At 35.1% G+C, this 72,089-nt stretch overlaps 1 protein-coding gene and 1 pseudogene across 2 annotated transcripts; both read right to left on the minus strand.

The window, feature by feature from the left end:
• Positions 1-569: 569 nt before the first annotated feature.
• Positions 570-12,845, minus strand: LOC148199466 (RNA-binding protein 1-like). Of its 2 annotated transcripts, none has more exons than XM_088114394.1 (6): positions 12,592-12,845; positions 10,509-10,651; positions 10,086-10,377; positions 9,910-9,971; positions 9,723-9,804; positions 570-934 (listed from the first exon to the last, which is right to left on the minus strand). In XM_088114394.1, exons 1-6 carry the CDS (start codon positions 12,668-12,670, stop codon positions 831-833), a joined length of 762 nt encoding a protein of 253 aa, XP_087970520.1. In that variant the 5' UTR covers positions 12,671-12,845; the 3' UTR covers positions 570-830. The 2 variants fall into 2 exon arrangements, with proteins under 2 accessions (XP_087970520.1, XP_087970519.1); XM_088114393.1 differs by having other exon boundaries at positions 10,086-10,380; positions 12,592-12,844.
• A 32,850-nt stretch (positions 12,846-45,695) lies between these two features.
• Positions 45,696-47,379, minus strand: LOC124820414 (U-box domain-containing protein 28 pseudogene; annotated as a pseudogene).
• Between the last annotated feature and the right edge of the window lie 24,710 nt (positions 47,380-72,089).

A 72,089-nucleotide genomic window follows, 5' to 3' on the forward strand; every position in this document is an offset into this window, starting at 1 on the left:
CTTCAAGATTTGTATTTTGGAAACTTTCTGAAACATTTTCCAAATTTTCAGGAACAATTTTCAGAACCAAATTTTTGAAATTGGATTTTGCGAACGAGTGACCACCAAAACCTACAAGCAGAGTCTAGCACATTTTCCATGGTCATTGATTTCGAATTACGATTGTCCTTTTTCTAACGAAGTAAAGCTTAATTAACTTCATTTCAAGGCATAAAATATCTAATGCTTACTTTATCGGAAAAATGCAGTTTCTTTTGGCTATACTTTATTTGACCAATGCACAAATCCGAATGTTTTTCAGAAAGGTGTTCAGATGTGTTGATCAAATACTCGAAAGGCTTTTAACCAATTCAGGTTAAAAATATATAACCACGAACACGTTGTGATGTCTAAACTAGCTTGTGGTAAAAGGATTTTGTAGCAAAGATCAGTAGTTTAACACATTCCTACGCTAAAAAAGCTTTTGGAATAACCAACATTACATTACAGTCCACCCAATTTGCACACATCCCCAGTATGGTATGAAACGTAACAGGATGACCAATAACGTAACAGTAAACGCTACCATAGATCAGTTAATATACTAAATTTAACAAATAATGATACAGCAGAGTAATTGAATACATGTACTAAAAATCCAAATTTGTTAGACTTTTTCTAATTGAAATTGTACTCTGATCTCATCCTATAAATATTTTATGCATTTCAAATGCCCTAATATCCGGAGGGAACAAATAAAACGGCATATGGAGTATCTCCCCCAATACATGGTATAAAGAATCACCGACATTCAGATGAGCATAACACATAAATGGCCAATGAGAACAAGCTCATCTTTTACCTCGAGATGCAGGTCCACTTCTTGGACCAGGATACCGGGAAAACTGAAGCCGCAAGTGACTGGACTCAGGGTTGAGCTCATCAACTTTATAACCTGTACATCAACCACAATGTCAGTAAACACCAAGAAGTTTTTTCTGCACCAAAATATGTGAAGTCGCTGAGTATAAGAAACTGTTAGATTTCCCAACCAAGGGAGCACAGCACATGCCACTGTATTCTAGTTTTATTAATCTAATTTATTTTCGATTCTAGTCATTTATTTAGTATTCTTACAGAACTTAAATTTCCTTTAATCACTACAAGATGAACAAAAGCATTATACACAGTAGTTGACATAGGCTACATTGATCACACAATGCTGCTATACAAGTCTGTCAAAGACCAGACTTTAAAAATATTAATTACCATGAGATCTCTCAAAACAAGTTCATCAAATATACTTGGCTTTCTTCTTACGATTACAAACCATACAACTGCTCTACTCACAGGCTACTTCGTCGGCCTCTTTATGCGTTCGTCCAAACTAACTTCCAATTTTCTGCCCTCTCTATACTAATCAATGCCACACCCCAAACCCAACCTCGTCCCCTTTCCAAGCCAATGGATCTCACATTACACATCTCCTACAAAGACCCCCACAGCCTGCAGATCATACCAGGTTAATCTTACCCCTCACCATGGTAATTAAACTGGCAAATTGACTCATTAACTCACATGAGTTTAAGTATTTACACATGGATTCCGAGTTAATTTGGAAGCAAACTTGGTTTTGAAGTAGAATAGTAGAATCAAAGGTAGAATCGATAGACTCAGTCGAACTCGTGAGTGTGCTTCTGAGTTGGTGACTTAGTCGAGAAACTTTTTTTATAAAACGAAGTCAATTTTAGGGCTGACTCATCATATTAGGGTTTTTGAATCATCTTCTTTCAAACAAGCCCATCTTCTTCCTTAGTCTCATACGATTGCAGTTCTTGTTCTCATGCTCTCTCTCTCATTTTCACGTTGCAAGCGATCGTCAGCCGCCATCACATTCCCGGTTACCATGGGTGGTGTCAGTTCATAGATAGCCCCTCACACCTCACGTCTACAGGTTCGCTATGTTTTATTTTTCATTTTGCATCGCTGCACCTCACGTTTTATGTCCAGTCACTCCTGATTTTACTTTTTATCAGCATTGTGACTAAAATTTTATCCTCTCCCTTGTGACAAATAAGTGACCCTACACTTAGATAATTTTTTATTTCGGAATTTTGTAGTTAGCTGAAACTAAAGCAGGATGTTTGGTAATGGTTCAAATTCAATTGAGAACAATCCAAGTGCATCTTCATCTATTAAAAGTAGAAGTAAAATTATTCTAGGGAACATATCAGATATTGGATAGAAACTTAAGACAGATATTAATGGTAATGGTAGAAAAGTTAAATGTAAAATTATTGCTCAAAGATTGTGAGTGGAGAAATATTTAGATTCAAGCATCATCTTGCTAGAAGTAGGGAGGATTTGAACCTTGTGCTTCTGTTTGTGATGAAATAAAAAGTTCGATGATCAAAGTAGTTCCAGAAGCATATAAATACTTTTTTTCATGTGAAGTTACGAGTCAAGTTTACTAAACTCTTCCGAGTTTAAATAAATTCTCGAATTTGACAACCTTGTCCTTGACGAGAATTTTGTTCAATGGTTTGATAGCAGCCAACATTTAGGCACTACTGCTTTGATTGCTCATACTGGTAAATCAATTACATTTTTTACATTTTTTACATTTTTCACTGAACATCCTATGTACACACTCCTCAACAAAATGAGGCGGCTAAGCATAAAAGAATCTTATTAAGATAACTCTTCTCCTTCGTGGCAATCGTCCCTACCGCTTCTTATGAGATACAGCTCTCACAACGTTTTAATCACAAGACATCTTTTGTCATAAATAACCGAGTCCCACATTCTTACATTTTTTCTCATACATATGTTCATGCAATCCCTCCTAATGAAGTTGATTCCAATTGCTTTGATCATAATTTAACTGCATGTACAAACATTTGGCAAGGTACATTAAATGTCTTCTAGGACATTATATCATATAAAGGTTTTTGTTATTTCGCTCCTACCTTCAAAATATTTCATATTTATTTACGTCTCCCTTCTAGTCTTTATTATTTTGATAATTCTCATTCTTCTCACATAATGGTGTCTCATGTCAACAAAAAGAGCCCTTACTTTTGTTCCACCTCCATCTGTTTCTCAAAGATGACCTTGTGGTTTCCCTAGATGCTTCCAAAGGAGAGACCCAAGTAGCAACCCGTTCAAACTTATCAAGGTCACTCACGATTAAAGTTGTCAAACTCAAGAGTTTACACAAAACTCGTGACAACCAAGTAAACTCAACTTGTAAACTTAACTTGTAAACTCAGTTTACTTTACATGAAAAAAAAAATTATATGAAAAACATCCTAATAAAAATAAGTTTACAAAATTATATATATTCAAATATAAGTTCATATAAATATTATAAAAGATAAATTAAAATGTCAAAATGTTCAGGAAGATTACCTAATAATTTAATTTTTCACTACAAATAAAAAATTTTAAAAAAAAAAGCAGTGCAACAATTAAAAACAATTCGAAATTAAAAACAAAGAGTGCGAAACAGAGGGGCTGAGAAATTAAAAAGCAACAAAAACCCAAAAACTATTTTGACCAGGCGATTGTGAAACAGTGCCAATGTCCACGACAAACACATCAGCGACATACGCAAGAAACAACGACCCACAACGAGCAACGGTGACCCACGGCAAGCGACGGCTAGTGACAACGACCTTGGACAATAGTTGACAGAGATTGCGAGCAACAACGTCAAAAACAATGATGGGCTTTACAACTACGAGTGAGGCAAGAAGGTAATGCGCGATGGAGTTAAAAAGAAGGGGATTAAATACAAAAGCCCTAATCTTGTGAGTTCATATGCCTACGACTTGGTTTAAAAAAAATTTCCATCAAACTCACTCACACACTTCTAAACACGCAATTTGATACAAGTTTACCAATTTTGCCACCAAGTTTACTGATTCCACACAAAAAACGAGTTTGCTTTCAGAAGCGATGAGTGAGCATGTAAATAGTCCCAGTTAACAAGTTAACCCGTGAGTTTGATAACCATGCTCACAACCTCATGACAGTAATGTACATGCTCTTGTGACAACTCGCGATGACAAGTTGATCATTCACTAGTGCTTTCTTCATAACAGGATTTGGGTCCGCCTACTGAAAATGATTCACCTATTTCTATGAGAAAACATATTTGACTCAATCCACCCCCCACTATATTAACCTTAGTTATCATTGCCCTTCTCCTTCATATTATGTTTGCCTTTATCCTTTGTCTTATGTTTTTATTCTTGATTCCTAACTCTATAAGTGAAGCATCGTCTCACCCAAAATGGATTATTGACCGTCATTGGCTTTACCAACACCACTCCACACCCCCCACCTCTCCCTTTGAAGTTGACCCAGAAAAAATGGATAGAAGACTAGTGTGGTGCAAAGCATACCATTAAATTGCAAAATTACTTAGATACTTTCTCGTCGTTGATCCAAATAAATTTTGTCTAACTATTATTCTCTCTGGTTGTCGGTAGGAACTTGAGTATTTTAGGGTGCCCAAGTCCCATATCGAGTAGTCCAAGATGCATAATGGACTATTTATGGGTATGGTTCTCCCTTTAGCTTTTGAGGGAGGATTCCCAGAATGCTTGGATTTTTATCAATTGGTATAAGTATAAGAGTTGGTTGTCAATGTCTCAAAAGGGCCACATACAAAGTGTTATGACTAGTTAAGGATTCTAATTAAGAGGGTATTGAATGAAGTGTCATAGAGTGAAAGACGTCCAAATGTCAACAAAGGGCAGTGCTATAACGGGAACATGGGTATTATAGAGTGGTCAAATCCAAAATTGAGTAGTAAGAGATCCTCATTAGAGTATTTAAGTGTTTGGTTCTATTGAGAGTGGGTTCCCAAATGGTTAGGACTTATCACTTGTCATTTATCATTGGCAGCTATTCTGATCTAATATTAAGAACTCTTTTGGATAGGCCACTTTTGGATTGTGGTACAAAATTCAATTTGATTCATAGTGAACTTGACCACTTTGTCTTCCATCCCCATTCACCTAAGGGAAACTTTATCTCATTGTCTGTGGATGATATTGAAATTACAACAATGACCAAACCGAATTATAAGCCTCAAGTAGTACCCTCTCTTACTACTTCCAAAGTAAAACTTGGAACTTTCGATACTTGTTTGTGTATAGAAGTTGCAGAATCCAAGAATGCCTCAATAATCTTAAAGAGGAAGCCTGCTCTTGATGTCAAAGAAACTAGCTATCAAGTGTGAAATCACTGGAGATTCTCATGGATTCTAAGTTCAAATTACTAACTGATGGAAGTCTCACATCGACTAGAGATAAGATCAATTTATAATATAAAGTGGATGCAAACCTCACCTTACAAGCCGGTTTTGTGGGGTTGAATTAGGCTTAAAATCTACTTTTTAACATGGTATCAGAGCTATGGTTAGAGCCTATCCTAGCGATATTTATTATTTGTTAAGCGTATTGTTCCACTCGCTATCGAGCCACCCATTAATATCTACTCTCACGTTCGAGATGTATATACCTCGGCGTGAGGGAGTGTGTTGGAAGTCTCACATCGACTAGAGTTAAGGCCAATTTATAATATATAAGTGGATGCAAACCTCACCTTATGAGCCAGTTTTTGTGAGGTTGAGTTAGGCTTATAGTCCACTTCTTAACATGTTAGAATCTTTTTAGTTGTATTATTTCTATTAAAGTCTTTGCTTTTATTAGTTATATTTCTTCCTCATTTAGGAGATTATAATTATCAGGTATGATTAGGATATCCCTGAAATAAAAGGATTCTTTCTTTAGGAGCTATTATACTTCCCAAAATAGCTTTCTAGCATTGTATATATGGATTTGTAATCTCAGCATAATAATATATACGTTTTACCCTAAATTATGAGATGGCATCAGAGCTCTCAACATTTGGGAGCCGCCTCTAACTGTGCACTAAAACCCTAGCTGGCAGCCTTCATTACTGCCACTCTCCCTTTCAAAAACAACCTTCATTGTTGTTGCCAACACAACTCTACACCATAGCCTTCATTGCTACAGTTTTCTTTCTTTTGTAGTGCTTTTCCTTTCAAATCTCTTCTCAGTGCATTACCATCGTTCTGTTGCTTGAACATGGCAAACCACACTACTGAAGTGGTGCCTATCGCATCACAAACCAATCAGGAACAACTCCAGAACCTCAACACTGCCTACCACTTAAATGGGACAAATTATCTGAAATGGGCCCAACTTGTTCGCAAAACTTTAAAAGGTAAAGGGAAAGTTTATCTCTTTTGGACTTAATACCTCAGATAAACACCCTAACCCATATTGGATACTAGATTCTGGGGCTATAGACCATATGACACCCTTATCTAACATTTTCTCCTCTTACACCCCTAGCCCTAGCAACAAGAAAATATCCATAGCTAATGGCTCTCTGATGACTGCAGCAGGTCAAGGACCCTTAAAAATGTCCTTCATATTCCTAAATTATTTGTTAGCTTAGTCTCCATTAAAAAACTCATACACGATCTCTCATGCAATGTTATTATTTCTAACAATGATTGTATCATACAAAACCAACAATCAGGGAGGACGATTGAACATGCTAGAAGAAAACTTGATCCTAGAGCCTAAAAATGTGTTTTCATAGGTTACTCATCTACACAAAAGGGATATAAATGCTATCACCCACCATCCAAAAAATTGTCTTGTGATGTCACCTTTTTTGAGCACAAAAGTTACTTCTATAAAGATCATCTTCAGGAGGAGACTACAACAAATGAAGATGATATCCTTATGCTTCCTGACTTAAGCTTAGGACCAGAAATAAGGACTAAAAGTGTAACAGCTGAGAAGGAACTCACTAAATTCACTCAAGATAGGGCTAATGTAAGATTTGGTAAAAATCTGGTTTATACAAGGAAGACAAAGACCATTCCAAAGTCTATCCATGTTCAACCATCCAACCCAACATTACATGAGGTAACTATCCCTAATCCTTTAATCTCCAATGCATCAATTTGACGTTAAAAATTGCTTCCTTCATGGAGAAATTGAGATTTACATGGAATTGCCCCCTGGATATGAGGGAAAAACAGCTGCCAACACTGTTTGCAAGCTAAAAAAGGCATTGTATGGGTTCAAACATTCACCAAGAGCGTGGTTTGGAAGGTTTACTAAAGTTATGATAGGTCTGGGCTTTAAACAAAGTCAAGGAGACCACACTTGGTTCATTAAACACTCTAAATCAGGGAGAGTTACAGTGCTATTGGTTTATGTAGATGATATTATAGTAACAGGTGATGATGAGAAGCAACAACAACTCTTAGGCCAACATCTAGCCAAGGAATTTGAAATCAAGACCTCGGAAAAATTGAAGTATTTCTTAGGGATTGAAGTGGCCCATTCTAAAAAGAGAATATTTATATCTCAGCAAAAATACATCACAAATTTGTTGAAAGAAATAGGGAAGACAGCATGCAAGCCTTCGAGTACACCAATTGATCCAAACATGAAGTTGGGGAATGTAGAAGGTACTGCAGTTGACAAGGAAATGTATCAGAGGTTAGTTGGTAGACTGATTTATTTATCTCACACTAGGCCTAATGTTGCATTTGTTGTAAGCCTTGTTAGCTAGTTCATGCACCAACCTAAGGAGGTTCACTTACAAGCCGCACTAAGAATTGTGCAATATTTGAAGGGAATCCCATGCAGGGGAATTTTGTTTGAACGAAATAGGAATGTAAGTGTGGAAGTATATACTTATGCAGACTATGCAGGGTCAATTGTGGACAGGAGGTCAACTACGGGGTATTGCACTTTCCTTGGCGGAAATCTTGTGACTTGGAAGAGTAAAAAACAAAATGTGATAACCAGATCCTCTGCTGAAGCAGAATTCAAGGCAATGGCACAAGGGATATGTGAACTACTATGGTTAAAGATCATCTTGGAAGACTTAAGAATAAAGTCAGATGAATCAATGAGACTTTATTGTGATAAGAAATCTGATATTAACATAGCTCATAATCTAGTGCAGCATGATAGAACCAAACACACGACATATGTAAGAGAGAACCCAAGACAGGGATTGTTGTATGGGGACAAGGGAAGCACTCAAGTTGAAGGATATTGTGATGCAGACTCGGTTGGTTGTCCAATTGACAAAAGATCTACCATAGGATAGTGTTTTACTTAGAGGAAACCTTATATCTTGGAAATGTAAGAAACAAAGTGTTGTTGCTCAATCTAGTGTTGAAGCTGAGTATCGGTCTATGGCTCTAACTACATGCGAACTTGTGTGGATTAGACAACTCCTTTAAGAGTTGAAATTTTGTGAAAATGAGTAGATGAAGTTGTATTGTAACAATCAAGCCGCCCTTCACATTGCCTCCAATCCAGTGTTTCATGAAAGAACAAAACACATAGAGATTGATAATCATTTTATTAGAGAGAAGTTGTTGTCAAAGGATCTTATTACTGTGTTTGTCAACTCTAATGAAAAACTCGCAGACATTCTGACCAAATCTCTAAGGGGGCTTACGATTCAATTTATATGTTCCAAGCTTGGTGCATATGATCTATATGCTCCATCTTGAGGGGGAGTGTTGAAATGAAATGTCTTTATTATTAATATTTATGTAAGGGGTTTTACTTTAGGGTTTTGTTAGGGGCTTCCCACCCTTTTACTTTTCAGAACTACTGTCTCCTATAAATGCAATAGTAAGTTGTATCAGATTTACTAAGTGAAATAAGGCTTTTTAGCTTCTCTCAACTCTCTCTAATCTTGTCTTTCATGAGAGGACCAAACATATTGAGGTGATTGTCATTTCATGTGAGAAAAATTGGAGCCAAGAGACATCACTAGATTGTTTTCGACTCTAGTGAATAGTTGGTTAACATATTCACCAAGTCCTTTAACAATCCTTTAACAAGACCAAGGATTGTTTATATTTGCAAGATGTTGGGCACATATGCGACCTAAATGCTTCAGCTTTTAGGGGGTGTTATAATGCAAATCTCACAAAAAGTATCTAGATTATATATTTATTATTAAGAACGTTTTATTTATTCCCATATATATGATAAGAGGATACGAAATCTCTATTTATTGTGTTGATTCCATTTTTTTCAATATAAATTAAGCATCTATGTTGTCTAAAAAACATGAGGTTTCAGCTCAATGTCTCCCTCCTTCCTATAGCTTAACCAAAAGAAAATAATGAAAGATAGCAACTACTCCCAAGAGGTAATCAAATAATTATAAAATATTCTAACATGCAATAATGTTGAGATATTTTATAGATTTTCTAACAGCTTTATCATTAGGAACATGGTCCCAACCATAGCCATTAGTTCAAAAGATTTAAACATGCAAAGGCAGTGTTTGACATGTGCGTAGAATAGGATAAAATATGACATATGGATTGTCTTTAGTGCGTTTTGATATAAGCATAACAAGAAATGAGGTCCAAATTCAGTTCCACAAAAGAAGAAGGCATTTTAAATATAAATCAGAACAACATAAGATCCAAGCGTGGATGACATTTTGGTTTCGCTAGGGGCTGGAACAAACAAGAATAGAGCAGAATGTTCACATCTGATTCTATTTGCACAATAAATTCTGCCTGAATGCTCTGTAATTCATAGCAATCATCAACATTTCATCTCATTTTAAAATGATGCAGGCATGTAATTTACAAAACCAAAACATAATTTACTTATATATCAGAAGGTAATTGTAAATGATACCTTGCAAGGCACTCATAGCAGTTGCTGCACAAGCTGGATTTGCAAAGTCCACAAAACAAAGGATTAAAGGGTCTCCACCCCGCTGCATTGAACAGCCATTTCACCACAAAGAGGATGCAAATTTTTACCAATAAACTAAATAACCAAAAGATGACAAGCAAGCATCTGTTGCAAACAGTGCACTTACATGTTTGGATTCTTTGCTCACAAGTCTCACTTCTCTATACCCAACAAAGGGGCGGAAGATATCTAAGGTGATGTCAAGGAATTTGAATAACAGAACTAAAATCAATGTAACTCTGGAAATAAATGAAAAGCAAGAAGATGAAAATCCCAAGCATTGCATTAGAATAAAAGGGATACGAGCCACTTCTCTTCTTGTACTATCAGAGGGGAGACCTTCAACATACAAAGTGCTAGAAGCATCTGGAGGTAGAGGTACCGTCTCAGGTCCAGGCCTGGAAACAGCATCTACAGGTAGCTGACCACCATAATTAACACCCCGTCCATTTGGTGCTAGATCTGGACCACCACCCCCATGACGCCCCAAAACAGCAGGATCAGCTAGTGAATGGCCAGGTAATCCCCCACCACCACCCCTAGCCAACCCAATACCACCAACTGTACTGGCTTCCCCAGAGGCAAATGAAGAAAGCTGCTGTATAAACAAACAGGATGCATGAGTCTCATAAGCAAACAGTGAAACACCCAAAAAAAAGCAGTAGTGAAAGTGCCAAAAAACCAACACTGAAATATTTAAGAAAACACAGCAAGATGAAGTGTTACCCCACTCTGAAGGTAGCGGTCATAAGCAGTTCCAATTGTTTTTGTGTCCTTTATCATTCGGTGAACAGTACCAGTACGGTCATCATCACGAGCAATATAATTATGAATCTCATTACCTGAAGACAGACCAGAAGCTGGCATATCTGAAATGAAAAAATAAAATAATAACATTAAAAAAATATAATTGATACAAATCAATTCTATAGCAAAGAGCACTAAAGCTGTAAACACCATATTGAAAAATCCCCATCATATATGACTCCTATTCATACACTGGCACTGCAATAGACTGAATAGAATAGAAGAATGTCCATTTTTTGGTGCAGCTTTATGAAACCCAAATCATGGTTTGCTGACACAGCAGAAAGATATCATTACTTGCCAACTCATGCACCATCAGAATATCAAGATCCAACATATTAAAAGGAACTAATAAAGCAAAAATGGCATAGACAGAAAATGTTTTAAAAAGAACTAGACAAAAAGACGGAAAATGTACCCACAACACAAGCTTTCATGAACTAAACTTTCTGGACCTAATAAGCCTAACTGTGTACATAATAAAATAAAATTAACTAATCCACTAATCAGCATATCTAAACCAACGGAAAGAAAAAATAGTACAGCAATAAATTTAATTAAAAGGACATTAGAAGAAAACAATTTGAAAAAAGATCAACAATGTAACCAGGATAATAGGAACCACATTCATTCAAATATCTCTTATCAGAAGATGGAAATAGACAAATACACTTCTTCCCCTTCCAATGAAAGAGAACGTGTTCTTTCTAGGTATACTACATGAGGCTCCCCTGTCAACTTACCACAATGGTGATCAAGATAAAACTCACAAAGCCAGGGTGCCAAAAGTAGGAAAAGTGGAAAAACCAAGAAAAACTGCAATGACAAATTCAAGAGAGAGAGGACAGGAATTTGTGGTTTCAAAGTTGAATTCACAAGAGGCTGGACCATAAAAAAACACCAGTAGCAAATGGAAATGCAATCGTTGCTCTATAAGGTTGGATTTTCTATTTTTTTAAATGAACTGAAATATGTGGATTGACAAAATTTTGATCAGAAAATAATGTAAAAATGGAAAATTGAAGACAAAATTAGCGAGTTTACAATTATAAATATGTAGGGAAATGAGAGAAAAGGTGAATGTGTATGAGTGGGTGTGTGATACAGCTCTCTCAAAGATCAATGCGGCAATGCAAAGGGAAACTTCTTCACGGTGGATACAATGAGAACTGACAGCGTGGAGAAAAACTGAATGGGAGAACAATTAAAATGAAATCCAGGTGGCTTATATTATATCTACAATACGTAAAGTAACTCACTTGCAACTAAATTTGTAATTACTAACTATTTATTTAATATATAACTTTCCTTTTATTCGACAATTGAGATTTTGTCAAATGAGAGTATCATGCAACCTTACAATCACTCCTGATTAAGGTCAACAAACATAAATTTTATTGTGCAATTTATTAATGAACAAAAGTATTATCCACCCCTCCCCCCAAAACCAATCCAAAACTTTGTAGCAAAGGAAACAGACACAAAAATAAAAAGAGAGGCGTCAACTTATTTGGGCTCTCCGATATCTTAAACAAAAAGGAAATCCAAATAAACAGTATCCCAGACCTAAATTGAATTCTCACCCCAAGTATAAACCCTATGCAATGCCTAAAGTCCAAAAGGCGTTTGTTTTTCTACATTAACAAAACCTTAACAAATTCTACACTAGAAGAATAGATCGATTGTCTTCCAACAAAAACACCAGGATCCGAACACAAGTTAACAAACAGAACCATTTCAAACGCAACAGACCCAAGAAAGACAGGCACCATTAAACCTCAACAGAACCATTTCAAACGCAGCCCTAATAAGCGAGAAAATTAGCACCGTTTAACGCGTAAGAAGATTGGCACTTAGCGCCCAAATAAATTGTGACAACCAACAACAAATAATTTACAAACGAAACAGAAAATTGCAAACTTTCACAACAATTCAAGAGAAAGTGGGCAAATTGCACAAAAGAGAACCAAAAGACGAAGAAAATCGAGAAAAAAGAAAAAACCATATTCCGAACGCGGTCGCTTGAGCATGCCGGAGTGGGGGAGAAGCGCCTGTTGCCGATTCCAATAGCCGTCCGTCATGGCCGAAGAATCCCTAATTTTTGAAAGATGGATATTTGGGGAATGGCGGAAACCCTAATCGTAGGTGTAGTTTGCGTGTTGCTGCTGTTGTTGTAGAAAACTGAGTCAGTTTGATCTGTGTGATGATGGGACTAACTAAAGACTGAGGAACTTCACTGCACTAAGTTGGGCAAATGGAAAATAAGTGTTTTTCTAATTATATCCGTGCGTTTTGTTTTAATTGGAAATGACGCAAGGTTTAATCGTCTTAATTTAATAAAAAAAAATTATAAATATTTTATTGCGAACCAGTATTAAAAATAATTTAAATTTATATAAAAATAATTAAAATTCATTATAAGTATTTTATAGCGTAAAATTGAATAGTAAATTGTTGTTAATTTTTATATTTAACTTATTTACATATTTTGAAAAATAAAATTTGTGTAATATATTTAAATTATTTATATATATTTTTAGTAAAATATTTACTATATAATTGTTTCAGAAACTGTGAGGGCCTGTAAATTTAACAAAGGGTCTTTGGGCCTTATGTGGGGTAGCCAGGTCCATCTGAGTAAGGCCAACTTGACCTTAGGAGGGGCTTTTCAGAACTCATTCTCTTCCCTGAACTTCAATTCTTTTCTCTCTCTAAACTCTTGTGCCCTAAAGCTCTCTCTCTACCTTCTCTCTAAATTTCCAGCTCTTTGAACCTTTCAATCTTGAGTTGGAGGGTGCTCAGACGTTCATCTCACCGAAGGCTTCCTTTTGAACCGATCGCATTTTCGATTGGACCGGTGAGTTAACTTTTCCCTTCTCTGTCTTCATTCTCAAACCTAGAACATGCAATGCTACTGGTTGTATGTTACTAGGGGGTTTTGTTTATAATTTTTGGTTTTTTAAATCAAGCTCTAAGAGCTGTTACTGTCACCACCTTGGTGGTTTGTAGGGTTTGGTTGAGTTCTCATTTGGTGAAACTCCGTAAAGGAGCGTTCCTGTGAGCTTGGTAGTTCGACTCTGAGGTAAGGGGAGCTAGCTATTTATTCTTCTTTGTGTTGTTGAAACGTATGATGTATATGTTTGATAAATTAGTTTTCTTGTTGTCTTACTGTTAATTGTATTTTTATGGTGAACATGTTGATTGGAACCTGTTGAAGATGTGAAAGTGTGTATACATGATGTACTGAACCTTGTTTGACTTGGATGAACATGTGTTGGTTGTACTGGTTTCTGGATTGGAGTAAGAACTCTGGGAAATAGTTAGAATGGATAGTGAGTGGATACACGAACTGTTTCAGGTTACTGTGAGGGAAGGGGAGTACCAAAATTGGGCAATTGGAGTCTAGAGTACCATAGGGTGGTTTGGATGACTTAGATAAGTAACTTGGGACTTGTTGAGAGCACTTTGTTGGTAGGATAGAAGAATCTTAAAAACCTGAGTTGGCACATCCCTGATCATAGAGCAGCCCTGGCCTGGTCCAGTCAGTTGTGACTAGTCATATGTGTTGGCGTCGAAGGTGAGACTGATGCGTTCAGACATCTGATTCTTCTCCGATGACCAATTGGGTTAGGGAGATGTGGTTGAGGTGGAAATCATGTGTTAGTCATGTTAGATGAGTAAAGGGTTAAGAGAGTATTGTTTTTGGTCCTTTGAGAGGAACTAAGGTAGGGAGTTTAAGCATAGGTGGTCTTGAGTGCAATTGGACAGTGTGGTGGTCTTGTATGAGTCAATTAGAACAGGTTAGGGTCATAAAACAGAGTAAAGTCATGTTTAAAATGGTAGAATCAAAATTGGGTCCTTGGGTTAATTAGATTGAAGGTTTAAGTTGAAATGTGGTAGAAATCACTCTAGAATCATGTTAAGAAGGGTTATAATCATCTAGACAAGTTAATTAGGTGTGATACAAGAATTATGAGGGTTAGAAGTTGGAGAAAATAAATGAAAATGGTAAGGATTAGTGTGAGTGTGTGATTCTGCAGAATTCACGTTCTGCAGATTATGCAGTGTCGCTACGCGAGTTGTCTCGCATAGCGAGACCCTGAAAAGGGTGCTCACTGTCTTGGAAATTCGCTGTGCGAATTTCCAGAGGGTGATGCTCACTGTTTTCGGACTCGCCATGGCGAATCCTGTCCCTACGCGACTGGTGGTGGTCTTGGATCACTGCCCATTTAATTCGAAGAGCGAGTGGGGTGCATAGCGAGAGGTTTGAGGTCTGATGTATGCTGCGAATTAATTCGCCATGCGAAATAGGGTGCGCTATGCATATTTTAACTGTCCTTTTGTCAGGAAAATTCGCCCAGCGCATCAAGGGGGGTGCGCTATGCGAATTTTAGCTGAAAAACACTTCCCTCGTCAGGAAAATTTGCTCAACGCACCAAGGGTGGTGCGCTATGCGAATTTTTGCTGTCATGCCTTGCATTTTGGTGCGTTGTGAGACCTGATTCAGTTAGTTTCATATTTTTCCACATCTGTTTGAGCTGTTTGATGTTGTTTGACTGCCAGGATGTATGTATGTTCATATATTTGAATTATGTGGCTTAAAATGATGTGATTGAGTATGAAGTGGACATCTCAGGGTGAGATGATTGAAAGTGATGTGTGGGGTGTTGTTGTTGTTCTGTATAACTGTATGGAGCTTTGAACTGGTATGTCTATCCTACACTCGAAGCACTGTTCATGCTCAAATAGAGGAGAGCAGTGTAAGTGGTGAGAGTAGAGGGAGGTCCTCGTCTATAGTCTTAGAGTTTAGACATAGACAGATTGGGGGATTTACCTTGCATAGTGTTGGGGAGTGCCAGCTGAACTACGCAAGTGCAAAGACGACCAATAGTTCGACAGTTATACTAATCCGGATGAGTCGCGTGAGTGGTTGAGTCATGGTTTAAAGTGTTATGTATTAACTGTTTTATATGTACTAAGCATGATGATTATTAATTGATTGAACAATATGATTATTGCCTGTTTATCTAGCTCACCCTTGCTTCTGTGTTGTGTGCTGCTTGTGTATGTTTTTTTCTTTGCGATGATCATCCACTTGGATGGGAGCAGATGTTGTTGAGGAAATACCTCTGGAGCAAGAGCTGGAGGAGAATGATGTTGCTGCACAGTCTACTTAGGATTTACATATTTAAACCTTTGAATATTAGATACTCTAAACTGTCTAAGTATGAAACTCTGTATTATATTTTGGATGATTGTAATTCCGTATTTAATTGCAAGTCATACTCTAACTGTTCTCTTTATTGGGAATGTTGACTCCTAAATTATATGATGTGGTTATTATATTTTGGGATGCCACAGAAACAATTCTGTCAATTAAAATAAAGAATCTAAATTTAAATGAAACAATAATTAATAATTTCACATGTTTAGAAAACAATAAATCGAATATTCTATTTTGATATATGAAACTAAAATAAATTTTACAAATTTAAAATTATTTAATAATAAATTATATATATATATATATGTGTGTGTGTTTTTGTGTGTCTAAGAGTATTTATTCATATCTATATTTATATATAAAGGGAATTCTCATTTTCTGTGTCCAGTTTTATATTTTAATTTTATCTTTTAAGTAATTTATTTAAATTAAAATAATTATTTTTTAGGTAGCCTTTTATTTAAATTTAATGAATTTTTATTTGGCCATTTTTTAAACATAACCATTTTTAATTAATATTATCTAGAAAACAAATAAAAACAAGTTATAATTAAAAGTGAGTTGAAAAAGAATAAGAAGCTTTTTTTTTTGTTCTTGGACAGGTTATTGAAGGGATTGAACTTATTGAGCAAAATCTTTTGTTTGTCTCACATTGTTGTTCATTTTTAAACAAGCATTGGTTGATTCTCTTAATCATCTCTATTTTATGTAGAGCAAATTCTCCAATTTTATTTAGAATGGCTTAGTAATTATAGTGCTGGCAAACTTTTCACAGAAAAACAAGAAAAGAAAAATGACAAACAGACAATCTTCTTGCCTTGAACATGACATCTGGGCAATACAATTAAATGCCATTTTTCGGTGCATATGTCAGCAACCTATCATTTTCAAAAAGTTGAGCAAATGATTGTTCCCTCAATACACCAACACCAACACCATGGAAGAACAAAGGCTAGAAGTCTTTCATTAATCTTCATCCCACTTGTCTTATAATTTCTAAAAGGCATAATAGGTTACTTCGTCCCCAAGTTAAGAGCTGAATTTTCGTTTAGTACCCGGTTTTAAAAATGCTTCTATTTTATCCCAAAGTAGTATAAATTGTATCAATTAGATCCCTTCCGTTAAATTCACATAAACGGAGTTAACTACAGCTAACGAATTTGCATTTTTTCTTCTCTCTCTTCTGTATTTCCTACAATGTTCCAGCTTTTTCTTCTCTCTCCTCTCATATTTGCATGGAGAAAGATATTTCATCAAGATCACCCTAACTCTAATCCTCCGTCTCTCATTCATCTTCCTCATCCACATCGAAGTCTCCAACATCCTCTTCGGCAAGATCGTCAAAAATACACAACAAATGATGGAAACCCCACAAGGCACACCCCAATACCACACCTTCTCCAACATGCTCTCTTCAGAATGGGCCACCTTCATGCTCTTCAAGCTCATCTACTTCACTTTCCTCCTCATTTTCTCCCTCCTCTCCACCTCTGCAGTGGTATATACCATCGCCTCAATCTACACCACAAGAGAGGTCACTTTCTCCAAGGTCATGACCGTCGTTCCCAAACTTGAGAAGTACCAAACTATTAGTTTTATGTCATAGACAAAGTATCTGTTTCACATGATTTATTATTCATAGGAATAAAAAAACATAAAGTACAGAGAGCAAAAAAGTATCTGTTTCACATGTTTCAATAAACCAACTAGAAATATTTATTTATTTTTACTTCATATTTATTTTATTTTAATTCAAACAACTTCATTTTTCATCTTTTTTTTCTTAATTTTCTTTCTTGTTTTCCTTCTCTTTAATTAAAAAAATATTCTAGCCATGAATATTTTTTCTAACAGCAAACTACCATAGATTCTAGGGTATTTTTGGATATTTGTGAGATTAGTTGGTGTGATGTGGAATCGGTTAAAAAGTTTTGGATATTTTCAGTCCCAGTTTTGGCAAAGGATGTGAGATGTATTTAACTCAGTTTTGCACACTACAAGACATTCTGTTTTGTTTTAAGCAAAGAAACAAAGATGATGAATGAATCCCCTTTTATGAACATCTAGCGAGGGTATAGCTCAGTAATTGAAGCTTCATTTTCTTATTCTTGAGCTGATTTAAGTATTGGTTCACTTGATCCATTTCCCTTGAATTATACTCCCATGACTACATCCCTGGAAAGCTTCTAGTTCTACTGTTCATATAAAATGCAGGTTCGGTAGGAATAAGGAGACTTAGAGAATGACTATTAAGCATCAGGATAATGGTAGCCATGATCGATATGTCAACTAAATTTTCTTGAACACAGAGTAACCCAATATGGATGCATCTCAGCATTTCATCCCGTGAATTGTTGTTGAGTGATGGATCAACAATATTTAATGCCTTCCCCTCCTTCCAATTTCTCCATGCCTGCAAAATTCAGATCATGGATTCACTTCTACATTAACGTTTTGGACCATGTAATCTTCTAATCCATAATTTAGGTGGTAAAGAATAAGCAACAATGACTGTCATCTACGACGAGAACAGCGTTGGGGCCTCAACCTACAATGTACTGGAGTGTTGTTATTGTGTTGGAAGACTCGTGTGGGATTGGAGCCATGTTGAAGAGCAACGCGTTGATAAGGGGGAAGACGAGTTTATCGATACTCATATTCTTGAAGCTGTTGGTTTTCTTTGGGTTGATACAATTTATGTTCAAGAAAACGATGGTGCATGGGTGGAGGTTAGGGTCTGTGGACAGGACACTTTATGGGATAATGTGTCTGGTGTTGTTCTCTCAGTTGTATCTGTTCCAACTTATGATCCAAACAGTGCTCTATTTCGTTTGCAAGCAAGTCCTACCACCATCAGAATATCAGAATATCGATAAAAGCTGGAACATGGCAGGAAATGCAGAGAAGAGAAGAAAAAGTACAAATTCGTCAACAGGAGTTAACTCCGTTTATGTGAATTTAACGGAAGGGACCTAATTGATACAATTTATACTACTTTGGGATGAAATAGAAGCATTTTAAAAATCGGGTACTAAACGGAAATTCAGCTCTTAACTTGGGGACGAAATAACCTATTAAGCCTTTCTAAAATAATCAAGATATACAAAAATTTTATTCAAGTTTTCCATCTCTAAGAAAAAGTCTCATTCAAACTTTAGCTCAACAACATTTGCCTAAATGTATTCGTCACTTTAAGTTTCAATCCATTTCACTTTAGGAAAATAAAATTCCTTCGATAAAGGACGTTTAGAGTAGAAAAATCTTACCAAATCAACACTAGTGCAGCGAAGGGCAATGACTGCAATTGCTTTTGAATATACGTTGCGGTTTTAGAATCACGGCATATACGGGCAAGGTAAAAAGTTTGGGACTTTAGGCCGCGATTACAACATCGGTAATAACCTGGAGATATGACAGCGGTTCTTTCTTGAACCGCGACCAAAACCTTTATTTTTTTTTAAAAATTCGTGTAACCTTTGGCCGCGGTTCCAACTGTAAGACCCATAAAATATATATATATATATATATATATATATATATATATATATATATATTTCTAATAGTAATTTTTAGCATTTTATTAGTAATAATAATTTTAATGGATAGAAAAATGTATATTTTTGGATATAAAATTATAGTAATTCTAGAGGGAGAGCTTCAAAATTTTGGTAACTTATTTAGGATTTTTTTTTAGAAAAGTGAATAGTGAATAGTAAATAGTAAATAGTAAATAGTGAATAGTGAATGGTAAAAAAAAAAAATATTAAAATAATTTGTGGAAGAGAACACTCCACGTAGAATTAATCATTCAGAGATAAGAATGGTGAATAAAAAAATAATTTTTGAATAGTAAAAATGAATAGTAAAAGTGAATAGTAAAAATGAATAGTAAAAATGAATAGTAAAATTTTTGGCTATAAATAGCCAAGGGGGGAGGCTGAAGATTTACACCAAAATTCTAGAGAAATTGTGAGAGAAGAGAGTTGGAGGAAATTCTAGTTGAAGAGGGGAAATTCTAGAAGTTTCCGGAGAACGGTTTGAGAAGAGGAAACTAAGTCTGGAATAGAGGTAAGGGGAGCTACTTTGAGTAATTCCTTTTATATTATCTTGAGTCTTGAATATGCTATATTTTGCTTTTGTTTGATCTTAAATCTTGAATATGGAATATTTTGTTTATGTATGATCTTGAATTTAAATGAGAGTATGCTTTTGTGTTGATATCCGAGTGTGATAGTTGTAAATTGTGATGTTGAATATGTTATGCCATTTGTATGTTATTAGTTGTTTATTTTTGTAATTTGGAAGGATTAGAAATTGTCTAACCGGCTCTGCCAGATTCAATTTCTTGTTTCCCCAAACATTTTATTGTTTTCCTTATTTATTTTTATTGTAGTTTGGAAGGATTAGAAATTGTCTAACCGGCTCTGCCAGATTCAATTTCTTGATTCCCCAAATTTTTTTTATTTCTTTCCTTACTTATTTTATTACATTTTTGGAAGGATTAGAAGTTGTCTAACCGGCTCTGCCAGATTCAACTTCCTGTTTCCCCAAACTATTTATTGCTTTACTTATTTATTTTATTGCAATTTTTGGAAGGATTAGAAGTTGTCTAACCGGCTCTGCCAGATTCAACTTCTTATTTCCCCAAACATGTATTGTTCTTGTTATTTAATTATATCGTATTGTTGGATGGATTAGAAGTTGTCTAACCGGCTCTGCCAGATTCAACTTCTTATTTCCCCAAACATGTATTGTTCTTGTTATTTAATTATATTGTATTGTTGGATGGATTAGAAGTTGTCTAACCGGCTCTGCCAGATTCAACTTCTTGTTTCCCCATAAAATTTTATATTAAGATTATTTTTATGATTGTCAAATATTGTATTCTTCTATGACCATTTATAGTAATATTTTATTATTGTTAATTATTTATAATTATCTTGTATGAATTCTATTATGGATGTTTATTGTGATGAATTTATTGAATGAGTTTGTTGACTGAAATTGATCTTGTTGGAAGGTTTGGAGAAAGGGTTCTGTAATAACTTGTACATGGGTATTAAATATACAGATACTGTTTGAGGTTGTTGTGAGAGGAAGTAAAATATTAAAATTAGGTATTTTAGATTTAGAGCATAAGAGAACAAGGTAGATAAATTAAATAAATAAATTGTAAATTATTAAGGGCCTCCCTTTGTTGGTAGGATAGAGGAACCTTAAAAACCTGAGTTGGCACATCCCTGATCATAGAGCAGCCCTGGCCTGGTCCAGTCAGTTGTGACTAGTCATATGTGCTGGCGTCGAAGGTGAGTTTGATGCGTTCAGACATCTGGGTCCTCTCCGGTGACCAATTGGGGTAAAGAAAGATCTCTAATAGGATGAAAATAAAATAAAATAAGTCAATTGTAGATGCATAACGTTATCATGGTAAAAACTTCATATATATTTATTTGTTATTACATTGAGCCCAGACTTTATTATGTAGTTCCTAAGATATGTCGATATATTTTTGTTGATCCATAATCTTTGTTTGGTGAAAATATGTTGAGTTATACTCGTTATGGGCAAAATGAGTTTATAATATGAAACATGATATTTGGCAATATGTTTAATTTATTGATACCAAAACGGGTTATTATGAATTCATGATTAAAGAATGAACATGATTGAGTTAGGTGGATAAGAGGGTATGAATTGTTGGTTTTATGAAATGTTGGGGTGGATATGAGAAATTCATTACTTATGAAATGATGTTACTACCAGGAGTAGTATGATCGAGTTATACCATGAGAGTTTGGTATGAACAAAGTAACATTGAGGTTTATAGAAGCAGGCAGAGAGGGGTCTGACCATAAGGCTTCAGAAAGTAAGACATAGTATATAAGTGAGGCTTAAGGAAGCAGGCAGAGAGCGGTCTGACCATAAGGCTTCATGAGTAAGCATGGTACACTTGTAAGATTTATGGGAATGAGGAAGATGATTTTGATAATGATGAATTAATGACATCGGAATAATGATATTTTATCAATTGCAAAAATACATGATTATAATATTTTTATTAAAAGTTTAATGATTTTATGATATGGTTGGCTTACCCTTATTTGTTTGTACTATGATCATATAACTCATGTTATATGTGATTAGATAATGTTGCAGATGCGGTTGAAAAAGCTTAGAGATGAGAGAGATGCGGGGAAAAACTTTCAGGAATTTTTGTAAAAAGAATAAATTTGTATTGGGAAGATTATGTTGTGTAAAAACTTATAAGTTGAAATTTCAATGGTGAAGACTATATTGTTTAAAGTTTGTATGTTTGGTATTGTACTTTGGAGTAATTGAAATAAAGTTTGATTGCTTATATGAGATATTAAATTAATTTAGTCTCTACTATCAGTAATACCCTTTAAATTATTTGGGTGTTACATTATGGTATCAGAGCAATGGTTTTCGAAAGTATTTTGGGACTATGGGGAGTGAAATTATTATTCTTAGTAAAACTATTAATTGTTATGATGAAAATGACTATTGGAGGAAATTGATATCATATGCTAAATTGTATTGTTATCTTTTTGAAGAAATCATTTCAACTCGACAAAGATGCAGCAACAACAAGTTGATCAAGTACCTCAAAATCATTCTAGCTTGAATGACTTCTTAAGGCATGATCCAACTAAATTTAATGGGGAGGCTACTCCTGATGAGGCTGACTCTTGGCTAAGGCAGAACGAGAAGATTTTTCGGGTAATAACTTGCTCAGAAGATGTGGGTCATCCAATACATTACATAGTATCCACACTCATATGAACCATTTTGTCTGTTACACTACAATATACCATCGCAGTTGTAAATAGTTAGTGAAAATCATTAAAACAAAACAATTATAAGAAAGTATGGCTTTAGCATATGTCAAACCTTGAGAGCAATCCATGCAAGCTTTCTATTGTTGGCAATTGATCTCCCAACCAACATCATACTTGTTGAAATTTAACTATATATAAAAAAAGGTTTTAGCATTCATTTATATAACAAAGAAAGTCTAAACATTGAGGTTCTTACCAATGAACTACTTGTCTCAAATGTTTGGGAGGAGACTTATGCAATGAGCAGAACCACAAAGCATAGCTCTCTTGCACAGAAAGAACAAGTAGCTGCCAGTGGCGCCTGAAATTCATAATAACTTAATTATTATATATTAAAATCACATATGGAACTTTATTATGTTAACAAAGTTCACTTACCCAGATATATAAGGAATAAAAAGTATGTTCTTCCCACTTATAAATCTTCTTGTGAGATATGTTGTGATCTCATCAAAATCATTTGTTTCGTGAATGACATGGGGAGCAATGAACCCATAGACATCATTGTACCCCAAGTTGTTACTAACACCAAACATATACCTGAAATCAAAAATTACCTTTGATATAAGTATACTTGATATATAAATCAATTTTATATAAATAATTTCTCATAGACTTACATCATCCATAGCTGAACTAATGTAATATTCAACTCTTCTGTTCCCGACGCAAGCTCTCTGACATCTTGGCTATGTAGGTATATTGGGACCTCAAAGCCTCTCCCAAATACATTAGCATCATATTCAACCTCCAAAGGCTTATCTCCAATGATGTCAGCAAGTTGCTGCAATGCACCAAGAGGATCGTCCTCAGATAAACGAATCTTCTCCTATGCATGCGTCTGTCGTTACATGGAAAAATAAGATAAGTTTTGACATCAATAACATGTAAACTTTAAAATTGAGAAGTTTAAAGTAGAATTCCATACCGGGGGGTCAAAAACCTAACTAACCAAGTGTTTAGGCCAAGCGATAAAAGACTAGAATGCCTGTGCCACAGTGAAAATCTCATCTGTGGGTAGAGGAACTAAGGCATCTAGTATGATAATGTCGTCTACTGAGACCTTCAGCTCATACTCTGATAGCTTCATACCATGAACAAAAGTCGCTGCCTGAAACACTATTCCACGAGCTACCAGCATCGTCCCGGTACCATCTAAAATGTATAGCAGACATGGACTACCATCGTCCATGTCATCCCCTGGGACGGCTGGTGCTGAACAACTTCCTTTCCCGCTTCTCCCTATCAGAGTAAATGTTAGATTATACAAAACATATAAATTATTGAACATAAATGTTTATTAATTTTACCTATGGGAGGCACAACATGTTCTTGTTCCTATACAGGTGGCTTCGGGCGCATGCCATAACTCTCAAACTACTGCTGGAACTGACGCATAACTTTGTCAGTCACTTTTGTACTGACCTCATTATACAATTCCTCCCTAAGCTCCGTCCTAAGCTCCTCCCTAAGGTCTGCTCGAAGCTTTTTTGTGATCTCTTGAGTTAGCCTTTGTTCTTGTGCTTCGCTGTTGTCGCAACCGGAATCGCGACGGGACGACTATCCAAAAAGAAACGGGTTTTAAAAAGAGATTTGGAGTCGCCACCATAGTTTATTATGGAAAAACTATGGAAAAACCTCAAAACGATAAAGCACGGTCCACGAAAACCAAAGATTGGGTTCGGGAGTCGGTTACGCGTGGGGAAGGTGTTAGCACCCCACAACGCCTGCCCTAAGGCAGTACCTTTAACTAAATGCACGAATATGATGTGGTTTTTCAAAATGTTTAATTATCCCCTAAAATAAAATTCTAAATAAACAAAACATATTTTTTTAGTTTTTTGGGCCCGACAAGGATTGACCTTGCTCCTACGTATTCTCATTCAAAATGAGAAATCAGGGTTACGTAGTTCTAGCGGAAAGATTGTTTGTTTGTTTGAGAGTATTGATGTTTTTAGTTTTTGAAAATTTTATATCTTTGTTTTTTGACATTTTCGAGAAAAAGAAGGTAATGAGTACTAGGCCGACGCGAACGGTCACACGAGTACTCATACCTTTAGAATGGTATTTAAATATTTTTAATTATTTTTTAAAAGAGAAATAACGATATTAAGCACTAGGACGATGCGAACGATCACACGAGCACTCATACGGTTATCTACTTATTTAGGAAGACTTGAGAGTATTGAGTGCTAGGCTGATGCGGACGATCGCACAAGCACTCATACCCTCGTTTAATATTACATAAATAAGAGAGAAAGGTATTGAACACTAGGACGATGCGAGCGATCACACGAGTGTTCAACCTTTAAAACATATTTTTGAAATTTTATTTAAGAAGAAGAAAAGGTTTTAGCACAAGGACGACGCGATAAAAGGATAAAATAACCAAGAAAGACAAAAAGGATAAAATAATAAAATATAATAAAGTGAACTAAAGAAATAAAATAACATAACAAATAAAATAAAAAAAATAAAAATAAAAATAAAAATAAGGAAAATAGAAATAAGGCAGAATAAAAAAGAGAGTCGTTATTTAGTCAATCCGGACGAAATTGGGTGTTGACAGCTGCCCCTCTTTACTTAGCTATTACTGGATAATATGAAAAGTTGATATTTTTGTATTATCAGAGTAAAAGCTAAGTAAAGAAAGAAACACTAATTTCGTCTGGATTTCCAAAAGAGAAAGATGGAAGAATAGAAAACTAAAACCTGGATTTGACCATTGCCTCGCAGAGGGCCAAACTCACAGAACAAAAATTTAAATCCGACCATTGCCATGCAGAGGGTCGATAACAGAAAACTAAAACTTGGATTTGACCACTGCCTCGCAGAGGGCCAAACTCACAGAGCAGAAAATTAAATCCGACCATTGCCATGCAGAGGGCCGATAACAGAAAACTAAAACCTGGATTTGACCATTGCCTCGCAGAGGGCCAAACTCACAGAGCAGAAAATTAAATCCGACCATTGCCATGCAGAGGGCCGATAACAGAAAACTAAAACCTGGATTTGACCATTGCCTCGCAGAGGGCCAAACTCACAGAGCAGAAAAATAAATCCGACCATTGCCATGCAGAGGGCCGATAACAGAAAACTAAAACCTGGATTTGACCATTGCCTCGCAGAGGGCCAAACTCACAGAGCAGAAAATTAAATCCGACCATTGCCATGCAGAGGGCCGATAACAGAAAACTAAAACCTGGATTTGACCATTGCCTCGCAGAGGGCCAAACTCACAGAACAGAAATTAAATCCGACCATTGCCATGCAGAGGGCCGATAACAGAAAACTAAAACCTGGATTTGACCATTGCCTCGCAGAGGGCCAAACTCACAGAATAGAAATTTAAATCCGACCATTGCCATGCAGAGGGCCGATGACAGAAAACTAAAACCTGGATTTGACCATTGCCTCGCAGAGGGCCAAACTCACAGAACAGAAATTTAAATCCGACCATTGCCATGCAGAGGGTCGATAACAAAAAACTAAAACCTGGATTTGACCATTGCCTCGCAGAGGGCCAAACTCACAGAACAGAAAATTAAATCCGACCATTGCCATGCAGAGGGCCGATATCGAAGAAGAAAACTAAGGGTGCTAGATAAAACTGGGCTTGATGGGCCAGTGTGGAAACTGGGCTTGGGGGCCAGTATGGAAACTGGGCTTTCAAATTTTGAAATTCTTGAAATTTGTAATTTTGTGAAATGCTTTTTTTTTTTTTTTTTTTTTTTTTTTTTTTTTGAAATTTTGACAGAAATTTGATTCTTGAAAAGGCATCAGTGACCATTCGCTAAAGAGAATGTCCTGACATGAGGATATGGGAAACAAGGCGTAAAAAACCATTGTAAAATGCTGAACAGGGTGTAAAGATGTGTATTAAAACCCCAAATGAGAGAAAAAATTATCAACAAGAAACAACATGACTTGAAGATAAGACCATAATGTTATTCTTTTTGTATTTTTGAAGAAGGATTTGACAACCATTCATATGAATGAAGAGGGTTTTGATCTGAAAGAATTTCTTTTGATGTATGCACACATATGGAAAACATTTGCTTTGTTTTGTGTTTCATCTAATTTTTTTTTTTTTTTTTTTTTTTTTTTTTTTGCTTAAGTCATTCATCTTACTTGCAATCATCATCAAACTGATCTTTATTTTCAGTGTTTTGTGAAATTGAGGAATGTCATACATTCGAGGTCTAATGTTTGATATGATTACCTTTTGAAATTTTCTTTCGAGACGACGCACACATGCTTGAATTTACTGGCAAGTGAAAGATGAGAGCTATTTAGAATGGTTTGGAGAAGTCTGGGACAGCCACATAAGCACATCATTCCTTATACATTGCTTAAAGGAAACGAGACACCCAAAAGCTGCCCCAGTTTGGTGTTTGGGAAAATGAGCATTGGGTTTGGATTCATGATAGTTCAGGTGAGACCCGCAAAGCTGTTCCAGTCTGGGATTATGTGTCAATGAGTTGCAAGGCGAAGAATTCGCGTGAGATTCACAAATCTGCCCCAGTTTTTCGGGTATGGGTTCTTACCTGGAAGAGGTAGTGGGCATGAAAAGGATAAGCTAAAAGGATGACCCTAATTGGTCTGATTTTCTTTTGCATGCTTTTCCTTAGTTGGCAAAGAGATCCCTTCTTCCTGAGACATTACTTTTTCTCTTTTTTTCATTTTCAAAGTTTTTGTTTTTTTTTGGCTATATTGCAAGTCATTTTGTCTTATCGCAAAATTAAACTTTATGAAAATTTGAGCAAACATTATTCAATCTGCGTGGACTTTATTAGGCTTGTAATGTGGCTAGGGCTAGAAGGTATTGAAAGGAAGGGGTATAAAGGCCCAAATAAATGTTTGTCGGATACATTTTTTGAAGCAAGGGTTGTCATCTGGCATTGTGTCAACTATTTGACATTTTGAGCACTTTGCTTTTCTTGAACTCCATTTTTTTATTTTTTTCATCATCACTTTGTGATTTTTTGTTCTTTTTTTTTTTTTTTTTTTTTGTTTTTGTTTTTGGTTACCCTTTTGAAGGATTCCTCCGTTTGATCATTGAGTGCTCTTCAACTGCTTCCTAAGTTGACTCATACTGATGACAACCCTTGCTTGGGAATAATTTTGAAAAAGGATTTATTTTTGGCTCAAAACGGGGTGACAATGGATATATTTTGTTTTTTGGTAAAGAAAAATGGCCACACATCATTTCAAATTCTGATTGCTTTCTTTTCAAAAGATTAATTCTACGACTAGATGACCATCAACATGAGTGATTTTTCCCTTTCCTTTTCTTTCTAGACCGCCCTTTTGGGTTTTCAATCTAGTGGACTTATTCTCCTTTTGAAAATTCTTTTATTTGTCTCAATGGGTTCAGGGATCACCCAACTAGCACAAGCAAGGAAAATTTTGGCCAGGCCAATCTGCCCAGTGTAAAAGCTTACATCATTACTAAGGGCAGTGACAGTGTTTGTTGGGGAACATCCTTTATTTTGGAACAGTGAAGGGTGAAGGTTTTCAAGCAAAATGCGCACAAACGTCTCGGGAGAAAGCGTCAAATTGTTATTTTTTGATTAAACACTTGACCTTCGAAAAACTTGACATCCCAATTTTCCTTTTGATTATTCATCATTTTTTTTCTTTTCTATTTTCGAAAAACAAAAGTTTGACGATTTGCAAGAAAGATAAGTGACTCAAGATTGACTTTATTTCATTTTTTTTCAATTTTGTTTTCCTTTTTTCCACGATACCCTTTCAGGACTCGATTTCCAGCACTACTTGGAGAAACCCTGTAGTGAATGCTCGCATCCAAAGTCATGGATGAAGACGTGATACCAATGAGCATACTTCCCAGTAGCAAGACACTCCACAACATCAAATTCACTTGTACAATGACTTATGATTTCTTGTGTGATCTTAAAGCCCACTTCATTTCTTCATGGCATTTGTGGAGGCATTCTCAAGCCTTGCCTCAATGTTGGATTGACTTTCTTCACAATTTAATCATCTTGAATGAATCAAAGTTTGCCTTTGCGCTTGAACCACCAGCATTTTTGGTGGAATGACCGATAGCCACTCCATGGTAATCACCTTTTGTGTATGATGTATCATGAGTCTTGAGGTATTGAGGCTTTAAAGGCTTCATGTAACAAGTAGAGACCAAGCCTTTTTATGCAGAGACTCGGAAGAAATGTTGCATAAGTCATATGGATAGGAGTGAAACTCATAGGCCTTTTCTCTTGATCAAACATTTTTCTACCTGACAGCTTGGTAGGAAGTTGAGTTTGGGTCTAGTCTCCAATCTTCCTCAAAACGGTTTCAAAGGGTAGGCCAACGGTATTTGAGCGGTGGGATATGATTGAGCTCTTTCTTCTCTCCTTATCCCAAGCTTAGACCAGACTTGTTCACATTTACTGCCATGGTAGGACCTTGAGTGATCTCTTCAGTCTTCACACAAATTTTAATTCTTTATTTGATTATCACCAAGTTTGTAAAGCTTATGGAAATACTGCTCACCACGGTCTCACAGAAGGGTGATTACAGAGTATTGAGGAATATGGGAACCATTTCCTTGTCACTCTAATGAAACTTCATTTGAGCAACAGTCTCTTTCCATCTTTGGCATATTCTTTGAACAATTTAGACTCCTTCATTAAGGTCTGCAGTTGTAATCAATCAAGTGCCCCATCCCTGATATATTTGTACTGCCTCAAGAAAGCATCCACCAAATCCTCCCAAGACCGGATGCACGACTGTTCAAGGTGAGTGCCCCAGTTTGGTGTCATGCCAGCCAATCTACCTTAGAAGAAATGAATTAGCAACTTCACATGCGTGAACAATTTTTTTCCATACATCATGAGATGGCTCTGAAGACAAGTGATCCCTCCAGGTAATTTAAACTTTGGGAGGTATCACCACCTCTGAGACTAAGTATAGCCTTGCAACATTTTCAAAGTTAAGGCTTCCTCCAACTTCTATGACTCTTGCCCTTTTCCAGCATTTCCAATTTACATTTGTCAACCTCAACATCCATTGGCGTAACGACATGAGGAGAAGATTTCAACTCGGGTTGCTTTGTCCTTGTCTTGCTCACTACACTGGGCTGAATCATTTATGTAAGGACCATGAAAGTGGTTGCCCTAAGCTTGTTTCCTCCTTCACTGTATTAGTTTTGGCCTTTTGAATGCCAAGTTGTCCCGAGTCCATTCCCAAGGGTGTAGTGTAATTCTAGGGGAGACCATAAGGAGGGAAAGTTTGTGCCCTTGGAACTCTTTGTTGCGCTCATGATGCGCGCGAATCTACAAGGCTTTGTAAGACATTCAGAAGCTCTAGGATTCAACTCATTTGTTCTTTCAATTGGTTGATATCAATTTTCATCCTTTCTTGAACTTTCCCTTGGTTCTCTAAGATTTGGTGACTGGTTCGAGTCCTTTAGGGTACCTTGGATGTTTAAATGTATTTTTTTTTTTAAGTTTTTTTTTTTAGATGAAACAAATTAAGAAAAAGAAAATAAAAATGAAAAGAAAAAGAAGAGACAATGTAGTTCAAATACTCTAGTCGGAAATTATAAAGTTGCGAAAATATTGCCCCGGTGTAATTTGGAAATTAACATGAAACAAAGTCAATAAGGTGGTTCATCATTCAGAAGTTCCCAAGACGTGAGACATAGGACGTATTGGTCAACCATATCGGGCTTTAGCCATAACATTCTTCATTTCTCTGATAAGTTCCCTGCAACAATTGAGGAATGTTTCAATCCCCTTAAGCGGGTTGATGATTGACATTACAGACTCAGCATCAGCTAAGAACTTAGGGACGTTTTCAATGGCTTCATCGGCAAGGGAAGCTAGCTGTGAGAGACGTCACTTCCAATTCTTTGTAACTTGTCCTTGTTCAATGACATACTCTTTCATCTGAATCATTATTTATGGATGTCTCCTTTTTAGCTTGATGCTAACATTCTTTTTCTAGTTTCTCAAATGCTGTTTTCATCTGCTGCTCAGCACTACGAAGTTTTTTTTTTCGGTAAGCAGGGATTGACTTGAATGGTAACTTGATTGTCCTAACCTTCTCTGCAATTCATTGGCTAAGGGAATCTTTATTAAAAGTCCATTATCTTGGGTCTCCCTTGAAACGAACAACATTCTTGTAAGCGTTCTTAACTCGATGAAGCATTTTAGCAAAAGTTCATTCCTCACAACATAAAATGGCCATGAAAGAAGATGAAGAAACCAAGAGGGAAAAGGGAGTGTTCCCACGAGTCCTAGCAGCCTTCCAAGCTCTCCTCTAAGTGAGATGCATCTCCAAAGAACCAAAGACCGTAAGCCCTTCGTATTTCTGGATTAAATAGACACATCAGCAAAAGTTGCGCCCGTGGAAAAATCGAAAGCAGACGAGCGTTCACTGAAATTTGGACGAGCGTCCTATTCTCTGGTTTGGACGAACGTCCTAAATCTTGGACGAGCGCCCTCTTATCCCACTGGACGAGCGTCCTCTTCTACTGGCCGATCGTCCATTCTAAGAGTCCTGGACGAACGTCCTCTTCTCACGTCATCTGGACGAGCGTCTTCAAAACGAGCGTCCTCTTCTGCTTCAGGACGAGCGTCGTCTTCAAAACGAGCGTCCTCTTCTGCTCAAGGACGAGCGTCGTCTTCAAAACGAGCGTCCTCTTCTGCTTCAGAACGAGTGTCCATTATATGAGTCCTGGACGAACGTCCTCTTCTCACGTCATCTGGACGAACGTCTTCAAAACGAGCGTCCTCTTCTGCTTCAGGACGAGCGTCGTCTTCAACACGAGCGTCCTCTTCTGCTAAAGGCGAGCGTCGTCTTCTGCTTCAGGACGAGCGTCGTCTTCAAAACGAGCGTCCTCTTCTGCTCCAGGACGAGCGTCCATTTCTGCCTGGACGATCGTCCTCTCTAAGAGTCCTGGAGGAACGTCCTCTTCTCACGTCATCTGGACGAGCGTCTTCAAAACGAGCGTCCTCTTCTGCTTCAGGACGAGCGTCGTCTTCAAAACGAGCGTCCTCTTCTGCTCCAGGACGAGCGTCCATTTCTGCCTGGACGATCGTCCTCTCTAAGAGTCCTGGACGAACGTCTTCTTCTCACGTCATCTGGAGGAGCGTCTTCAAAACGAGCGTCCTCTTCTGCTTCAGGACGAGCGTCGTCTTCAAAACGAGCGTCCTCTTCTGCTCCAGGACGAGCGTCCATTTCTGCCTGGACGATCGTCCTCTCTAAGAGTCCTGGACGAACGTCCTCTTCTCACGTCATCTGGACGAGCGTCTTCAAAACGAGCGTCCTCTTCTGCTTCAGGACGAGCGTCGTCTTCAAAACGAGCGTCCTCTTCTGCTCCAGGACGAGCGTCGTCTTCAGAGAGCTGGACGAACGTTCGCTTGGCGTCACTCTTGCGCCGAGCGTTTCTGCATGTGTGACGAGCGTTTCTGCGTGCCTTGTGGTTGATTCATCTCTATAATTTGTTGGAGACTCTTCCAAGCTCGTTTTTAGCTCCTGCAATGATATATAATCTGCGATCTATGCTGCCAAGGGACACGCCATTTAACTTGTTCTTCGTTTAAACTTGCACAAAGTTGTGCCCATTCATTTGCTCCTTTCACATTCGGTTTACTCTGCAATAACTAGTCCGTGGGGTACGGGGAATTTAAGGCGTCTCGGGAAATGAACCACATATACAACACTGGTAGACAACATAACATCTTTCCCCCCTTAAGTTCGTAACAACGATTAAGGGTCCCATAAACTTCATCCAGGATGGCACTGACTGGATTCTCACAGCGCTCTTTATATCCCACAAATGCATTCGTAGCGGCATAATTGACGAGGTTTTTGACATTTAGGAGAAAGCATGACACCATAGAGGAGAAGAGCTAGTACATCCGTAAACATCTCCCAATTTTCCTCTTAAGCCAAACGATGTAGGTATTCCCATAAGTATCTTTGAGGAAGGCCCCTCACTTTGCCCTTGATTGTGAACTTACATTCCAACTTCATTGGGTGTACTTTCCTGATCCTCATTAACTGCAAGATAGGGATATACTGCTCAAGGTAGTTGTAGGGAATTTTTCCTTCAAGAGGTATATCTAAGATTTGCTCGAATTCTTCTACCATAGGCACCAATTGGAGATCCCAGAAAGTGAAACATCTCAATGGTGGTTCATAAGACTGGGCTAAAAGAGTAATGGCCGGTGTTTGAACTTCCACCTCTAACAGGCTCAACAAATTCCCATACTCCTTCCTGAATGCATCCTTTTGGGTTGTCTCCATTTTCTTCAGCAGTTCTCTCAGGCCATCCATATTACCCTTCCTTACTTCAATGGCTATCCTTCCCCTTTAAAATGTCTGAACTTGAACCCCCCTTGACTTCAGATCTCATGTTAATTTCCATTTTATCTCAAAGGCTTAGTCACAAATTTATAATTTCCTGACTAGAACCAGTGACAAGACCATAAAAATGCATGAGAAAAAGAAAGAAAGAAAAGAAAAAGGTGTATAAAAACGGTATAAAGATATGTACAAGGTGCTTGATTTTATTAAGCAAAAATGAGGGTTATAAGACTGCACACATCTCCCTTTGTGCCCTAATGAAGGTCGAACACTTAAGATCTAAGGTTAAGTATATGGAATCTCACAAGGATGGTTACCTGAACCTAAAGATCAACGACCACTAGAGCTATGGCCCCCTTTATAGTATCTCCACAACAGTCGAGTAATCAACTAGGTGTGAAGACACAAATGAAGAGAACAGACTCTAGCTGGGGTTCTCACGATAGCCAAACAGGAAGTACATCCCAGAGTGACACCGCTACACAACCCCTCTAATTCTAAGTTACGCTCAGACCCGGGTATAGGGCCCCACTCATGATATGCACAATGTGTGTGTGTGAAGGGAGAATGCAATGCATACCCAAACCCTCACCTGCAAAACAAACAGAAAAAATTCCCAGGCAGATATAAACATGTTTTCTATCCTAGGGTTCAATATTCAACAATTCACATGCAGTTATTCCAACTATCAAACACAAATAAAGAAAAAAAACAGGGGAAGAAAAACACAGAAAAATCATGTCAAATTCGCGCATCTAATTAAATGGCCTGACTCTCGATATATCCCCAGTGGAGTCGCCATCTGTCGCAACCGGAATCGCGACGGGACGACGATCCAAAAAGAAACGGGTTTTAAAAAGAGATTTGGAGTCGCCACCATAGTTTATTATGGAAAACTATGGAAAAACCTCAAAACGATAAAGCACGGTCCACGAAAACCAAAGATGGGGTTCGGGAGTCAGCTACGCGTGGGGAAGGTGTTAGCACCCCACAACGCCTGCCCTAAGGCAGTACCTTTAACTAAATGCACGAATATGATGTGGTTTTTCAAAATGTTTAATTATCCCCTAAAATAAAATTCTAAATAAACAAAACATATTTTTTTAGTTTTTTGGACCCGACAAGGATTGACCTTGCTCCTACGTATTCTCATTCAAAATGAGAAATCAGGGTTACGTAGTTCTAGCGGAAAGATTGTTTGTTTGTTTGAGAGTATTGATGTTTTTAGTTTTTGAAAATTTTATATCTTTGTTTTTTGACATTTTCGAGAAAAAGAAGGTAATGAGTACTAGGCCGACGCGAACGGTCACACGAGTACTCATACCTTTAGAATGGTATTTAAATATTTTTAATTATTTTTTAAAAGAGAAATAACGATATTAAGCACTAGGACGATGCGAACGATCACACGAGCACTCATACCGTTATCTACTTATTTAGGAAGACTTGAGAGTATTGAGTGCTAGGCTGATGCGGACGATCGCACAAGCACTCATACCCTCGTTTAATATTACATAAATAAGAGAGAAAGGTATTGAACACTAGGACGATGCGAGCGATCACACAAGTGTTCAACCTTTAAAACATATTTTTGAAATTTTATTTAAGAAGAAGAAAAGGTTTTTAGCACAAGGACGACGCGAGCGGTCACACGTGTGCTTAACCTTCAAAACGTATACTTTTTGTAAATTTATTTAAGGAAGAAGAAGAGGTTTTTAGCACAAGGACGACGCGAGCGGTCACACGTGTGCTTAAACCTTTAAAACATATTTTTGAAATTTTATTTAAGAAAAGAAGAAAAGGTTTTTAGCACAAGGACGACGCGAGCGGTCACACATGCGCTTAAACCTTTAAAACTTTTCTTGTAAATTTATTTAAGGAAGAAGAAGAGGTTTTTAGCACAAGGACGACGCGAGCGGTCACACGTGTGCTTAAACCTTTAAAACATATTTTTGAAATTTTATTTAAGAAAAGAAGAAAAGGTTTTTAGCACAAGGACGACGCGAGCGGTCACACGTGTGCTTAAACCTTTAAAATATTTTTGTAATTTTTTATTATTATTTTTATTATCGTCATTTTCGTGTTTAAAATGCAGCAAATAAACTAAAATGAAAATAAAAGACAAGATCTAGGAGTGAGGTTATCATACAAGGGGTTACATACAGTAAAAACTAATAACCAAACAAATACTAATAAAAATAAAAGAACAAAAGCATAAAAATAAAGTAAGAGAACAACCCAATAAGAATAGGGGTGCAGAGATAAAAAACCAGGAGTGCAACTCGAGATTTCTTATCCAGGTCCCAAGATAGGGGTGCAGCAGTAAAGTTGGAGGTGCATCCTGAAATAATGTGCTCAAGCCCAATTCTTGTTTTTTATTTTTGTTTGCAGAAACAAACTGGGCTTCGACCCAAATGAAAAGGGGTGCGAATGGAGCTGCACGTGTGTGATGGACAAATTTGTAAGCACCAAAATATGATGTCACAAACTTGTTTCACAATCGGCAAGTATGACCGAATCGTTCAAGTAATAAAACTTGGTAAGACCAAGTATCGTTCTTCCCAAAGGACTCACGGCCTAGTTTAGTTATGTGGTTTCTTGATTAACTAAGACTTACAAACGAAATATTTGGGTTTAAAATGCAAGACAGAAAATAAACATGTATGCATGAATTTTGATCAATGGCAAAGACAAAAGATAAACACTTTCAATGGAATATATGAATGAATATGTTGTTGGGGGTCAATTTCATCTCATCCACTCTCATACATTTTAGGAATTCAACATTCAAATCATCATTGTTAATGCCACTCTCTAAAGTACCATTCTAGATGGCTTCTCCCTAATCAAATAGTTCATACAATTCCTAGCATTCCTAATGATTAGTTTATTTTGCGCAGGAGCTTAAGGCAACCAATATAATATTGTCAGTATAATATTGGGAGAAATTCCCCGGATCTAGATTTCCCCGTACGTGTCCGTATCAACAAAACCAATAATCATGCATTAGAATGAGTTAAACAATGCAAGCATTGAGCAAAGAGGAAAAACCCTAACTAATGATGAAAGAAAGCATATGTCTTAATTCAAAGATGTACTCAACAAATCCATATATGAGAGCTTCAAGAGATTACTTTGATTCCCCAACAAACATACAAGGTTTAGTTCACCATATTCATGGTGAACCTAGATGAATAACAATGAAAGTATGAAAGAATAAACCCAATAAAGGTGAAGAGGTAGCCTGAGCATCCAAGATCCTCCTTCAAAGGGGTGAAAAAGAGAGTGTTTGCCTCGTTTCTGCCAAAGATACTAACTATAGGACGTGCAAGCCCTTATATACTAATCTAGAGTTACAAAAGATTACAAAAGTCCAAGCCCAAAAAGTGCCGCTCAGCGGTATTTACCGCTCAGCGGTGATTGCGCGTCTTCTTTCTTCCCCTCAGCGGCCATTTTGCCCCTCAGCGGTTCCAACGTCACCTCTTGAGTGCCGCTCAGCGGTAGTTTGCCGCTGAGCGGTGCCTTCGACTTCTCTTTTTTGCACTCTTTCTTGTCTTTTCTAATGTCCTCTCTCTTATTCTTCACTTCTTTCACCAAATTCACCTCAAAACCTGCACAAAAACACTTAAATCAAGCATAAACCTGTCCAGCTCTCTTATTTCTGAAAATATAAACAAAAGGCATGATTTCAAGCTAGTTTCTAAGTCTAAAGGTTGCTTTTAGTATCAACTTTAAGCATGAAAATAACAGTTTTTCAACTGTTATCAGTGTGGCAGGAAGAGATGGGAAGCAAACCGCACCAGCCCAAGGCCTCTTAACCCTAATCAGAAACCCATTAGGGGTTCCTCCAACTTCATTTCATTTGTGTAGGCAGCCCTGAGACCCAGGGTCATCTCCTCTGAAGGAAAGAAAACAGAGACGCTCATCTCTGCCACCCACGGCCATGACTCAGCCTCCCCACAAACCGGCCACCGCTAGCCGCGGTTCGCGGCGTCGTCAACGACGACAGACGCCACCGGAGCCATCGCCGGCCACAACACCACGTTCCCCTTCTTCTTCTTCTCTTCGCGCGTGAGGGAAAAGCGCTCCCACTCATCGTCGAACACCGCTTCCTCCGAAACCAGCCACTGCGCCACCGAAACCAGCCACCGCGCCACCACCTCTTCCAGTCTTGGCGTCGGCGGCAACCCCAAGCGCCACCGGAACCGTCTCCAACCGCGGCACCTCTCTCTCGTCCCTCTTTCTCGTCTTCGCCGGCAATGGGGAAATCCCCTTCCCTTTCATTTTTCACACAACACTGCCACCAACCGAACTCCGACAGTTACCCCCCTTCATTTGAACTTAGAACTTGCAGCCGACGATTATTCCCATACCCCTCTGATATCCATTTTCTGTTTTGGGTGCTGGAATGAATTTATGTGATGAGAAACATGGTTGAGGTTAGGAACCGAGTGAGTTCTTTTCTGTTTTTCAGGTACAAGATGGGGGAAGAATGGAAAATGATGAAGAAGGTGTTTCTCTGTTCTAGTGAAAGAGGAATCAATTTGTGTGTGTGAGAAAAAATGAAGATGGCTTTGCGTGTGTTTTTTTTATTTTGAAAGATAAAGTCGAAGCTGGATGGGAGAATAAGGTTCTGTTGAGTGAATGGAGGAATAGAAATTTTGTGTGTACCCGTGATGGTGAATGGGAGTTGTAGCAGGGGATGAAGATGATGACAGGTATTGGAGATGATTACGGGTATTAAGTGTTGGAGATGAAAATGAAAGATGAAGGGGATGAAGATGGTGATGGCCGTTGGTGAGACAAAGGTTGGAGTGGGCAGAGGCTAGGAAAAATGAGGGAATGATGATGAAGGTTGGGGTGGTTACGGGTGTGTGTAGAGCATAGGGGTGGTTACGGATGTGTGTAGAGCATAGGGGTGGTTACGGATGCCCAAAAAGGATAAAAACCCCTGATAATATAAAATGAAATGAAATATAGTAAAATAAAATTAAGAAGATAAAATGAAGTAAAATAACTTAATAATAGTAAAATAAAATAAAATAACCAAGAAAGACAAAAAGGATAAAATAATAAAATATAATAAAGTGAACTAAAGAAATAAAATAACATAACAAATAAAATAAAAAAAATAAAAATAAAAATAAAAATAAGGAAAATAGAAATAAGGCAGAATAAAAAAGAGAGTCGTTATTTAGTCAATCCGGACGAAATTGGGTGTTGACAGCTGTATGCATATGAAGTCTGACGAGAAGAACTCCCAAAATAATCTCGAATGCCTACTCTAGTTCCAGCAGCACGCACACGTCTAGGGTGCTCAGGTTGTCCAATTGCAGTGGTAAGAATATCCTGGCGACCCTCTGGAGTGAATTGACCTTGGGAGCTCTACTCAATCAAGGAGTCCTGTAACATAACAAAACACCATTATTCTTAAAAAGTTCAAGGTAGTATGTATAATGAAATTATTATTATTTTAGGAACAATGATAACTTACAATTCTTTCAGATATTTCCCGTGCAGTGTCAGAAGAGTAGGCACCCAATGATCTTAAACGAGCCAACTTCCATTTCTCATGCCAAGAAGGTGGAGAAGGAGGCTGGGGGCTACCACCCTCAGATGATGATCTAGATTCTGCCTTTTGCTTGAGGATTTTTTCCTCAAGCTTCCTATACCCACCACGAGATAATAGGTGGGGATTTTTATTTTGAACACTTATTCCTTGTGCTTTGCTTCTTTTTGCCTATCACATATGTTTAATTAATTAGTTCATTTGATATATATTTGTTAATAAGGAATTGAATAATATCAACTATACTAACCTTCCATTCCTCTGATGTCCGACTCTGTACAAAGAGGCGCCAAGTCTCCTCATCAATGACCTTATATGTTTTATATGGAGACTTATTTTTTTGGCTTCCAAATACATATCTCAAGGTCAACTTACTCTTAAAACCCCGGAAGTTTTCAACAACAGTTGATAAACACTTATTTTTAAGTGTAGTGACATTTGGAATGTCAAATGTCATCTGAAATAAACATAATAAAGTTGTATCAGTACAAAATTATCAATATAAACAAACTCTAATTCAAATGATATTAATTAACTTACCAATATATCGTTCCATATAATGTTCCGATCAACCTCGAACACATGGTCAAAAGATGGAATAAGAATATTAATCTTATCACGCGCCACTACTCCAAGGTATGATCGGAAGTCATCTACATTTGGGCCAGATGCCACACCCATGATCACATTAACATTCACGGGTGTTCTTTCACCACTATTTTTTCTGACCAAAAGTTGTTTCATTCTGGTGGGTCCTCTAGTAGGTCTGGATAGGGAAGCCTCATCCCCTGATGAATGTGGATGGTCAGCCATATATCTATCAAAATAAATAACAACATGTAATATTAATAAAATATAATTTAACAAAACATGTAATAGTAGTCATAGGAAATATTAATAAAATACTTATGTAATATTAATGAAAAACTTATATACACAAATTTGAAATTCATACATAAAGATATGGATTCATCATATGTATATTCCCTCATTATGATCTGACCGAATTGCAGGTACATCGTCAACTAGAGGTTGATCATACAAATTTGTCGTAGTTTGAAATTAATGGTTGTCAGCAATATGAATATTAATTAGATTGTCTTCGTTAACTTCAATTTGTTTTTTTGCCTTGAAGAGCGACATACGAACGGTCAGACCCAGGATCTTTGACATAAAAAACTTGAGATGTTTGATGCACCATGATAAACGGTTCGTCTCAATAACCCACCTTTCGAAAATCAACTAGTGTCATACCCGATTCATCTATTTTCACATCACTCTTATTGTCAAACCACTTACATTTGAACAATGGAACAAAAAATTTGGTGTAATCAACCTCTCACATCTCTTCTATTATACCATAATATCTCATTGATCTAAGTACAGGAGATTGATCTTTTGATGTGGAAAATTGAAGCGACTCAACTTCTAAACTGACTCCACTATTTTGTACTGTGTTTTTACCATCCAAAGTCTTCGTATAGAATGTGTAATTATTGACTTCATAACCTGTACAACATACGCCATCAAACTTTTAACCATTTCCAAGCCACAACAAAGTCTGAGAAGAATGTGGCTCTTTGTCAATTTCTGATTTGAACCAAGATAAATGTTTTGTTATGCTCCATCAACTTCCATTTCTCTGATTGTCTTGGATTTTTATTCTTCACAATTGCTTTGTGTGCTTGCAAAAAAGGGATCACCTCATCTGTGTTGTTCAATATATAAAGATGTGCTTGCAACAATTCTTCGTGATCCTTTGTCACCGCATTCACACCTCGGATGCTTTTACTTGTAGAACTTTTTATTCATCCATGATGTGCGAGGAACTCCTATTGGATTTGCTTATGTCATGTAGTCTGAACAAAACTCGATACTTTCTTCAGCAATATACCTTTCAATCATTGAACCTTCGGGACGATATGGATTTTTAACGTACCCTTTCAAAATCTTCATATAGCGCTCAATAGGATACATCCATCTTAAGTATACCGGTCCATACAACTTGATTTCTCTAACCAAATGAACAAGTAAATGTACCATGATGTAAAAAAAAGATGGAGGAAAAAACATCTCTAGTTGACACAAGATGATAACAATCTCGCCTTGAAGTTCATCTAATTTTGTAGGATCGATGACTTTACTACAAATTGATGAGAAAAATGAACACAAACTGTTTATGGTCTGCCTAACATTTTTGGGCAAAATTCCACGAATAACCACCGGTAACAATTGTTGCATTAAGACGTGACAATCGTGAGACTTCATGCCAACAAGCTTTAAGTCATGCATCAACATTAAACTCTTCATATTTGAAGAGTATCCTTCTGGTACTTTGATACTCTTTAAACAAAGGCAAAAATTTATCTTTTCTTGTCTAGATATTGTGTAACATGCAAGAGGCAAATGAGTACGTTTACCAATCTCCCTAGGTGCCAACTCTTCTCAGATATTCATGTCGACCAAATCCAAACAAGCATTCACTCCATCTTTTGTCTTTCCCTGAATGTTGAGTAGTGTATCAATCAAGCTATCACACACATTCTTCTCTACATGCATCACATCTATGCAATGTCTAACATCTAATTTTGACCAGTATGGAAGATCAAAGAATATTGATTTCTTCTTCCAAGGGATCGTTACAGATGACTTCTTGGATGTTTTCCCAAATACATGATGTATTTTATTAACTTTTTCAAAAATTTGAAGGCCAGTAAGTGGATTTGGTGTTTCGTACCTCTCTTGATATCCATTGAATGCTTTTTTTAACCTTCAATATGGATGCCATTTTAAGGTTTGTATTATTCTCTTCTACTTGTTTAACTTCATTTTTTAACCATCTATTTTCTCCTTTTATCATATTGTTTTCAAAAGATAGCCTTTGGGATTTTTCACGCATTTCATTGAAAGCATAAAAATTGTCCTTTATTAAGAAATTGGAAAGAATTACCTACACTTCCAGTTTTTTTACATTTGGTTAGTAAGCGAGCGAAGGTTTGCTTCTTCTCCACTTGTGCTTGATTCATTGATGGATGATGCATTCCCATGCAAATATATACTTGAGTCACAAGATCCTCTTCTTCCTCAAGTTTCAGAACGCAAAATGGATCTATTAAAATCCTTCCTTACAAATTACTATGTATAAGAGTTAATTGAAAGGGTGGAAAAGGAAAGCATTACATGAACTTAATAAATTCGTTAATAAACCCAAATTCACTAATATTTAATTGACGAATTTTAAAATGTAAATTACTTATAAATATTTTTTTTTGTTGATAACAAATTTATTGGAAATATATGTTAGTAAGGTTTGTCGATAAATTAGAATTTATATTACCAAAAAATATTTTCTTTAGTAATGTATCCAATAGTCACTTTTATTGGAAAGTTTTGTGATAATTTATAACTCTTATACTAACGAAATTTTTTGTCGATAAATTCCTCGATGAAGTAAACGATAAACTTTCCACCATGTTTGAAGACTTTTTTTAATATATTAAGGAGAGATGAGTGAAAAGAAGGAGAGATAAAGAAAATAAAGAGACGGGAGGAAGAAAATGAAGAGGAGAAAGAAAAAAAAAAGAAGGAAAAACAGGAAAAGAAGAAGGAGTTGGTGAGGTGGCAGAGATGGGACGACAATGAATCAATGACGGTGGTGGCTGAAGTTGAAGGAGGATGAGGTAGGGAAAGAGGAAGAAATGGAGGGGACAAAAAGGAAGAGGCAACGACAATGGAGATGTAACAAGGAGTAGAGGAGGAAAGAGAGGAGAAGAGGAAGAAGACAAGAAAAAAGAAGACAAGGAAAAAAGAGAGAAAGAAGAGGAAGAGGAAGAAGACGTAACCATGACATTTACCAACCATCAGAATCACTAGGTAGCTACCGACATATATATATCGTCAATTTCATTGTCTTTGATTATTGAAGAATTTCACGATTTGTTGATAAAATTTAGGTTTAATAGCCAATTTAGTCCTCACTTTGGTTGAAAAATCTCAATTTAGTCCCTCGTTATAAAAGTGTTTTGAATTAGTCCTAACTTTTAAAATAGTGGGTCAGATTGGTCCTTTCTGTTAAATATAAGTTAACAAAATTAATGGATAATGATGTGACACAACTTAAAGCTAACGAGGGACCAATCTAACACATCAGCTTTAAGCTGTGTCACATCATCATCCATTAATTTCGTTAACTTATATTTAACGAAAGGGACCAATCTGACCCACTATTTTAAAAGTTAGGACTAATGTAAAACACTTTTATAACGAGAGACTAAATTGAGATTTTTCAACCAAAGTGGGGACTAAATTGGCTATTAAACCTAAAATTTATCAACGATCATTTACTGACAAACTTTTGATTTGTCGATAATACATGGTTTTCTTGTAGTTAAGACACCATCAAGAGACACAAATGATACTTTCTAAAACACATGTGTCAACACATAAAATGACATTAACTTTTAATGTGCAATGTCGTTTGTGACAATTAGCAAATGTCAATGGGTGACAAGAATATAATTTATTCATTAATAACTTTTAAAGATAAAAGTAACTCAAAGTTTTACACAAAGACAAGATTCAATTTTACATAAAGACTAAAATTATATTTAATCCAAATGTATTCTAAACAAAGAAAAACTACCTTAAAGTTATTCTAGATGACTAAGTTTTGGTTCAAAATAATTATTTCAACAAATAAATATGCACTTTTAGATTATTGTCAAAGATATACATATGCACTTAACCCCAACATGAGGGTGGCTTGGCTTCACTAAGTATTCTTATGCAACTTCAATCTTATATAAACATTCTCTCTCAAGTTGTTAAAAACAAATACTAAAATCATTTTGCTATATGCATACATAAGATAACATGCAATTTTTTATTTCATTCATAATAATGATAGAATAACACATATTTACATTTTTTTTCTTAATACATATTACAAGATAAAATAACTATAAAAAAATAAAACTTTTGTATTTTAAAAAGAAAAATAGTAAAGAAGAAAAAGATAACACTAGTACAAAAACACCATATAACGTCAGTATTTTTCAGTCTTTCACGTCGAATTCGAGGTCGACGTCATATCGGGAGACGTTAAATTGACGTCGAACATACAATAATTCAACGTAAAGTAGAAAAATAACAAATTTCAGTTTTTTTGTATTTTATTAAGCATGAACTATGAACGTGTAGTGTAGTATCAACAACAAACAACAATAACAAACAACAAACAAGTTCAATCAAACAATAACAACAAACATGTTCAACCAAACAACAACAAACAAGTTTAACAAAAAAACAACAACAAACAAGTTTAACAAATAAGTTCTTCAAACGAAAACGAAAATTAACCTTCAAAAGGTGGGTTCGTCTTAATAAAGTGTTGCCACTAGTGAGAGAGAAAGAAGAATGCACCTATAAATGACAAGAACACGAAAATAATCGGTCAAAATAAACGAAAATCATACCTAAAGTAGTTAATTAACATGCATTTGTAACAAATAATAATAACGGAACTACTGAAACTTTCTCTTATAGCAATTGAACAAAAATGTTAGGGACTCTATAACAACTAAATAATTGGCATAGACCTTATAGTAATTGGAACATATGATATAGACCTTATAGCAATTGGAAAAAAAAGTGACAAAGCCTTAACCTACTCAGGACATATTTTCCTTATACTCTTGATTTACCAATTTTTGCTATGCTTATAGCAAGACCAAAACAACCCCCAAAACTTATTCCAAGCTCAAAACAAAATGAAGAGGAATCAAAACTAATAGGCCAACCATACCAGAACAAATTCTAATACACAGAATGACATATAGGAATTCAACAGAAAACATGGAAGGTATTAACCTGTCTGGTCTCCTCCTTGTGCTTACAGTCTGAACGCAACCACCTCCTAAACCTAATGACCACGAATCACCACCTTTGCCGTCGCACAAGCCTCACGCGCATAGCCACAAACCACCACCCCAACCGCAACACCGACAAAGGCACAAAGAACCCAATGCCACCGGACAGAACGGACAAGGAGAAGGAGAAGGACAAAATAAAACCACGATCGAATGAGAGCAAGCAAAACAGAAGGGAGAATGGGAGAATATGATGCTCAATAGGACGAGAGAGAGGTAGGGTAGGGTTTTCTGTTTGATGAAATTGGGGACGACCTCGACGAATACCCCCAATCACTTAGTTTAATGGGTCGAGCCTTTTACCAAAGGCCACACACCCCTCGGTAATCTCTTCTTAGTCGTCTGTAATGCTATTTCACCATGACCTTCGGTAATTATCTTCTTCACAATCGGTAATGCACTTTTACCAAAGGCTGAGAGACCGTCCGTAAAAACCCTTCGGCAATACGCCAATTTCTTGTAGTGGATTACATGTGATAGTTGTCAAACTTCGTTCCAGAAAAGCTTGAGAAGAGAAGAGGGTATCGCACGCTAAGATAAAATGAATGAATTTTTAATCTCCCGCTTAAATTTTTATTGAATTCGCTAACATTTTAACGTCTAACGCTGGGACATTCGATATTTTATATCCTTTTGACGTCTAATTCTAGAGAATTCGACATCATACGTAATCACATTTTCACTTCCACGCCAAACATTTTTGCAAAATTTATCCAATAACACATATTTGACGTTGAATTACAATTCTAAACGACGTCTAATAATTGCATTTATTTACAAAAATGTCATCGGTTATTTTTAATGTTGACTATTAAGTGGTAGGATGTTGAACGCGTGACGTTGAACGCGTATAAGTTATTGTTTTTGCACTCGTGTAACGTAAATAAATGTAAAAAATAAAAGTTGTATGTAAAAGTATCATTTATGTTATAAAGTAATGAAAACTATATAACCTATTTCTAGTTGAACGAATGTATAAATCCTTTTTCTCCATAACCCAAAAGTTTAAAACATTCTTTAGGTCATAAAAACTTATTTTTTTAGTCTATGTAAGTTATTGATTAGCAAGAACTTCCTTAACCTATCCAAAACCTAACTTCAATCAAAATTTCAAATCCATAGGTCATACTCGAATATTATTATTCTCTACCAATATACATTTTGGTTCTTTCCAATAACACGAAAGAGTGAAACGAACATGAAACATTCTTTTGTTAGAATGCTAAAAAGATGGTTCGACTATTTACCAAAAAAGGAAAGTTGGTTCAACTTCATCAACATTACAACATTAGCAAGGTTTGATATGAGTGGTTTTGGTATCATAGGTTCCCAACCCCAACCCGTTGTCCTTGCACGCACCCTTCAAAACCTTAATCAAATCCACACACATGCTCCTCACGTGCTCCTCCCACCCTCTCTGCATAACCAATAAAATCACTGCCACGCCGTTTCGCTTTGCCACGTCATCCCTCACCTTCACATTACCGCTCAAACAGCACAAGCTCCACAGCACCACCACTGCGTCCTCCGCCGCCACCTTCACCGCCTTCGTCACTCTCTCCACCACCGCCGCTGCACATGAAGGCTCCGCTGCCATCGCCTCCCTGCCCTCCGCGCACGTCGCCACCACCGCCAGTACCCTCAGACACCTCTCCGCCGTCTTCGCCGATGAACAATCTCGTAACAATTTCGAAACCAATTCGACAACACCGCAATTAACTAGTTCCACCTTCGCGGAGCGAGTCACCGAAATGACGCCTAGAAACAACAAAACGGCCTCGCTTAACTCCTCTCCACCGTCCTTCAAAAAACCCGCTACCGAAGACAACAGTCCTTGCGTTTCCGCGATCGATTTTGAGGACTGAAAATCGCACGCAAGAAACTCCAAAAACCTAACCGTTTCAATCTTCGATTTCGAAGATCCGTTTCGTAAAATGAAAATCATCGAATCAAAGCATTGTTGGCGAGCGTCGAAAATTAGCCTTCGGATCTTCTCTGGATTTCCGTTTTCTCGGAGGACCGAGTCGAGAAGGTAAATCGCGTTTTCAGACGCATCTATCCGCGAACTGCACCTGGCCAGCGCGCGGACGATAGCGGCGTCGAAGCCGGGGAAGTAGGCAAGTTTCCGACGATTTTCGCCGGAGGTTGTGGCGAATTCGGCGATTTTGGAGAGGGTTCCGGCGAGGTCATCGTCAACGGTTTGGATTTGGCGGAGGAGGGAGTGCAGGTTGTCGGTAGAGGAATCCGGCGAGGGAGGTTCGGCAGAGAGGAGCCACAGGCGGATGAGGCGGTGAAGCGTGAGATTGGGGATGAAGTCTTTGGAGGGAAGAACCTGCATGGTGGCGGGACACGTGTCGTGTCCCGAGTCAAGCCAGCGCTGAATGCTGGCGCGATCGTATGTGACGCCGGTGCAGAGGCTTACGGGGGACTGCATGACGTCCATTGAAATTGGGCACCGGAAGAGACTCGGAACGGTGACGTATAACTTCTCTCTTATCTTTGCCATTCTTTTCCTTTAATCGTAATGCTTTTGTTTTCTCTCTGTTATGCTTCTTTCTCTTTGTTTCTGTTTGGGTTCTCATACACAGCACAAACACAGGGTAAGAAGATAGAGGAGATATTATTATACATACACTTGACACAGAGTGTGTGTGGTCCATTTAAACGGGTGTTTAGTCTTTGGTCAAACTTTCGTTTCTAATAACAGTGGGACTCTAACTGGAAAAATATGACAGAGTGAGAAGGGTGGTATTCAAGAGGAAAACGACATCTTTCATTGTTTGACCAATCCCGCAAATATTTTGAAAATTTTGAGGTGTAGTTTTGTACATATGTTTCATCTTAACTTAAACGGTCCTCCAATTTCTTTTCTTTCTTCTATTTTCTTGCATAATTTTCATTATTTATTAAACCAAGAAACCAGGGTTGAACCATGGTCGCACTTCATAAATAGCTTTGAATTGAGAACTGAGAATATTAAGAGTGTTTAGAATATGACATCCAAATTTGATATGTTCATTAACTATTTTTAAGGTGGGGTAGAATATATATTTGGAAATGGTATTAATTAGCTTAGAAGGCAGCTCTCCTGAAAATGATGTGAAGAATGGAAAATAATACTGCTCGCATCTAAATTATGAAGTTACATATATGTTACGTATAAGAGAGGAATATATGAAAACTAAGCAAAAGGGGAACGTAATAGCTAATATATAGCACCAACTTGCATATTTGAATAATATTACCCACTTGAGAATAAGTATCTTTTATAACTAAGAATATTATAATAACTTTTTCAATATTCTGCAATGGAGTGCTTTTCTTTCAGCTAATTACTTTCCTGTTTTGATGAGCTAAAAAAACTTTATTTTTCCTTTGGCACACTGCAGAGAGAAAGTAGAGTTAGCTGTACAAAATATAATTGTGTTTGCTTTTCCCATTTTGTTATTGCATTCAAATAATCCTGATCAGGGGAAAGAGCTAACACCAAAATTAGAAGTAATTAAGAGATTACGAGTAACTATGATCTTTGTATATAAATATTTATATTTATATTTTTCAACAAAAGGATGTAACTGGTCCTTTAAGGTGTTTCTATTTTCAAAGAATGATTAATGTATAGTTACAGGAGTTAAACAAGTCATTAAAAGGTTGAAAAGTGATTTTTTTTAAATAGAAAATGATGATAACATGATAAAAAGAATGAGAAAGATACGTAATGTTCTCACACAATGAATAGAAATAAGGAATACATACTTAAGAGATAAACTTGAATGTTATTATCTAGTTATACCTATTATTTCATTCATCTACTCTCTTTTTTAATCTTTTAACTACTTTTTTTTATTTTTATATTTTAAAATTGTTAAGTACCGTTTAGACAATTCTCTGTTAAAATAATATCTCTAAGAATATTAGAGTAATTTCTAAAATACAAAATCATTTTGGTTAGAACAGCCTTACTGTAAATAGACCCCAAAACAGTAATGGAAGTTGAGTTAGTTGAATTGGTCTATATGACAATAAGAGAGAAGTTCGTGGGAGTGATGCTTGTGCCAGAATACCTGCCTTAAAAAATGTGGTCAATGAATTCTCAAAAACTCTCTGGTTTTGTGGAGTTTCATAAAGTCGTGTTGACCAGACTTGTTTTCTTCATACTACAAATTCTAAACCTGATAGTAACAACTGGCTAAAATCACAAGCAAGTTTTTCCATAAACAACATACCCAAAACCTCAACCACTCTTGACTCCAGAACTTCACCCACTATTGTTTGACATAAGCAAAATGATTATAGTCAAGCACCACTGAATTGAAATTAACGTTGCTATTCTATTTTATGTTTGGAAAATCATATTTAATCTGTTAGATGATATATTTTTCGCATCCAACCAATTATTTGTTACTTTAATATTTATAATTTTTAAATAAATTATATGTTTCTTTTACAATGTCCTCTTATTTTTTAATATAATTCACCTTTATAGTAATGAATTGTAAAATAGATTAAAAAGATAGACTTTAAACCTAATTCAACTTTATAAAACCAATTTATAAAATAGATTAAGAAATAAATTTTAAACTTTTCATAAAAAAATTTAAAATGAGATTTACCTCTCTCTCTCTCTCTCTATATATATATATATATATATTCTAAATTAATTTTATTTTTAATTGTAGGAATTAAAAAAATTATTTATGAGTATTAAAGTAAACTTTATTAGTTTTAATATACAAGTAGAAGTATTAGACTGAAAATAATTTGGAGAAACATAGCAATAATTTTGCATGTATAATGTATTAAATACCAACCTCAAAGTCGTCCGTAATATATATATATATATATGGTACAAGATAATTTCACTAGTAAAAAATTGGGCTTTTACAGCGCACATTATGCCACGGTTCAACGAAAACCGCAGCATAATGGTGCGCGGTGGCAGTTTTGTAAATAAATCGAACATATATGCCGCGGTTCTGCTCCAAACCGCGGCATATACTCCAGTCAACCATTGCCTTTGACGCCACGTATGAATAAAAAATTAAATAACAGAGTATATGCCGCGGTTCTCTGAACAACCGCGGCATATACCCTGCCAATTTATTGCAGGTGCTGACTGGGTCAGAGAATTTGAAAAGTTACAGGGGGTATATGCCGCGGTTCTCTGAACAACCGCGGCATATACCCTGCCAATTTATTGCAGGTGCTGACTGGGTCAGAGAATTTGAAAAGTTACAGGGGGTATATGCCGCGGTTCTCTGGGCAACCGCGGCATATACCCCCTGTAACGTCTCAACTTCTCTGCCAGTCAGAGAATTTCAGAAGTTACAGGGCGTATATGCCGCGGTTGCCCAGAGAACCGCGACATATACCCCCTGTAACTTCTGAAATTCCCCAGAAGGCAGTTGGGGAGACAGTTGTGTTGAGCACGTTACAGGGGTATATGCCGCGGTTCTCTGGGCAACCGCGGCATATTCTCCCATCTGAAATTAATTTAATATTAATTTGAAATATTTCGAGGTATATGCCGCGGTTGCCCGCTGAACCGCGGCATATAGTTTGAAAATAATTTCAAAAATGCCATTTAGGATAATTTTTTTAATCAGTATATGCCGCGGTTGGGGGTTAAACCGCGGCATATACCCCTATTATACCGCGGTTAAGTAGGGAACCGCGGTAGATTCCCCCGTTCAGAGTTAAAAAACAAAACTTGGAACAGTGTCGTCGTCTTCGCGCAAGCTCTCTGGAACGCGTTTTCTTCTTCCTCCGAGTCATCTCAGGTACGCGTTTCTGCACCGTTTAATCTCAAAATTATTGTTTCCTTTCTCATTTGTGACGCGTTTGAAACATTTCAGCCGATCAAAATCGTTTGAAAACGAGACATTCCATCTCTGCTGCGTTTTGGTTTTTGTTGCACCAAGCGTTTTCGCCGTTCCTCTTCCAGGTATTTATGCCCTTTTGCATCTTTAACGTGATTTCTTCATTAGTTTTTGCATAATGCTATAGTTTTGGTAATGTATGAAGTTTCTATAGTTTTGGTAATGTATGGTATAATTTTTGCTTTAATTTTGATAATGCATGAAATTGTTATAGTTTTGGTAATGTATGGTATGGTTTTTGCTATAGTTTTGGTAATGTGTGTTGTAGTTCTTGTATGTAATTGGAAGTTTGATTTTTAGTAGCTTATCTTTTTATGTAATATTTAGGAATATGGATCGAAATTGGATTAATTTACCACGTATTAATGTAACATATTCATTTAAATTTAAATGAATATGTTACATTAACTAGATCAACTATATAGATAGTTAATTATAACTAAATTTATATAGTGATATCTCTCAATTATTTTCCATTAAATATTTAGTAGGGTGGAAAAAAGAGGGGAACAATTGTCCTATTCTAACTTCTAGAAGTCTAAATTAGTTTGACCATGTTTTAAGTTCACAAAGTATTTAAAAGCTAATCATGCATGAAATATTACTTTTTTTTTTTATATAGAAGATACAAGTTAGAAATGAAATAAAGAAAAATTTAGAAATCTAAATCTACTCTATAATTCAACTCGAATTTGCAAATAGTGGAACCTAAATTATTGTCAAAAGAAGTATTCACATCATCACGTGTTAAACAATTTTCATTTTCTGTACCAAACTTCACCAGAAAAAATACAATTTATATATTAAAGAATTTCAGTAAAGTGGTCTAGCCATAGGGTGGTTATATATATTTATTGAAATTTATTATTTATGTTATTATTTTACTGAAAAAGTACATTTACATGCTTCTGTTTTACAGTTATTTTTTTATTTCCCTGATGAGATCTCTGTAAAAAGGAACGTTTTTTAAACTCCCTTGAATTGCCTTGGAGATCTCAGAAAAATGGTTTCCATGTCCACGTAAACAAACACAATAGTCAGGTTTTGTTAATAAAGCAAAAGAAAATAAAATAAAATTTCTGTTGTTGGAACAAAAAAGTTAAAAGTTATTTTATGGCAGTTTAGATTTAAGTGAACTACGTAATGAGGCTAAAGTCACGAGTGCAGGAAAACGACACCAGTTATTTTTGTTTATAAGCAGCGGTTTTTGAACCGAGATATATATAGGCGAGGTAAAAAGGTAGCCTTTTTGTGTCGGTTCTGAACCGAGACGGTATGTGAGGGTATTTTGCCTCGGTTGGTTTCGAACTGAGGCGATAGATGTTTTTTTTTCTTCAGAGAATTCAAACTTTTGCCTTTCAAAATTATTTTTTTTCTTTTTTATCAGCAACAGTGAAGCCGGCGATGAAATAGCATGACGAGCGGTCAAAGGCGACGACAAACGGCTGAAGACGGTGACAAACGGCCGGTGGCGACGACGAATGGCCAATGACGACAACAAACAACGTAGTTTGCGCGAGAGAAGTAGAGGAAGCAACTTGGAACAATAGGTTAAAAAATTTATCATGGCGACCAGTGGTGGAGGTAGCGACAACCACCAATGGTGGAGGCAGCAGCGACAACCAGTGGTGGAGGTAGCGGCGATGAGCAGTGGTGAAGGCAGCGCCAACGACCAGTGGTGGAGGCAACGACGACATATCTGCAAGCTATTCGCGCGAGATGAGAAGCAATAATTCGCAGATGAGTCTGCGGTTGAGTTTGTCTAGTGCGAGTTGAGGATGGTGGTGTGAGAAGCTTGTGGAAGAAGAGAATGAAAGGGAAGAATGAAAGGAGAGAATGAAATGGGAGAATGAAAGATCTGAATTTCAAAAATCGAAGAAGCTATTACCTCGGTTAAGACTCTACTACCTTGGTTCTAAAGACAACCGAGGCATAAACTTTTCAACAAAAATTCAAAATAAAATTATAAATAGAAAAATTTAAAGATATTTCTAACTATAGACATCAGTTCGTGGTTAAACTGAGGCATAAAGGCTTTATGACGTCGGTTCAAATGGAACCGAGGCAGTAGAGGTTGTCAAAATGGATTTGAAACGTTCAAATACAAAGGTTGTCAGCTTTTGGCAGGACATACTGCCTCAGTTCTGCATAGAACTGAGGCAGTAGACCTATTTTGAAAAAGTTGGCAAATGAAAAGACTGATTTGCAGAGGAAAAACAGGGTTTTTGCCTCGATTGGTCAGAGAACCGAGGCAGTATACCCTTTAGGCATCGGTTCTAATTGAACCGAGACATATAGTTTCACAAAAATTACGAAATTGTCACCGCGTTTAATATGCTTCGAGTTTTTTGAAACAAAAGCATAACATGCGAGTTAAAAACCTCTTTTTTTACTAGTGAGTGCTCAATTTTCTTGACTGATAGATTGTCTTATCTTATAACTTTTCCCAAGTTTTACCCTTAAGGTCATCCTTAAAAAAAAACGAGTTTGTTAATGATTATTTCAAAGTAACCGAAAAGCAATTATTTTGGCAAAGACAAGGGTATATTTTTTATCTAGCCAACACAAGGTGAATATTTCTTTCTTATCCATGCACTTCATAATTCTCAAGCAATTAGTTCTAAGAATAATCCTTTAGTACATACCATTCTTTTTTTTTGTTACAAAGTTTTCACGAATCAGAGTGTTAGAGTGCTTTCAAATGTATACCCACTCCATCTTTATTGCAGAACCATCATTGAGAAGTAGTTTACATAGTAAGATTAGAAATTGCAAATCAGCTTTGGTTTGTACATTTATTCATAGAATAATCTAGAGTCCTTTTGTTTTTGTCTTTTTTTTGTATTTTTTTTCCTATATATTCGTTCTCCTCTTGTAGGACCAGTAATGTAATTTTCTCACACAATTATATTCTCTTTCCATTCTTTATCCAAATATTATTCTGTTTTTATGATTTGTGCTCAGTTAAGCTTTTTAACCCTTTTTTTCTTTGATGATTTCTTTCATTATAATTGACATGATTTTTGGTATTGGATCAATAATTTTTCTTTATAATCGTGTTATTTTTGTCTGTTTTATTTTATTTGTATGTTTCATGACAGAAAAAAGTTTCATGTGCAGGTACCTTTATCTTAATCCTTACAAAAATTCAGCTATTGTCCTCGTTTTACTTGTTCTTAATGATATAAATTATCAGTATTTGAGTCGTTCGATGCTCACTACACTTAGCGTAAAAATAAAAGTTGAATTTGTTCTTAGTAATGTTCATGCACCTGAAAAAGACAAGCCAAATTATGTTGTATGGAATCGAGGAAACAACATGGTTGTCTCGTGGCTGGTTCATTCAATCTCTGCATCCATCAGACAAAGCATCATTTCGATGGATAAAACATCTAATATTTGGAATGATATAATAAATAGGTTTTCTCAAAGCAGTCTCTCACGTATCAAGTCTTCAACTTGAGGTTGCCACCCTTCATCAAGATGACCTTAATATTTTTAATATTTTACTAAACTATGCATTCTTAGGGATGGGATAAAGAATGTTTCGACAAAACCTGTTTATGCTTGCAAACCCAATTATAATTGTCAAGTCTTGAAAGTTATGAAACAAAGAAAGCAAGAATATAAAGTTATGAAATGTCTAGGAGGGTTGAATGATGAATTTACTAATATCACATTACATGTGCTTCTGTTGGATCCTACTCTAGATATCACCAAAGTTTTTTCATTGGTGGCACAACAAGAAAGACCATTATCCATTGGAACTTTGATAGCTATTGTTAAAACTCAAGACAACAATATTGCAACCTCTTCTACCCCTTCAACCTCTCCCATTGCTTGCAATTATTGTGCCAAATTTTGAGATAATGAAATTGTCTGCTATAAGAAGAATGACTTCCCAAATCAAGACAAAAGTTTTAAAAATATTCATACTACCAGAAAACACCGCACTCATTGCAACACAACTGGTCATACTGTGGAGGTCTACTATATGAAGCATGGTTATCCAATAGGCTGTAAGTTCTACAACAAGCAAGCGTAGGTTCACAACACTTTTGTTCAAGAAGACAACGAAAATATCAAAGAAAGTAAATTTGAAGATTTTGAGCACATCCGCTTTACACCACAATAATTTCAAGTTCTTTTTGAGCTCTTCAAAAGCCATAATTTGAAAGATTCTTCCACTCCTACCTAAATTCACCACATTGGATTTGTTTGAACCAATTAATCTTACTTAGCTTATATCACTCTATCCTTAATTCTAATTGCTTTGAAAACAAATATATTATTGATTCTAGAGCTATAGACCATATAAGTGTCTTTTTCCAAAGTTTTTCATCTTACAATCGCATATTTGTGTGATATTAAATACTTTATGACTATTGTGATGATTTTTCTCTCTATACTTGGTTAATACCTATGACTGAAAAATTCGTTGTTTGAAAAATTATCATTGATTTGCACCACCAACACAGAAAACTTGTTTTCCACCATTGTCAAAACCATTTACACAAATAATGGTATTGAATTTGCTATGCATAATTTTTTCTCCCTTGTTAGGCATCAACCATCAAACCACTTGTAATGAGACCTTAAACCAAAATGACATAGTTGAATGCAAACACCAATATTTGTTAAATGATACTCGTTCTCTCTTGTTTCAAGCTAATTTTCCAAGAACATTTTGGTCTTTTGTTGCTAAATATGCTACTTTGCTGATAAATTGCATGTCTACTCCTTTGCTTGATAATGCCACTCCCTATGAAAAATTTAATGGGAAACTATATAACATGTTGGTTCTACGTATTTTTGGTTTCCTATGTTACATTAATACTTGATGGCGTTTTTCTAACAATCATTTTCCAATAAATGTATTAGTGCGTAGTAGTATCAATAAGTGTCGTATCCACATGAATTTAACAAGTATATTTGTAGTTAGCTTTTAGGTTTTTTTTTTGATTTTGATAAAGAGTACATGTAAATATAAATAGTAGTATATATTATATAGATTAGGTGGAGTGCAAGCTATGGTTGGATTTCATCTCATCTTTTTCTACTGCACCACTACTATCTTGTTTACTTAATATGCAAATTATTCAATGTCTTGGAAGTACTCTTACTTGTAGTTCTAGGTTCATTCCTGAATCACTAGAACCTAAGGATTTCAAACCCTACTGTGATTCCTCTACCCTTGGCAAAATAAATCCTTGCTTTATTATGCAGGACTTTCCTACCCCACACAACCTCTAGATCTTGTGGGAGCGTCTAGCAAGAGTGTGATGATTTGATTGGATCACAGTTTGAGACCAATTTTCCAACTCAATCCAAATCAATGAAATAAGATTAGTGATAAAGTAATATAAGCAATAAAGACAAATCAAACCACAAACTATTGAATGAAAGCATAAATAAATATCCTAAAAGTAGAAGTACAGAGAATTAGAGTTGATTACATCTAACGCCAACACAAGAGAGTTCAACTACCTATAGAATATTACAATAAAATTGCAACAACATCTACACATAAGATTGACAATATGAGCATTTCTCTCTAGCCTCACAGATCTATTACTACTATACTATGACTTATTTAATCTTTCACTCAATGCTTAAAATAAGGAGATAATGTCTTTATTTATAGAAATTTTTGGTCGGTGCTTAGCCCAAAATTTGGAGCTAAACCATAGAGGTTCCCTTCCATGAAGGGTTTTCTTTTGTCTCTTTAGCCTATGTGACTAAGGACCACTTTCGTGTGCCTCAGCCATGCACCGCCTTAACTATTGAGCACTATTTTCTTGTGGCTTAACTGCAAAATTCACATTTCAGATCTTTCTTAGGTCATCTTATTGGTGCTCAACCATGAATTTTGGGGCTCAACTGCATCATCCTTGAATTACTAGAGAAATTGTTGCAAATTATAATAAATTCATCAATTTCCTATTGTTCTTCTTCTTAGTACCTTATTATGTAATTATAAACTAAAATGGTTTGTTTTATACATAAATTGAACCATTTGATACATGATAAGTGCCAATTTTATATGTAGAATTTACTTATTCTTGACACTTATCAATCTTGTTGCATACAGAAAGAATCTTGATGCTAGAGGTATTCCTAGTATTTTTCTTAACCTCAAACAACACACCAAAGGTTATCAATTCCTTAATCTTCAAAACCATAAGATTGATATTTCTCATTATGTGTTGTTTAATGAAAATTGTTTTTCATATGCTTTTTCTTCTAAAAACAATGACTCTCTTTCTCTACCTATTCCTCACAATTATAGTCATGATTACGATGATATCAATTTTCCTAGCAATCTCGTTCCTATGCCTACTACTTTTGATACTAGTATTGCCATTGACACTACTATAAAAACAAATACTATCATGGATATCAACATTATTGTTGAATCTAACTTGACTAATACCTCCACTAATAATATCTCTAATATGGATGAGCACAATGTTTCATTTCTTATCATAAACTCTGTTCTAATTTCAGACATACCATTCTTTCAATATCTTTTACCATTGAACCTTATAGCTACAAGAAAGCATCTTAAATATTTCAATGAACTCAAGCCATGCAAGATGGACTTAAATCCTTAGAAAATAACAACACATGGATCATCACTAACTTTCCTCTAGGGAAAACTGTTGTCGATTACCAAAGGATATACAATATAAAGCACAAGTTTGATGGTTCTATTGACAAATTTAAAGCCTATGTTGTAGCCTAGGGCTACACCCAGCTTGAAGGCCTATACTACTTTAAGACCTTTCTCCCTTGTTGCCAAGTTAATCACTTTACATCTCTTATTGGTTGTTGCTTGTTCTAATCAATGGACCTTAAAATAGCTTGATGTCAACAACACCTTTCTACATGGTGACTTACATGAGGAGGTGTATATGAAGCTTCCCCTAGCCTTACTCACGACAAACCAAATCAGGTACATTTCTTCATGATCTCTTGCTCTATGTTAGCTCTCTCATCTAGCGCCTTTTTGTTTTTTTTCCCTTTCTGCTTTTTCTGTTTTTCCTTTTTCTCCCATATATTCTTTATCCTCTTGTAGAATCTAATGTTTTTTTCTCATACAGTTTGTATTCTCTTCTCATTCTTTTTTAATGTATTATTATGCTTTCATAATTTGTTTAATTAATCTCTTCAATCCTATTCTCTTTCGCGATTTCTTTCATCATAATTGACATGGTTTTCTTTTATGTTATCATTCCTTTTTAAATTTAACAATATTGTACTATATGAAATATACTAGTTGGTGTCACAATGAGAATCAACTTACTGATAGGTGTAGTTTATCGGTCAAGACAACCACGTTAGGTAATTAAAGTCCAATTAAAAGTGCAACGATTGTTTTTGGGCAGTTAGCAGGTATATTAGCAGATATTAATGGTTAATTAATAGTTTGATTTTCATATCAAATATGAATATGCGACATTAATTTTTTGATTATCGCATCAAATATGAATATACAACAATAATGGTGTGATTGCCATATCAAATATGAATATACGACATTAATGGTTTGATTGCCATATCAAATATGAATGTACGATATTAATGATTAATTAATGGGCTTGATTGCTATAAGCCCTATAAATATACGATTCATGTCCAAGCAAAGACACTTTTGATCCTAAATCAAATTGAGACCTCTTTGAGAAACATATCTGACTTTAGCGTCAGAGTGTCTTTTGCAGGTCAATAATCAGTCAGTGTGGATTGCATTCTGGGAGTGGATTGGATTATTAAAGTAGAGTAGACCAAGGAAGGACGACCGACACTCAAATCCTTTAAAGCGAAACATTTTGGCGCCCACTGTGGGGCCTTGCGGCATCCCCATGAAACCACTAGAAACCAGACGAGCGCTCGGTCTTGACATCACTACTTCGGATCAATACCAGATTTTGCAACAAGAGCAAAAAAAAATTCAATAATAATGTCTAAAGGCATGTCTTTTGTTTCAGGAACTTTCAGGTACATATGCATACCAATATGTATATGCTAGTGTATTATTGCTGTTTACTCGCAAAGTGAAAGCTACACCACACATGGGCCACCATCTCCACGTGAAATTTTATCATCAAGATATGTATATCCCGTAGAGGTGCCCTTAGTTTTTGCAGAGAAACCCTTGGAAATATAACCACAATGGATAACCATTAGAGGTTTACAAGGCAAAAAATTAAATGTCTCCACTTTCTTCTTAAACTTTAATAAAAAATGAAAATGACTTTTCATTATAAAAATAGATTATAAAATATTGAAACATTTACTATATTTTTATTACCGCATTTTTTTATGAGTGAAAAGATCTTGCACAGGAAGATTCAGCCCCTTCCCGCTTGATCAGTTGAATCGCCTATGTTTAGCCTTGTCAGGTTCCAATGGCTTGACTATCGTGCGAGCATCAATTTGGCACCACTACCCTTGATCATCGTATCCTGAGTAGTGCATAATTATATTATCATAGTCAACATCCTCATTTGTTTTGTAGGTCATAAGGCAGTAAAGCACATACAACTCATCCGTGACACATCCTAATGTGGATTCTTCATTTTGGCCTTCAAATTTTCAACCAAACTCTAAACGGTCTCGCTTGCCTGTCGTTTAGCCTTATAACCTAAACTAACTTAATATTAACTATTTAATGTCATAAATGTGTAAGTCTAATTGTCTACATTTATTTCGACCATTCAAATTCGAATTTTTATTTGTCTTGAGTGCAGATGACAGGACCCTGCGTATAAACCACTTGGCCAACCTAGAGCTTATTGCTTGGTGAGGAACAATTCCTTGAGAACTCTCACCGAAGCCTCTTCAACCTAGGGAACGATTCCAAGTGAACTCCTAGCGTCCGTCGTTCGGTGAGAAATTATTCCTTGAGAACTCTCATCAAAGCCTCTTCGACCTAGGGAATGATTCCAAGTGAACTCCTAGCGTCCGTCGCTCGGTGAGGAACGATTCCTTGTGAACTTTCACCGAAGCCTCTTTGATCTAGGGAACGATTCCAAGTGAACTCCTAGCGTTCATCGCTCGGTGAGGAACAATTACTTGAGAACTCTCACCGAAGCCTCTTTGACCTAGGGAACGATTCCAAGTGAACTCCTAGCGTCCGCCGCTCGGTGAGGAACGGTTCCTCGTGAACTCTCATTGAAGCCTCTCTAACCTAGGGAATGATTCCAAGTGAACTCCTACCATCCGCCGCTCGATGAGGAAAAATTCCTTGAGAACTCTCACTAACTTCGACCTATGGAACAATTCCAAGTGAACTCCTAACGTCCGTCGCTTAGAAAGGAACGATTCCTTGTGAACTCTCACCGAAGCCTCTTTGACCTAGGGAACGATTCTAAGTGAAATCCTATGATCTGTCGCTTGGTGAGGAACGATTCCTTGAGAACTCTCACCGAAGCCACTTCAACTTACAAAACAATTTTGTTGCTTGGTGAGGAGCGTTCTCTGTGAACTCTCACTAGAGTCTCTTCGACCTAGGGAACATTCTAAGTGAACTCTTAGAGGTCGTCGCTCGGTGTAAAGAGGAATGAAGATTTAAAGCGCATCGAAAATAGACTCCCTAGTACAACGTGAGCGACCTCTCTTAAGCTCATAATAATTCTTGCGCACATCTTTCAATAAAGAGGTTGCTTGGGCTTGGGGGACTTGTGTACTATATGAAATATACTGGTTGGTGTTACAACGAGAATCAACTTACTGATAAGTGTAGCCGATCGGTCAAGACAACCACGTTAGGTAAGTAAAGTCTAATTAAGAGTGAAACAGTCATTTTTGGGCAGTTAGTAGGTATATTAACAGATATTAATGGTTTGATTGTCATATCAAATATGAATATACGACACTAATGGTTTGATTGTCATTTCAAATATGAATATACGATAATAATATGATTTGATTGCCATATCAAATATGAATATACGGTATTAATGATTAATTAATGAGCTTGATTGCTATAAGCCCTATAAATATACGATTGATGTTCAGGTAAAGACACTTTTGATCATAAATCAAATTGAGACCTTTTTTAGAAACGAATTAGAGTGTCTTCTACAGATCAACAACCAGTTGGTGGGGATTAAGTTTTTGGAGTGGATTGGATGATTGAAGTAAAGCAGAAAAAAGGACGATCGATCCTCAAACCCTTTCAATCGAAAGAAATATATATATATATATATATATATATATATATATATATATATATATATATATATATATATTTATATTAAGTCAATAGGAAGTTAACTTTATAATTAAATTAATAAAAAATGTAAGTCATGTATGTATTTCTTTTAGAAGTTGATAAAGAGAAGGAACAAAATAAAACTAAAATAGAAAGAATTCTTATCAAGTTTCATTTTATTATTACATAATTAGATTATATTATATGATTGGTATACCTCCATTATTATTTTCATTATCCCAAATTATACTTCAAGAAAATGAACATTAGGATGTTATCAAACATTTAAATGGTTAGGAGATAATAGATTATTTTATAGTGGAGATGTGTGGAATCTCATAAAACTTGTTGATAAACTTGAAAGATGATATAATGATGTCTCTAAGGGTGTAAAATCATCGTATACGAGGGATGTTGTAGGTTGTGGAGATTGTCCATTATTTTTATTCAAATACATATATATATACTATCACTTCTTGCCCATCTATTTATACCTATTTTATACACGGGTTAAAAACATCCTATGTGTGATTATGTTTGAGAGAGAAGTGGGAAAAGAGATTTAATACAATATTATGCATATTGAACCATATATATGAACGTTCATGTAAGTTCTAAAGCCAACAAAATGTAACCTAGAGGTATAAAAATATCCAAGCCTTGCATCATTATGTCGTACGCGAATCTTAAACACTAGAAAGATAATAAGTTAAATATAATGTTTTTGTTATGAAACATTGCTTTTAAGACTGTCAGAGAGAATTAAATGGAGGTCCAATGGGTCAGGAAAATAAATATGCTGTGGCCATATAAAGTCAGATCATGAACGAATGCAGCTCTGCTTTAAAATTCGCCATATGTCTATATTAATGCCCTTCGTAAATACAATGTATAAAGGCCTCAATTTTAAATGGTTGTACATTGCTCCAGAACTTGATGGTGAAATCACATTTTACAATAAATTTTATTTTATTTTATAACTGTACTAAAACCTGTGCTAGCTTGAGAAAAAGAAATTTACTTGAGCGAAAAATTTTGTGAAATTTTCTCGTTCCAGAAAAAAAAGTTGTGAAATTTTCTTGTTTAAGCAAAAATTTGGCAGATTTAGATGTTTAGTTCTAACACTATTTTCATTTTAAAAAAAATATCATTAACTTAAGAAAAAAAAATGGTAGAAAAAGAAGAGATAGGAGAGAAAAATGAGAAAAATGAGAAAAAAAGGAAAGGACGTAGAGTTTCGCTTTATTAATGTTATATCAGTAAAAATATTATCAAAAATAAATGAAAAATAAATTTTGTACGAGTGAGACAAAAATAAAAGGTTTTTGTATATTATCAAAAGAAAATGTTTCACAATCACAATAAAAATGATATATATAAATGAACCCCAAAAGTTCTTTTTGTAAAGCTACAAAAAGTGTTCACATTTACTCAATATGTGATGCATTGATAAATGAAAAAACTAAATTATATGTTTTCTCACGTTATAAAAAATAATTTAATTCATTTAAATGCGTTATTGCAATTTGTGTGAAACTTGTTTCAAAGCTTATTGTATATTTTTATTAATGCTAAATCAAAATAAGATTAATTCTAGTTAAATTAACATTAGAATTAGGATTTTAGGGACTGCATTTTAATTAGATAGAATTAGAATAATATTACAATTAATATTATAAATATTATTATAATTTTAGTGGACTAAAAATTATGATTAATGTTTCAGAATAAAATCCAAAATTCTACAGATTACAAATCTAAGTTAATTTTGTCAAATTAAGATTGTAATTAATATTAGAAATAAGCTTACAATTTCTGCCAACTTTAAATTAAGACTAATTTTAGTTTAATTAATATTAAAATATAATTATAAAATGTGTTAGTATAATTCACTCTATAAAGATGATACATATATAATATAACATTTATCATCCATACTTTCTATTCAGTCAAATTGACAATTAACTATTATTTCTCCCACATACAATATTATCATATGATTTCATTTATGTAATAAAAGAATAAAAGTAGAGATAAAATTCTCGTCATTGTCATATAATTCATAATTTAAATTGGATTTATTCTAAAGTATTTGGTTCTTCGTAAAAAATAGTATAGTCGTGATTATTAGGTTATTTTTAATGAATTAACTTTGTTAAACTTTACATATATAGTGCAATAAATAACACACGTGACTATTAATAACCGTACCGTAACTCACGTCAGTATTATAGAATTTTAAGAATATTAATATGACACTTCAAAATTTTTTTTAAATAAATTGTGACTTTAAATTTTTTTTTGTTGTGTCTACATTTTTTTTTTCTAATTTTTCCTAACTCTTTTTAAATTAAACAGATAAAAATCATCTACAAATAAATAAAAATTATTTATAATCAAATTATAAATATTATTTATATTAATTTTTATAATTATTATTTATTACTTTTTATTATTATGAAAAAAAATAAATAAACACATATATGTCTTTGTAAAAACTTAGAAATTGAATTTTAAAGGTGATAATCATTTAAAATTAATGAGACTTGATTACTTTAGTATTAAAACTTTTTAATATAGATAGTTTTATTATGAAAGAATTTCATAATTTTAAAACACATCATCTCTCTAGAAACCTTTTTTCTAGAGTTATCTGATTTCTTTTTAAATGTTCTTATCTTCTGCTCATCTGATTGAAGAATAGAGACCGTAAGATTGATCCTTGCGGTGAACTTTTCAATTTGGTCCAACCAGTTTCTCCATTTGAGTAAGTTGAGTTTCAATCCCTTTTCTTTTATTAATAATGATTATTTTACGTGTTTTTGTGTGTATATCTTGGTGAATAAATAAACTCCTTCATAGTTTTTACCTTGTTTTATCCCCAAGTTTAATTTGTTTTCATGTTTCTTGTGTTTTAGTTAGTATATACTTGTTTTTATTTCTAATATCTTAATTTGAGTGTGTGAAATAAATGAATAGGAAGCAATTCTAGTGGAGAAAAATAAGCAAGAACTCAGGAGAACATGTTTTGGGATAAGAAAAGAACAATTTGAGCAAATACCCATGTTGGGTGCCTTTGGAATAATGCAAGTGCTTAAATTTCAAAATATTGTCGAAGTGCAAAGGGCTGAGAAGGGACTTGAGCGCCACTCGGATAGCGCTGAGTGGTGTAAACTAGCGCTAAGCTGTATAATTCTAGAGAGCAAGGTGCTGAGCACCACATTCTGAGAGAGGCTTTTGGAGGTTGTTTCGAGTGTTGGGAAGCTCTCCCACTCCTTTTTGGGTCTTCAAGCTTCATCAATGGTGATTTTGCCCCTTTTGAGTTGAAGAAGAAGATGGGTCACGAATTCGAGATGGAAATGTGAAGGGGAAGTGCAATTGGAGCATGAAGCAGTTGCAAAAAGCCTTGGAAAAGGTTGTTCACCTCTCCATGGTTTCAATTTCTTCCTTATCTCTTTAAATTTGTAGAACCCTAAGTTCTCCACCATGGAAGGCTTTTCCTGTTTGTTGAGATTAGATGTAATAAACTGAATCTTGTGTAATTTGTTATGTTAATACATATGCTCTTCCATTTCAATGTTATTAATTGATTTCCATGCTAAATGTTTGCTTTGGTTTGGCCACCCATGGCTTGATTTTTGGTTCTTGATGTATTGAAAAATATGACTTGAACTTAGTACTAAAATTGAATGCCTAATAGAGCTAAAACATGATGCATTAGTAATCTTAACACTCTTAAACTTAATGCATGATTGCTTGTTGAGGATTCAAGGAATTGGGACTTGATGAGTTATCATAGGTTCAAAGTCACTAGGGATGGAAGAATTTCAGTAAAATTGTGATTGATTTTGACTTGAATTTGGAATTGAGATGGTTTTCAATGCACAAGAGTGAAGTGGATGAACTATTGTTTTAACAAATTGTAAATACTTAATGTTAAATTATTGCACACCAACTGTTTGGTAAAAATATCAAAAAGAGTTTCTTGTATTTTTGTGCACTTTGATGTCTAATTGAGTTATAAAAGGAAGAGTTGTCATGTCTTGCACAAGTCTCTTGGGAGAGAACGATATTTATCACCTGCTACGTTGAAATCGGTGCACTTGTCGTTTATTTTGCATCCAACATTGATCTTTTCTTATATTTGTTTCATGTGGCCCTCGCTTAGCTTGAATGTTTTTTTAGTCATTAGTTTGAGTTTTACCTTATTAGTGGTTTTAACGGTGCACATGTTTCTGTTGTTCGTAGGAGCAGATAGAGTTTCATGTGTGTTTGAAGCAGATTTAAGCTTTCTATAATATTTTAGCCATTTGTTAGAAAAAGAAAGCTAACTTCCATATTTCAAAGTTATTGGTATATTTATAATTTGTGTTACATGTTTGAATTGGCTTGATATTTGGTAGTTTGATATGGGAAATCTTGTTGTGATTGCTTGTTGAACATTACCTATTTTTTATTGTTTGAGATTGATGGAATTGATGTTGTAATTGGTTGAAATGTTATTGAAATCTGGTTGTGAAGTATGTTTGTATGCTAAGTGAAATTGGTTGGATTGATGTTGAACTAATGGATTGAGTATCTAGTGATTTTGAGCAAATTGGTATTTACTTTGACATTCAAGCATGTTTTTGGATCAAATGCTAAGTCAAGAATACTAATTTGGTCATTGATAACGGTTGGAATACTGTTATTTTTATACTTAATTTTGACATTAAAAACACCCTTTATGACTTAGAAACTAGCTTGAAATCATGCTTTTGCTTAAGTTTTGAGAATATGAGAGTTGAAGGTGATATTATTGGTTTTATGCTTGGTTTTCCTTGTTTAGACAGGAATTAAGATGAATTGGATGAAGAAGTTGAAGTAGCAAGGAGTTGGAGTCAGGAAAGGCGGGAAAAGTAGCACATAGAAGAACCCCAGATAGCGTTGAGCGTCATTTTGGGCCGCTGAGCGCCAATTTAGAGGTGAAACCACTATTTCACGCTTGAGCGCCCACGCTTGAGCGCCATCGCTGAGCGTCAGTTTAGTGCCGCAACCACCGCTGGATGCCCTTTTGGGGCGCGGAGTGCCGACAACGTGGGCTTGAACCTGTTTTCTGTTATTTTTATAAACTATTTTTGGTTTTGGACGACCTAAAGACTAGATCTTTGGACAAAAAGAGGCACAAAAACATTCCTTTCATCCCTCAGAGGCGGATTTTAGATGGGGAAGCTCTGATCTTCAACTTTTAAGGTTTTATCTTTCATTATTTTCCATATTTTCATCTAGTTTCACCCATGTCTATGGTGAACTAAACCTCCATTGTTGTTGGAGAAATGATGTAATCCTTTGAAACTCTCATGCATTGAATTGATTTATATTATAAATGTTTTACTTCATTAATTGTTAGGGTTTTTCTTCTACGCTCTATGCATGCTTTGTTTAACTCATTCAATTGCATGATTATTGATTTTGTCAATATGGAAACATATGGGGAAATTCTCCCAAAAGCAATATTACCTAGACATAGGGATAAGAGGGTTGGTTGCCTTTAAGCTTCTGTGCGAATGTAATGCATAATTAATTGTTGGGGATACAAGAAATTGTGATCTAGTAATTAAGAGTAAGCTTTCTTCACCGAGACATCGGGTTTAAGGTAAATTAGAAAGTGTCATTAACATTAATGAAGAAGATGAATTCATAAATACATGAGAGTGGATAGGATAAGTCGAAAACCCTAACAACATAATCATTCCATATTTTATACACCAATCACCTATGCATTCTTCAAGTCAATTGATCAAAACTTGCATTCATATTTATTTTCTGCATTATAAACACCATGATTTTGTTTACAAGTCTTAATTAATCAAGAAACCACATGAATGTCTAGGCCGTGAGTCTCTTGGAAAACGATACTTGGTCTTACCATTTATTACTACTTGATACGATTCGGTACACTTGCCAGAGTGTTAACAGTCATCTGAATAGGTCTTTAGTTCATTAAATCATAGTTGTGCATGTTGTAGGTTTTGGTATGGCACTTAATGCTAGTTTCCAACGCTAAGTGACCAAATATGTGAATGGTCTAACATTGACCAGTGATAGGGTACTACTGAGCACCAATTACCATTGTAGGTCTAGAGCTATTTTCTCACCTTTTTGCTGAGCAGCCTGGCCTAACGTTAAGCGCTTCTCTTTTGCGAGAGCTTTTATGCTTAGTGTTGGTTTTGGTGTTAGTGTGTTGTTATGTGATTTTCTGATCCATGCTTATGTGAAGTGATTTTCTTTGGATGTTATGTATGTTTAATGTAAATTTATGATGCCTTGTGAACTATTGTATGGTTAGTATGGATTATGACGTTTCATGGATTGCTAACATGATTGTAAGCATATATGGTTTTTTTTTCATGTATGATATTGTTGTCGATGTAAGTTTGTTAAATCATGGTATGAAAGTGATGATGAAGTAGTGATTTACAAGGATAAAATCCTTTAGAATGCGTGTTTCACTAGGGCGTGCCTTGAGGTAAGGATTGTTCCATTTGGTGTAGTTATCCCGAACTCTACTAATTATTCATACTCATGTAGAGGATGGTGATTAAGTGGTGAGAGTGGTAGGAGGTCCTATCATAAGGAGGATCCTAGGTTTCTTATAACCATGATAAGAACTAACCTTGTGTGTGTCAACTCGATAGAGCAATATGTTATCACCATAAGTGTATGGCTTCATTAGTTTGATTCAAGGATACATATCTGGATAATTGAATCTAGCTTGAGTCTTCAAATGTGTTTTGGTTATTTTATGAATGAGTAATATATGATAATATATTTGTGTTTGTTTCACGAAAACTGTTTTGGTACATTAGCTTAATCTTGCTTCTCTATTTGTCTAGCTGTCTATTAATTTTTTCTTGTTTATGTCACTTTAATGGTTGAGCAGATGAAGATGTTTCAGATGATCTAGTGGAGGGTGAGAGAGACACAATAACTTAGTTAGGATTTATTCTGCATGTATAAGCTTCATTCTTTTGAAAATTCTAGCTTCCTGTTAGTATATGTATAACTTGCTATACTCAATACATGTTTCATGGATTACTAATAAAATAGTTATATTTCTATCTCACCTACGTGTTAATTATTACTTATTTAACTTCTATTTAATAATTTTTCGCTATTAAAATAAGATGTTACAGTATAAAAAATAATATTTTTTATGTATTAAAATTTAATAGTTACTCTATTTTTATAACTAGTTTAATTTTTTGTATGTGACATTTAATCTTTAGTTTTGATTAGTTTAATTTTTATTAGTAATTATGGTTAATTTATTTTTGATTTAACATTTCTATTTAACTTATGAGTAATTATTGATAAATTTTAATATTCTCTACTTTAAATAAATATTATAACTTTTTATGAAAAAAAACATATATATATATATATACATATATATATATATACATATATATATATATATATATATATATATATCGATATATAATGAAAGTCTATCTTAATCTCAATACTGAAACACACCAAGTTAAATACGACAGTAATTAATATTTCATATTTTATTTTCTAGTATATATATACCAAATATAAAAGTAACCGATATAAATTCTAAAAAATAAATCGTGCTAAAATATCATTTTCTAGTAACTCAATTATTAAATTAGTCAGTTGATATTAATTTATCATCTAATATTATGAAAATGTGAATATACATTAGTTAATTAATTAATTTACACATCATGCCATCAAAATCAAATATAACAATAATCCAAACTAGCTATCATAATCTTATGAGTTAAATATGTTTTTAGTCCCTAAACTATTGGCCGTTTCTGGTTTTCGTCCCTCTTTTAAAATAAGGTACAATTTGGTCCTCATTCTTTTCGAAACTCTAGTTTTAGTCCTCGAAATTTTGGTTTTAGTTCTCGAAAACTAACCTCGAAAACTACCACATTTTTAACGGTGTTAGTTTTCGAGGACTAAAACCAAAATTTTGAAAAGAAAGAAGACCAAATTATACCTTATTTTGAAAAATAAACGAAAACCAGAATCGACCAATAGTTTAGGGACTAAAAACATATTTAACCCTAATCTTATTAAACTGATATTTTTCTTTAACTTTGTCTTTTTTCTTTAATTAAAAAATTAAGTTAATCAAATATATCGAGACACAGGCTAAGACGAAAGAAAAGCCAAATATTCCAAATTTTCTTAAAGGCAATTAGTCATAGACGTGACATCACTTTTGTAATTAAAAATGTTCAGTTAGTCAAATAATACATATAGAGACTCAAATTAAAACCCTCCATCCAGAAATATTTAAGTACAGTTAATCCTTTTTCCTCAACTTAACTTATTATATTTATAATCTACTTTTTATGTGACCATAAAATAGGGAAAACATATCATTAGTGTGTGGATTTTTGTTTTTGAGATATAGTATATATGTAAAATTCTTGTTTACATGCTCACTTTTATTTTATTTTATTTTTAAGGAAATTGAGATCCTACACTGTGCTTGTGACATGACATGATTCACAACTACCTCCAACTTCTTTTAAATACAAACTTGCTATTTTTTTTTAGAAAAAAACATTTGAAATAGCTATAAACAATGCTGACATTCAGGGACAAACCAAAATTTTGATTTAAATCAAGGACAAGCTCAGCATGTAAAGACAAAAACACTAAAATAAAATTCGTATAATATGTAAAAAAATATAACTAATATTTTATTATGATTGAAAAAATAAATTATTATAAAAATATGACCCAATAAAATACTGTTTACCGAATTCTTTTATATATGAAATTTATGGATAATTCATCTCAACTTTAGGTTAGAGGTGAAGATATGCTTAATTATTGTAACCTAAAATTCAATTTTATCAATAATTCATAGGTAATTTTTATATTTTTCTTGCCTTAATTAAGTTTTTAAGTCTTTGAGTATTTTTAATTTAGTTATAATTATTATTATTTACTTATTGAATTTTTTATATTTTTGACCTCAGTTTTTACAATTTAATTTTGTTATTAATGGAATAATATGATTATTATCTTGTACTTGATTAATTATTTCCACATGTTAAAAGTGTATATTTTGTAATTAATATAAAAGGAAACAAGTAAGCACGATCACGAAATAAAAATAATATTAAACATTAAAGACAGTAAGTTAAAAAAATGTTAAATATTTAATAAATAAAAAATTTAATAAAAATTTAAAAATGTTAAATGTTAAATGTTTAATAAATAAAAAATTTAATAAAAATTCAATTAAAAATACTCAAATTTACAATATACCTAAAATTTAATTCTTTTTTACTTTAACATTTTTTTATTTCATTCTTTTTATGTCCTTCTCGTTTCCTTATTTAGATAATTTAAAATTTGCCTAACTGTGTAAAATGTGAACAGAGAAATGTGCATAAATACGTGAAAAGAAAAGAGAAATGTGCATAAATGACATAAATATCACTTTTGAAAAAAAAAACATAATATGATTACAAATAATTTTTGTCTTTGTACTCTTACAGTGTATTTGGATTCCACTTGAAAACCTTCATGAAATGCGTCTAAGCCACATTGACGCATACCCAAACATTCAAATAGCATTATAAATAGATATAAATTATAATATATTTTCTTTTCATATCTTCACATCAATCATTCATGCACTTCTTTACAAAAACATCATTAGAATCCACATGTTTAAATGTTTTTATAAACCCAGTAATGTGTTTGATATTAATATTGGTATAGAACTCAGGTTTTTTTATCTATAAATTACTTTCCATTGTTAGTGATGATAGTATGTGACACCTAGTATTGGCATACTATGCTTTCCCACACAAACATTTGCGTTTGATAGATAGTGATAATTGTTAATAATTCCTTCTCGATTCACTTAGTAAAATAGTCAATGTCAACTAGTATTATTTGGCCTTTCCATAGAGAAATAGGTCTAATGATATTCATCTCTCACTTTGCGAAAGACCATGAGGAGAATATATGATATAACTCCTTCTGCTTAGTATGAATCAGGTTTCCATGCTTCTCACATTGTATACACTTCTTTACATACTTGACATAATCTGCCTCCATAATCTGCCAAAAGTACCTTGTTTGCAGCACTCATGTCACCATGGTTCTTGCTCCAGAGTAATATTCACAAATTCCTTCGTGTAATTCTCATATCATCTATTCAACCTATTCTAGAGTAACACATTTGAGCAAGGGACAACTATATTCCCTTCTGAATAGTTCATCACCAATCAAGGTGACCAAGTTGCCTTTCTCTCCCATCCTTTGTCTTATAATGAGTGTCATTCAGATCATTGTTCCACATCTACTTGCATACATTTGTCCACCATATCAGTGGATTATGACTAGGGCTGGGCAAAAAAAACTAATTTGTGCTGAACTATAGTTAACTGTACTGTATAATCCTAAAAAAAACTAATCCATTTTTACTAAAAAGTTAAATATACTGTTTTATAGTTTAGTTTTTAAAACTGAACTTATCACATTTTTAGTTCAGTTAACTGTAGGAGAACTGTACTGTGCTTTATTTTGGAATATAGTAGTATTTCGGTTTCATTTACCTTTATGATTTCGCTGAAACTGAAAGCATTAAGTTACTGGAAGTGTGATGATATTTGCATTTCAAATTTAAATGGCAAAAGGAAAATATAATATTAACGCTTTTGGATCCCTGCTCCATATATGGTTTTTCATGTTTACTAAGATGTTAATCGTTGCAGCTTCTGCATCCCATAGTTAATTTCTTATCTCTCAATGGATTTTCAAACATATTATGGTTTATTGAGCAGGGTTTTTGTGAACATTGGAATTGACAAATTTATTGCATGTTGGTGAAAATTAGAATTTGTTTGAGATGGATGCTGGTTGCGGGATTGCCGGATTCAAGTATAATATCTGGTGGCAGTTTCTCAATTCCTAAAGCTTTATTTCACAGGAAAACACAACGAAGAAGCTTTCAATGCCCCCACTATTTGTGTACCAGATTGTATTGAGTTTTTAGTTAATTGTTCTTGCAAATATTTTGTATATCCTGTTGGGTGTAGCCATATGTGAAAGATTTTACGTGATGTATAATACTTGTCATTTTATAAATTTTCAGAACCCAGTAACCAATGATATTTACAATCTTTTTACTTGTATTGTTTTGGAGATGTAAGATTAAGTTTGTTCTGAATAATGTAGTAGCAAACCAAACCAATTTGTCTATGCTTTCTAATTATAAAATATTATGTTATTGCTAGTACAAGTCTTGATTGTATTGACAGCTCTGCAACAGTATTTTTTAGTTTTGGAAGGAAATGAGAGACTAGTTTAATGAAAGTGCATTATAACAGTTTACTCTACCATAACTGATGTTTTAGTTTTGGAAGGAAATGAGACTAGTTTACTGAAACTGCATTGTAACAGTTTACTGTACTATAACTGAACTAACTGAACTAAAAA

Source organism: Vigna umbellata, chromosome 4, assembly GCF_029865625.1.
Source record: "Vigna umbellata cultivar VRB3 chromosome 4, Vumbellata_1.0, whole genome shotgun sequence".
Classification (NCBI taxonomy): domain Eukaryota; kingdom Viridiplantae; phylum Streptophyta; class Magnoliopsida; order Fabales; family Fabaceae; genus Vigna; species Vigna umbellata.

Coding starts and splice junctions, on each gene's coding strand:
- LOC148199466 (XM_088114393.1), bottom strand. CDS start 12,670: ATGACGGACGGCTATTGGAATCGGCAACAGGCGCTTCTCCCCCACTCC. Junction 9,805..9,909: donor TGAGCAAAGAATCCAAACAT/GTAAGTGCACTG, acceptor TGTTCAATGCAG/CGGGGTGGAGACCCTTTAAT. Junction 935..9,722: donor TGCTATGAGTGCCTTGCAAG/GTATCATTTACA, acceptor GTTGATGTACAG/GTTATAAAGTTGATGAGCTC.